General features: G+C 37.3%; 1 protein-coding gene across 1 annotated transcript; it reads right to left on the reverse strand.

Moving 5' to 3' along the window:
• Positions 1-1,999: 1,999 nt before the first annotated feature.
• On the reverse strand, positions 2,000-30,352 carry NR2E1 (nuclear receptor subfamily 2 group E member 1). Its single transcript, XM_003769337.2, has 9 exons — positions 29,910-30,352; positions 23,609-23,754; positions 19,325-19,412; positions 17,165-17,400; positions 15,345-15,491; positions 12,829-12,925; positions 12,294-12,443; positions 11,888-11,993; positions 2,000-3,464 (listed from the first exon to the last, which is right to left on the reverse strand). Exons 1-9 carry the CDS (start codon positions 29,932-29,934, stop codon positions 3,302-3,304), a joined length of 1,158 nt encoding a protein of 385 aa, XP_003769385.1. The 5' UTR covers positions 29,935-30,352; the 3' UTR covers positions 2,000-3,301.
• Between the last annotated feature and the right edge of the window lie 41,737 nt (positions 30,353-72,089).

Raw genomic sequence — 72,089 nt, forward strand, 5'->3', positions numbered from 1 at the left:
CAAATTTCTCTCCAGAATGGCTGTATCAGCTCACAACTCTACAAACAATGCATTAGTCTGCATTAGTGTCCCAGTTTTTCTACATCACCTACCAATATATTTCATTATCTTTTTCTATCATCTTGCCCAATCTGATAGGTTTGAGGAGATACCTTAGAGTTGTTTTAATTTGCATTTCTCTAATCATAATCATGCATAATCTCTAATCTAATATAATAGTTATTTAGAGCACTTTTTCATATGACTATAACTGGCTTTAATTTCTTTATCTGAAAACTGTCCATATCTCTTGACCATTTGTCAGTTCAATAATGATTTGTATTCTTATAAATCTGATTTGGTTTTACACATGTTTAGAAGTGAGGCCTTTATCAGAAACACTAGCCATAAAAATTATTTCCCAGCTTTCTGCTTCCCTTCTAATCTTGGCTGCAAATGGTTGTTTGTTCAAAACCTTTGAAATTTAATATAATTAAAAGTATCCATTTTGCATTTGCTAATGTTCTCTATTTCTTTTTTGGCTAAAAGTTCCCCCTTTCTCCAAAGATCCAACAGGTAAACTATCACATGCACTCCTAAATTGCTTTTACTATCACTCCTTATATCTAAATCATGAACCCATCATATACCCATTGGTATAGATAGGTGTGAGATGTTGGACTATGCCTAGTTTCTGCCATATTATTTTCCAGTTTTCTCAGTAATTTTTGTCAAATAGTGAGTTCAAATCCCAGAAACTGGAGTCTTTGAGTTTATCAAATAGTAGATTACTACAGTCATTGCTCTTCTGAGCAATCTAGTGATCCAGGACAATTCTAATAGTCATTAACTATTGTGAATTGTGTACCTAACCTATTCCACTGACCTGTCACTCTATTTCTTAGCCTTGAATTTTACTAAAGAAATAGATCATAAAATAACATTTGGAAATTTATAGTTGAAAGAATATGTTATAATCTTTTTATGACCTAAACTAGAGAGAATTTATTTAGAAGATTAGTTAAGTTGTGGATCTATAAGATAGTGTAACAAGGAGACTCCCTAGCAAGTTGTTGAGTTTAGTCACCTCCTAGAAAATCATCCACTATGTTTACCAGTTGGTTTGATAGGGTTTCTTGGCCTTCAGTGGCCAAAAGAGAGAAAAAAAGATTCAATAACAAAATAAATACATTTCAATCCATCACGAAGATCACTTGATGTCTTGTAACAAAAAGAAAGCATTTGGTGAAATGTGATTTAGCAACATTTGTTTTTAAAAGTAAATTGGAATTGCCAGAAATTTAAGTGATTCCTGTTCTGGGTGAAATCTTATGGGGAATCTCACCCTTTTTCTCTTTAAAGCTAGTGCTCAATTAACTATGATCATGATAATATGAATTGAAATCTGCCTATCATCTCCAGTCTTCATTTTAATTGTTTCAGTTCCCTCAGCAAGGAAACTTTCCTAGAAATAATGAAAAATAGTAGATTGAGGGCATATTCTACCTTTATGCCCTCTAAAGAAAGGGCTAATGGATGATCTTTATTTTTGAAGATCTGCATCTGACATCTATTTTCCTTTTCTTTTGCTGTTTCTCCTCTAATCACCTCTCCTCTCTTACTACCCACTTAACTCTGCCTAGTTCTGTATGATTTTTTTCCTGATTACTGAACAAAGAAATTTGTGGCTGGGATTGAAATGTTGGCAAGATAGTGAGAAATAGAGAAGTGAACAAAACCTGTTTTAATCAGCCTCTTTCTCACATAGTAATTTTTCCCTGCAGATGCAGTTCTAGTTGAGAGATGTGAAGAACAGTTTTTGTTTTATTCCTTTATTTATGATTTTCATACATTGGATTAGTTGTTTAAAAAAAAATAGGAATTCTTTGTCTTGCAATCTTTTGGACCTCCAGTGTGGAGCATAATTTGAGTGCTAGATGTTTAAAAATAAGTGTTGATATCACTTTGTATCTAAGATAGAAACTAAAGACATTGATAAAATAAAGGGAAGATGATTTAAATTCAATATATATTTTATTCTTTGTAAATACAATGAGTACAACTTTTTAACTTCACAAATCTGTTAATTCACTTTGTACAAGAAAAGTTTTACTCATCCTATGATAGGCCAAGTGCTGATTTTTCTCAGGGCTAGTATCTAATAACAAATCAAAACGTGAAAAGTACAGCAGCTATCTTCAAATGTTTGTTTCTACATTTCCATAAGTATAGTCTCATATCAAAGAAGCAGCGTATAGTGTAAGATTGTGTTTGCATGTGTGTGTGTGTGTGTGTGTGTGTACTGTGTGTGAACAAGGCTATATTTAGAACCCAAAGTTTTCTGAAAGGCATTGTAGAGTCTCAGAGACTGTTAGCAGTTTATCAATTAAGAAACTTTTTAGTGTCTATCTCTTTGAAGTTCATTCTAGCATGCTGTGTATATTCAGTTGCTGTTCTGCATGTCTCATTGGACCAAGAGTTCGGACCCCATTGCCTTTGGTTTCAGCACTATGCCAACGGGACAGCAATCAGCTCACTCAGTGAGACATCTGTTTTATTTGGTTTTGCTGTTTTATTCTTCCTCCTTTCACTTGTATTGTTTTTGTAAAATTCTTCTGTCTTTGAGATGTTATCCAAACTGCAGTTCTGATGAGAGAGTCATCTATGTTCACCAGTTGTTTTTATAGGGTTGCCTGGCCTTCAAAGGCCAAAAAATGGAGGGGATGGAAATCAATCACATAAAACACTTTTCAATTCATTATGGAGGCCATTTGATGATGTCTTGCAATAGAAGGAAAGTGTCTGGTGAAGTATTTGATTTTGAATGTTGCCTACTATTTTCAGAACAAATCTTTCAATTTAAGTTACTTTCTGAAGGCTGGAGTACAATGTATTATACCTCTAGAGTAATTTTTTGGTAACCCAACTTGAAATACTGAAAAGGAAAAATGAAGTGCTATATTTGGGCTTTTGTTATATTAGAATCATTTTCCAAAATTAGTGATAGAATAGTATGGCCAGTAGCAACCAATAGTCGTGAACCCCTTTCAGGAAGAAGGGGAACTGATGAGTTCTCTCCACTCCAGGTGTCCTATCAAGCAATGCCCTTTCTTCAGGTCTACCATCTTCTGTAGAGGCAGCAGGTCATAACTACTGGAATAGTCTTGTGCCAATTAATTATTTTCTTGTTTTCTTTCCTCCAAAGACTACACTTTCCCAGGTTTATGCTTCCTGAAGGTTTTTGTTAGTTGAGGCTTGTTCTCCAAAGGTAAAAGTTCATCTGACACTGTCCATCCTGAAGACTGTGTATGTTCAGCAGAAATTAGATATCACTGGATTTGTACATATCTGAAAGCAGTCTCGTAATTGGCACATTGCCAATGGTTTTTTTGAAAAACACTTCTTCTATTGTAGATGGGCTAATGGAGCGTAAGGCTGGCAGAAGCAACAGGAGTTTCCCAAATCGACAAGGTTGAGTGGGATACCTGGAATGCAAAGAAATCAGATGAGTTAGATAAGCATTTGTCAAAGTGCTTCCAGAAATAGTTTGTTAAAAGAATCTTAATATCTTGTATTTGGTCAAAAATTATATCCAAATGTGCCAACTGACTTTGGACCTGATTTTATAAATAACAGGATAGTTTAGAAATGAACTTAGAAGAGTGACATCACTTATTTTGCAGTGGGAAAAATGGAGGCACAGTAGCCAAGCATTTATTCAGTACTTTTTATATTATAAGAGCTAATGATCAATTATAAAAACGAACTATCTTGCCTCCCTTCACTCAGTTATCAGAATTCTTCTCTTCAACATTGTTTCTGGCCTGTAAGCTTACAAAGGGCAGGGACTATTTTCTTTATCTTTATATTCCTGGTGCCTAGCAAAAAGCCTGGAATATATCAGGAGCTTAAGAAATGCTTTTTTGAATGAATGAAAATTTCTTGATTCTTAGTTCAAATGTTTCTCCCCTAGACTGCTTCCCTTAAATGAAATGGCTCTTTTTTTCTAAGTGTTTCTCTAAATTATTATTCAGGATTTATACTTAGTCACTCACAAGAATAATTCTGCTATTACATTACAAATTAAAGACTAAATTCTGTTGGGTGGGAATGCCACCCAACTTACATGTCAATGAAATTGGCATCTAATTAAAGATACGAAAAAATGTTGAACAATTTTCCCTCTTGAGGTCCAACATCCATCTAGGCTTCAATGCACAAGCTTGTACAGCCTCTGAGACTGCAGGTCTATACTAATGTAATCTTTGTCATTAAGAATTTGTCCTTCCAGGTTGCTCTCTCTGGAAATAATCACAAGCAAAGACATCCTTTGGAAACATATTGGTGAAAAGACCAAATTTAAGCTCTCATACTGGAAAGTGACTAATTCATTCAAAATAAGGCTTTACTAAAGGCAGAGTTAAGTGGCCTCCTTTGCTATAACAAACACCAGAGAAGGGGTGAGTCAAGTCCCAATTTGCCAATTCCTTTATTGATCTCTCCTTCCCTTTGAAACCAAGAAAATACCCCCCTTGCCCTTGTTCCCCATTTTCTCTTTCTTTGCTCCTTTCTTGCGTGAAGAAGTGACCTTTTTCCTCATTAATGTCAACTCATTTACATGTACTCTTGATCCCACCTTACTCTCTAATCTTCAGTATCTCCTTATTCACTGATCTTAATTTTGTGCAGTTTACAAACATGTCCAAGACTTCCTCATCCTTAAAAAAAAAACCTTTACTTTACCCTATTATCACTCAAGCTATTCTATTTTTCTTTGCTCTGTTCATAGTTGAACTTCTTTAAATAAAAAGCTATCTGTTCTCATTGTTTCTGCTTCCTCCTACTCACTTCTTAATTCTTTGCAATCTGCTTTATTTGAAACTGTCCCATTCAAAGCTACCAATGCTCTCAATTCCAACACATAATTTTAAAAAATCAATCTTCATCCTTCTTGAATTCTCTGTAGCATTTCTCTCTTGACCATCTTCACCTTCTAGCAAAGTCTTTCTATGATACAACTAATCTGGCCTACTTTTTGTACCTCATTCAAGACTGTCCAATCTCTCTGATTCCCTGCCTTTGACTGGCTATCCAGTGGACAGACTAAAAATCCTTCTCTCTTCACTTCAACTTCTAAGAATCCCTTGATTTCTTCAAAGCTCAGTTCAAACCCCATATCTCACATAAAGGTTTTTGAAGATAGGCAAGGGACCTAAGACCTGAAAAAAAAGATGAATGTCAGTGGAAAATTGAAAGATCATAAGTCATTATTACAGGTGAATCTACGAGTAAAGACTGGATCACCACTTGTTGGAGCTCTTGTTGAGAGGTTTCTTTTCCAAATACAAGATGGACTAAGTAGCCTCTGGGATTCTTTCCAAAATTGGGACTTTGATTGTATGAATATTGCTGGGTCTGCAGTGGAAAATGATTATGAAACTGGCCTCTCAGGTGGAACCAAAAAGATTTTTCTCAGAGAAACACTGGTATCCACTGCAGTCAATTCTTTCCTTTCCTCTTCACCATATTCATCTTTTCCCTTACTATTATAGCAGAGAGAAGAATAGTCTTAGGGACACATCAAAAGCTACTTAAAAGTCCAGAATGAAAGGCAGTACTATGTCCTCAATAAGAAAGAAGATCAGTTAAAGTATCAGATTTGGAGTCAGGAGCTATCAATTCAATTCCATGCTCTGAAATATGCTATATATCCATGATCTCTTGACTTTTTTAAATTTCAATTTCCTTATCTGCAAAATGAGTTAATAAGATTTATGTCACTAACCTCGTAGGGTTGCAGTGAGAAAAGTGCTCTGTAAATGTTAATATTTGCAAAGTAGCATATTGGATACAGGGTTGGCTTTGGAATCAGGAAGACCTTTGACATATATTGGCTGTATGACCCCCAATTAGGCACTTAACTTCACTTTCTAAGTCTACGTATTGTGGAGCAGGTATAGAAATGCATTGGTAGATCGTGTCCTCACTGAGAGTTCCTACATCCATGAAATTACAAGTTTGGTCCAAAAAGAAAAAACCTAGCTCTTAATATGCTATAGAAATGTGAACTACTGTTATTATTATTCAAAATTTTGAAGTTTTCAAATGATTCAAAACCCATGTGTCACCAAGACAGTCAACTCTTGATTTCTTATAAGTAAACCATTCCCTCTATAGTCTTCTTCTATGGCTGATCCTGAGTCAAAAAGGGGAACATGAATTGAGCACCCCACCTTAATTTTTATCAAACCAGGCAGGTACAAAGAGAACTATGGACATTATCTGAAGTATATATTTGAAAATTACCATCTGTGTCACTGATTTCTTTTTTTAAAAAAAAAACTATGATTTTCTTTTCCCAATTACATGTAAAGACAAATTTTAACATTCATTAAAATTTTTTTTTGAGTTCTAATTTTTTCCCTCCCTCCATCACCTCTTTCTTCCCTAAGATGATAATCAATTTGAAATAGTTATATATGTGCTTATATATGTAAAACATATTTCCATTATGGTCATCTTGTATGTCACTAATTTCTAAATGTGGTTTTGAAAAAAATATTTACAGGTCTTCTCATCTACCCAGAAGCTGGGATATTTGAGGACTGATTCTGCCCATGATTTTGCCATACAAAATACTTGCATATTTTATATGGCACAAATCAGTTGTGTGAATTCTTCCATTCTAGTCAGGGCAGGGACAGTGATCTCCAAAAGTCACTGAGTCAAGGATGGAGTCTTAGGGATCTTATGGCATAAGTTGATCATAGATAACTTTCCAGAGGGTCAATTCATACCTAGACCACAAGTAACCTGGTAGCAAGGTAGGACAGAAAAAGATTCCCTCAGGAGATTACTCACAGAAAAAAAGGAAAGCATTGATAGACAGATACAATAAGAAAGATCCCCAGGATCCTCCTGTCTCCATAATTTCTTTGAAAAAACTTTGTGTGTGTGTGTGTGTGTGTGTGTGTGTGTGTGTGTGTATCTATCTGTCTGTCTGTTTCTCTGTCTCTCTCTGCCTCTCCTACTATAATGGCTCTCAATGACAGCTTCCAATTATCAGCAGAAGCACTCTTTTTTTCTTCCAGCTTATATATGCTGACTGTAAGCAACTTCAAAATAGGAAAGATGCTAGAATACACATTCAGATTACTGCTTGTAGCTATTGCCTTTCCATCCCTAGAATTCAGCTGGACTACTGTCTTTGCTTTATTTAACTACACCATTATTTTTTCACAAGGGAGAGTGTGAGCCTATGTTCACTAGTTTCATGAAACTAAACTGATATAGAGAAAAATCTCATAACAAGTATGATTCCAGATGCACTAAATTACATCTCTAGGCCAAGAGCATAAACTGAGAAGGGTGGGTAAAGGCAGATATTTCACTACTACTAATGCTGGAAAGCTGTGTGCTGCAGAGAGACCACATGCATGACATGATGGAAAAACAAAACAAATTTGCTTTTTCTTTCTCATGTTTTTTTCCCCTTTTAGTCTGATTTTTCTTGCACAATATGACAAATATGGAAACATGTATGTACAAAAGAATTGCACATATTTAACTTATGTCAGATTGCTTGCTGTTGTGGGGAGGTAGAAGGGTAAGGAACAGAGCGAAAAAATTTGGAATACAAAAATGAATGCTGAAAAACTATATTTATATGTATTTGGAAAAATAAAATACTATTGAAAAGGGGAAAAAATAAACATTTATTAAGTACTTACCAAAAAAGAAAGAAAAATAAAATGAAACAAAATGTTATTTTGAGAGTTTCAGGATCCAGATTTGATTCCTAGTTTAACAACTTCTAAGCAGACCAGGTTTTCATCACTTCTCATCAAGATTATTCCAAGTACCTTCAAATTATTCATTCCACCTTGTGTCTCCCCACTTCAATACATCCATCCCAACTACTGCTAAAGTGATTTTCCTTAAGTTTTTCTGACATGGAACTTCTCCATGCAATAAACTTCAGTGACTTTCTATTATTTCTAGCTTCAAATCCTTTGCTTGCTTCAATCTACTTTTCCAGGATCATCTCTTCCTGCACTCTTCAGTCCAGTGAAAATAGTCTTCTCTCTGCTCCTCACATATTGATGTTCCATTTTCTATCTCTATTTCTTTTCAGTGACTGTCTTCCCATTCTGGAAAGGCACTTTTTCCTTACCTTGACCTTACAGAATCCTTCTTTTCCTCCAAGAGGCAGGTCAAGAATTAACTTCTTCCCCTGTCCCCAAGAACTAACATCTATGCAAAGCATTTCTTTCTTACCAACTTCTAATGCTTTCTAATCTTCCCTAATTACTTTGAATTTAGCTAATATATTGATTTTGCATTTATTTTATATTTACATGTATGTTTATATGTGGTCTCTCCTAATAAACTTTAGGCTCCTTGGGAATGGAGATTGTTTCATTTTTAGTAGATCTATGATCCCTAGGAGAAGATCAAACAAATACTAGATGCCTCATAAATATTGGTAAGCTGCTCATAAAAATAATTTTATCTCTCTGAGTTTTGGTTTTCTTATCTGGCCCAAAGGGTGATAATATTTATATTATATACTTAGCATATGTGCTGTGAGGGAAGTACTTTGTAAAGCTTAAATCACTTCATAAATGTAACAATTTATTTTGGTGGTAATAATTATTATTTAGTGGAGCTGGGTAGTGAGTGCAGTGGATGGATTGCCAGGCTGGAGTCAGGAAGATCATCATTCTTCCTGAGTTCAAATTTGATCTCAAACACTGTGTCATCCTGAATAAGTCACTTAATCCTGTCTGCCTCAGTTTTCTCATTTGCAAAATGAGCTGGAGAAGGAAATAGCAAACCCTTCCAGTATTTTGCTAAGAAAAGGCCAAATGGAGTCCATGAAGAGTTGGACATGACTGAAAAACAACTAAACAATAATAATTATTCCCTTGCATTGGTGGATCAAAGTTTGGCAATTGCCTTTCCACAAACACTTTATTCTGTTGTTTTTTTTAACCTTATCATTAATTTTATATGAAGTCATATCTTCCACACTTTTCAGTTTGTGAACATCTGACTCAACTTGAGGTTCTTTGTAGAAACCACAATGTATTGTTTTCTAAGATTACTACTCAAACCAAATATCAGTTCTAAAAGAAAGCTGGTTTGTGGTTAACTGACTAAAAATGGATTTAAAATCTGTCCGGCCCTTAATTAAAAAAAAAAATAACACCTTTTTAATTTTGAGGGAAAATACCATACAAGAGTATAACAACTCATATAATTCTCAGAGTATATAGTAGCCTCCCACAAAAAAAAAAAAAAAGGAATTTAATAAGAGAAATGAAGAGTCCCTAGGAGACATTATGTCAGTCAAAACAAAAATATTGACTTGGCCTGTAGTCTTATTCTGACTCTTTAGAGATTTGGTCATATCTAGAGAGTTAGAGAGTAATAAACTGAATTTGTATTTCTTGGGATTGGTTGTGAGGGTGGTAACTCCTTTGAAGTTTTCCAAATTAGTTCTCATATTTAGTTCTTCTCTTTAAGATCAATATAGAGAACCAGAAACCAGAACAATCGAGGCTTTTCTTTGATTCTGCCATTAAGTAAAAAGCAAGCAAAGATAAAACTTTTGCTTTTAATAAACCCATCTCCAACTGAAAAAAGAATAAAAGCAGGAAATTCTATACCTGAAAATTATGTTTCTTGGCTAAACCATACTTCTCAAGAATTTTAAAATCTTTGAGCAAAAGATGCTTTGGAAATGCCATGCAAAACAGTGTTGAAGCAAGAAGTTAGTTAATTTTGATCTCTAAATTCTCTTCATCTCTAAATGTACTGTGATATGAACTCAAATCATTATGTTATCATAACTAATCTATATTAATCTAATCTAATCTATCACAATTATCATTCATCAGAATTCACTTAACAAAATTTATCAAAATATCAATCAATACTGCCCACTATGCACTGCCATTCTGCATTTTGAAAGTAAAAGATGTAAAAAACAAAGAAGTAAGGAAAAAATGGAAACATTGATGAAAAACATGACTATTTTTTGAGGGCTTTTATAATCCATATATATACTATTTTCCGTCTTCTCTAGATCCCATGCCCACTATTCTGGCCTGGTGTCTTTCCCCATCACTATTGTATATTTTATTTGTAATTCTTATAGCTAGAATAAATTGCCCACATACTTGGATTATTAGAACTTGACTTGGATTAATTAAAAAAAATACAATGGAACCATTTCAAAACAAATGCTCATTTTAAGGTATAAAAATAGATAATATTTATACAGTGCTTTAAGGTTTGCAAAGTATTTTCATTAGATTACAAACTCCTTGAGGTCAGGGATAGTCTTTTGCCTCTTTTTGGATCCCCAGAGTCTAACACAATGCCTGGCACACAATAGGCATTTAAGAAATGTTTATTGATTGATAGATGTACATATTTTTTAAAAAATACCATCTTTCTGACACCCAAAAGGTATCATGCATAAGTAGAAAAATATTGCTATTTAATGGTGAGTGATTGGCTAAGGAAGCCAAGTATACTATTTGCAAAAGTTATAGAACAAGAACCTTCAACTGTCATAGACTTCTTTTGTGATCAGGCAACATTTATGGACTTCTCAGAATAATGTTGTTAAATGTAGTAATAAAATACATAGGAAACTGATTATATTGAAAGATAATTATCAAAATTTTGAAAAAAATTCATAGACTGTAGGTTAAGAACCCCTATTTTAGAGGAATGTAAGGTTTCCCATTCTACTAGGGAGGGTTATGTCTTGAAACAATGATGGAGGCTAATAATAATCCACAGAGTCATAGGATAGAAAGCCCTGCCTTCTATTTTTTTTTTTTTTGGCAAATAAATAGAAATGCCATTATAAAGCTAATTCCTAGGATCTAGAATAAATTATAGATTATAAATTTTCCATACTCTAATCTGCTATGTTTTCTACCAAGGTTTCCCTGGAATGGAACTTCCCATTGCCAGAAATAGTGTGAAAGCATTAGCATCTCTTCATAGATGACAACCCATTCTGGCTGCCTTCGCAATCAGAGATGGAGCCAATCACAGAGGTCTTACTAGTCAGGTGTTTAAAGAAGCCCCAAATGAATGAATCACTAGTGTGGTAGTCCATTTTTTTCCAAGGGCAGCTAGTCAGCATCCCCATAAAGAAACCTTCATTTCTTTGGGATTATCTAATCCCACTTAAGAAGTCATTGTCCACAACAGATTTTGGTCATCATCTTTGACCTTTTCACTCTGCCTGAGTCTGGGCACAAATATCAGTTGGACTAATTGATCTGTTATTAGTGCTCTTTTTACTGAACTCACTGGATAAGGGGTTAATTCCCCTAATTGGCTGAATTGGATTTTCTGGGGAGATATACATATAGCTTGATGTTCCTTCACAAAAGTAATTTTCTGTGGTGGGAAGGGAAGAGTAGTTCAGAACCTTTCTATTTATATGGGTTTAAGCCAGTTACTTCACACCTCTGAGTCTAAGGAACAGGGACCAATTGATAAATACTTCCAATAGTCAGTGCTCCTCCCCATTAATTGGTAAATAATTTGTATATATTTATAATCAAACATATTATTTCCTTCATTAGAATGTAAGCTCCTTGAGGGCAGGCACAATTTTATTTTTGTCTCTGTGTTCCTATCACCAGACCTTCAGTCTGGCACTACGAGGTGTTTAAGATGCTTTGTTGGTTGACTGATTTTAAAAAATCTCAAGTTCCTTTCAAATCTAAAATTTAGCATTCTTTTTAGGTACGTGCTCAAAGCAAATGAGAGGCTGTTCAGAGAAAACACTTTGTAAACTATACCCCATGTAAAATAGCTTATCTGCATGGCGGATACTGTTCTTGTTATTTTTAATCATTAAACAAATAAGGTTCACCTGGTGTGGATATAACTGTTAAGTGTTAGCTGTGCTTCGTCTTGAAGTGCTGCAATGGCTGCGGCATTCCGGAAACTTCTCAGTTCAGAACCACTGTGTGTAGGTACTAGAAAAGAGATCAGGAACCAGTCGGTCAGTTGACCTCCAGGTGGGTGCAACGGTATAAAGCAGCGATGAAATGCAAAGCTGGTCCAGCATGAAAGAAGACCGTGGCTCTCTAAAATGGAGTCAAAGGGTCCGAAAGATCAGCTCCATTTTATGAGGCTCTTTCTGACTCTGAAGTGGCGGTTATCATGAAGGGGCAGGTTTGGGCAGGGACGGGGATGGGGGGTGGAAGCTGTCGAGATAGGGGAAGGGAATAATGAAGAGGAAGAAGAAAAAGAAGAAGGGATTCACATTTGCTTACCAGCTTTGAAAGTGACAATGCATTTGAGACAGGCAAATTCAGTTGCGTCCAGCCGAAGTTGTCTGAATCTGGCCACTACCTCCTGCAAAGCCTGGATTTCAGAGATGATCTTACTCAGCTTCTGGGAATCTGTGTTTTCACCATTCATGCCTAGAATGGAAATGTGAAATAAATGTCCTAATATTAGGGCATTTTCATGATTTCATATTGATTTTTGACAAAATTCTGCATATAAATATCTATTCAATTGTCACTGAGATCTCTGATTCCAAGTAGACTGACTATATTGTATGGAAGTTAATATAAAATCTTCTCTGGGATGATAACAAACACAGTAATTTGCATTTAAATAACAATGCAAGCAGTCATGAATACAACAAAACAACATTATTTGCATTTAAATATAGATTTATAAATGACAGGTATACTCTATTGTTCAGTAGGAATTTGTTATTCTTTACATGTTGTTCTTTTTTCAGTAATGTATTTTTATGGTAATTTCTACAACAAAGTCATTAAATTGTGCAGTTCTTACCAGATACAGCCAGTAGAGTGTTAGCATCAACTGGAATGGCCCATTGTGCTATTCCTAGAACAAACAGTTCTCTCCAAGCATCTTCCAAAAGCATCAGCTGTCATACAATAGATGTATAATAGAATATAGTGTATAATTTATAAATTTATAAACAATCTCAATATGTAAATTTCCATTATTTAAAAAAATTGTTTTAAATGCCTGTCTTGGTAATTTCTTCTGAATATTTTAGCTTTCTCTTTTCTCTTTTCCACAAGGTGCCTATAGATAAAATAATATGCACTTCAGAGTCTATTTTCCCCAAAGTTTGCTTCTCCCAGGAAAAGGTCTGCTTTCCTTTTCTTGTCTTTTTATTACAGCCAAACTCAGGAATTACTCATGAAATTAGTGCTCTATGAAATGGCAAACTGTAGCATACTGGAATGCCATTTAAAGTGACCCCTCTGGAATATTAATGCTCAAATTCTCAAGGATTACTGACTGGACTGCTGAATTTCTGTCTAACTCTTATGCCAAAGAAGAACTGGAGAATGAGAAGATCAAGGAACAGTATGTATGTGAGGGATAATAGCCACAGTACTTATCAAAGACAAGCATTAGGAGAGGAAAAATAGTGATACAATTAAGTTAATCAGGGTTTCCACATTTAACTCTTTGTTGGTTGCCTGATTTCTCAGATCAGCATAAAGGAACAGATTGCATTAATTTTTATGTGAAGTGATATTGACAACTTGAAACCAAAATTTGGTTGTCTTTAAATTACCATTTTTTGCTCCCTTTCCTGCTTTGATTTGTTATTGTACAGTTTTCTTCTGAAGGCTGAAAAGAGAACCAATTTATGTTTGGCTTCCCACAGCCTCTAGACATTTATTTGGAAGAATTTAAAAATGACACAAAGATGGGAATTTTGAAAATGGATCTAATGTTAAGTAAATCAGTAAAGATAGCTGATGAACATTTTAAAATTGTTTGTCTTCCAAAATGAGCAAAAGTAGCTCATTTTAAGGTTGTTGTTTTTTAAAATAAGCTAAATACGTCTCAAGAGCTGGTTCACTAAATATTTATTAAAATACTTTCAATGAATCATATGTAGTTCTAATCTTTAAAAAAGTAATGCTCTATCAAATTTATTGCATAAGGTACAAGAAAATGAATTGAAAAAAAATTTTTTTGGGGGGAAATACCCAAATTTGCCTATTCTTGATAAGTGATACAAATAGACCTTATTCAGAAAAAGCAAGTGTTTTGAATGTGTTAATGTGTGTCTCAGTAAAAAAAAAAATGCATTTTATATTTGGGAGATCTAGTATAACCTAATTAGGCAAAATGGGATCTTTAAATTATTATTATTATTTTTAAAGGATTTTTATCTCTTGCTTGTATAATCACTTAATAGTTTTGAGTAGATATTGCCACTAGTCCCTCTGAATGCATATACCACAGCCAATTCTTCAGAAAACAATCCAGACTGCAATGTCTTCATAGTAGATTCATTTACTGTCAAAATGATTCTAGAAGGAATTACTTTAAATAAGATGAATACAAATTATTTTCTTTGTGAACATGATAAAATTTTAGGTACAATATCATCTGTTTAAAAAATCTTTTGTGACTAGGATTGTGAGAAATATTTGTTTTTAGGGATTTATTTTTTAAAAATTAAGAATTAAATGAACTCATCTCTATAATATTTGTAATACACTTTGGGTTCCTATTTCTTGTTTTCCTCTTTCCCAATTTTCCACAAATGTTTCAAAAATTTTAAAATATGCATGACAATATTTCAAAATTCCACTGACAAGAAAAAAATCACATTTTCTTATACATTTATTTCTTAATAAGCTTCATTCTACTTTCCTGAAGTAAAGAAACATTGTAACTGGTGGAAATATTAGGGGAAAAGGCAACCTCTGAAAAAGGAGCCTTTCTTCTTCCAATTTACTGAGTTTCCTAAATGATTTTTATTTTACTAGTTTCCTCAATGTGATTGTATATCATCAGGACATAGCACAAAACTATGCACATTTTCTTTTTGAGTCTGGATTCATAATTATTGATGTACAGAACTTCTAGTATGGATTATCCTGAGATGTAGCTCAGTAATTTTTCTGTAATTTACAGTTTTTGAGAGTTGCTGAGAACTAAGAAGTAAAATGAATCAATAATGGTCAAGCTACTATGTTTCAGAGGTGAGATTTGAACCCAGTTCTTGATTCCAAAGTCAGGCTCCCAACCACTTTGTCATTGCACCTCACCATGCTTAACAAATGTTTGTTGAATTGACTTCATGATTATGTTTTTGAGGCATCACAAAATACTTTGTTATCAGTGGCTGTTTAGCCAGCTAAGTATTTAAGACTGAGACACATACTTGATTGATAACAAGGAGTTGTTATAGATGACATCCACAGATCCCTTTCAGCTTCATGAAACTGGGAGTATTACTCTTATTCTTCTCGTGTTCTCTCTCCTATTATTTGTATTGCCTAAGGATCTGAAAGCACACTCAGGCCTACCTGATCTTGCAAGGACAGAGTGGAGAAGGCTGGAACACTCTTGGCCCATTTAATGCTCATGAAAAGGAGTCTGGCTGCTGATTCACATACAGACTCAGTGGCCACTTCATAGAGATACATGGGGGCTCCATTAACCTCATGAGGATACTGGAAAGGAAGAAGAAAGAAGGAAGTCTAGATTAATAGGGGGCAGAGTGAGAAAATCACAGCATTTTAAAAGGAAATCAATCTTTTATTATTTTTAATAAAAATCAAAAATTCCTAGGAAAAGGATACTCTTAAGAAAAAAGGAAACATTTAAGTTTTGTATACTTTTGTAATTAAAATATCTACGCATAGTTTGAGAACTGTCACTTGTAGGAGAAGCCATACTCTGCACCAACTTTTTTGATCCCTTTGGAAGAGGGATCAATTAAAAGTTCTTATTTGAATGATTGAATTCACTTGGGAGAGGTGGATGTTGGCTGAATCACTTCCCTTCTCTGGGAGGTGGTTTTCTCATTTGCAAAATGAAAATGTTGGCCTAAATGATTGCTAAGGTCTCTTCCAGAGTGAATAGTCTATGAATCTCTCAGTCTTTCTTTATCCTTCCCAGCAAATTTACACAGGGCTGAGCCAAGTGGCAGGCCTGGCTCCCAATTTAGACAAGAGCAGCTTGTATTTGTGTAAATAAAAATAGACATGAAAAAGTATAAATTAATAGGCATCCAAAACACAAATATGCATATGAATATTTTTAGAAAGGATTAGTATATTATGGAAATATTTCAATTAGACATTTTAATCATTCATAGAGCATTCTCATTCACAACTGACAACATATTCATAGCAGCACTTTCCCATGCTTATTATACGCATCAAGGGGTAAGGAAAAAAATTAAATATTGTGTATGCATGTGTGCGTGTACTGGTGCACAGGTGTTTTGCTTTCTAGGCTCTGTGTGTGTGTGTGTGTGTGTGTGTGTGTGTGTGTGAACTCTGACAGTGTAGGACTCCGTACAGTTGTGGTTCTACTTTCAGAGAAATCCTGAGGTGTCTAAATGAGGCTTTCCTCTGAGGGGTTATAAATACAGTCTCTAGATGGCAGCATTCTAAATTGGTGATAAATGTTATGCTCCTTTTTATCCTAGAGGATTAACACTGGAATAAATCCAAGCAGTTTGGAAGAGACTGAGGGGAGTGTCGGGAAGGAGCCAAAGCAATATGGGTTTGCATTTGTGTTTCCTCTCTTTAATGGTAGTATAGAATTTAACTTTTTCTCACCGGTTAATGAGCAACTCCCTTTCAGTTTCTAGACTTAACATTAGATTTACGAGATAAAAAATTAATAGTTGCTCTAATTCCAGTAGATGGTAAACTCCTTGGAGGCAGGAATTGTTTTGACTTTTGTCTTCTAAGTACCAGAACCCTGGACAGTACCTTTCGTACTCAATGGCTGCTTCTTGAATCTAATTAAATCGCATTTAATTTTGAGGTCCTATGTCAATAACCTTTTAAATTCCAATTTGGAGGTCATTTTCCCTCACACTGCTGTTCAACCGATGTACAAGGAACCAAAATTTTAACAGGGTTGAGGAAATTGTTAACAGCAAAGAAAGTCGGATCCCTGTCCCCTTTTCCCTCCTCCCCAGCTAAAGGAAGACAATTTCTATGATGAATACTACCATTTAAGGAAATATTTCCCACTTCTAAATCGAAGGGGAATAGAAAAAGACCTAACTTTATTTTCTTTCTCAATCTCCTTGTCACCAACAATCTAGAGACAACGAATCTTTGACACTCTGATTCCTATTTTTCATGGGTTAGAATGGGTCACTGACCTTGGGTGTGGGCTGGGCCAGCCCCACCAACGTTTGCCTCTCTGGGGTACCGGACACCGCCGCCAGCTCCAGGTTATGTTGCTCCAATTGCGTGACTGCTGTGAAGAAAGCTGGGGCAGGCAGAGCTGCGGAAGGGAAGTGAGGGGCTGCGCCGTTCTCCTCCTTGTGGCCGCGGAAATACAGGGCCACTTGCTTGCGGATAGTAGATGTCCTGGGTCCTCGCTCATGTTGCACAGCTGCAGGAAGAGACAGACAGTGACAAGGCTGAGCTTGAGTCTAACAAGTCTGGTAACCCAAGGACTCCAGCCTCAGTTTATCAGCCTCATTCTGGGTTTAGAATCAGAAGATGCGGTTTTGAATCTTGTTTCCTTCCTTAAAAAACTGTGTGGCCTTGGGCTCATCTGGAAAGACCCCAGGTTCCAAGCCCCCAAAACTGCCACAGGGATCCTGGACGAGAGAGAGGATATCCTCAGTATCTGGGGACTATATTTGGAAACTGGAGACAACTTTGCCCGCAAGGCATCGGGTGTCTCTGTCACCTGCTCACAATCTGCTCCGAGAGAGGGACCGAGAGAGGAGGGCTGACTGCAGAGTTCTGAGGAGTACCTTGTCATTTATCAGACAGCGATTTTAGGTTCCCTAGTTCAGAGGCGTTTAGGCCTCCCATTTCAAAAAGCAGCCTGAATCCTACCGGCAGCAACTGCACACGAACAGGTTCTGAACCCCTTACCAATGCGAAGCCCCCGGGAGGAAGTGACTTTCTGCCTTCAAGGCTTCGAGAGGGAAAGGTGCCAGCGGCCTGGGGAGTGGTGGGGAAAATGTGATGGGAAAGAGAGCTAGCCTCGGAAGAGTGTGCGGGAAGGGAGGCAGGCAGGCAAACAGCAGGAGAGAGATCTGACAATTACCGCAAACAGTTTAAACAAACAAATTAATTCAGGGGCAATCTCCCGCCCGCGGAGCTTGACAACTTGTCAATACAGAAGTTCAACAGGTTTTTCGCTCCTGCTTTTTTCCCCCGCTGCAGAGAGAGCAAGCGAGCTTCCTGAACTGGCAACTAGATGCTGGGGAGCTGCGGTCCCTGGCTCTGGTCCCAAAATCCAAATTCTCCCCAAGCTTGACCCTGGTCCCTAACACTGACACCTCAGCCTGAGCAGCAGCAGCCTCCAGCCAGGCATTTCCAAAACTGTTCGGAATTGTAGCGTGTGTGTGTGTGTGTGTGTGTGTATTCTCCCGGCTCCCTGCAGAACCCCAGTCGCTAGTTCTTTCTCCTAGTGCTACAAAGAGGCTTTCCTCGGAAGCACAGAGAAAGGGGGACCTATAGGAGATGCTCCCCTGCCTCCCAAAGGCATTCTTTCCTCTTCATATCTGTAGAGGATGCAGAACTCTCTCTTGTGAAGTAACCTTGGAGAGCACTCCTTTGTTGCTAAAAAGCCTTTTTCTTCTGTATTCTTATCTTCTCTCATAAAAGTCTCACAAATTCCGTTCTCCCTCCTCCAGGTTCACTAGGATGAAGAAGTAATGGGTGCCAGGGATGTCTAATAGGCTTAGAGGTTGGGTTTCAAAGGGGAGGCAAAGAGAAATGACTCTGGAAAGAGGTGAAAAAGAGGGATTAGGAAAGGAGGCTGGCATCATTGTCCTTCCTTCCACAGATGCCAGGAAATGTCCACCCCAGTGTTTTAAAAGCAGTCTCTCCTCTCCTTATTTCAGCAATAAATGTAATGATCCCCTGACTCTCATCCTGAGAGTGGGAATCAGGTCTAGTAGTTCAGAGTGACATAACTTGGAAGAGATTTCTAGGACTCCTTCCAACTCTGGCCAATTCTCACTTTTAATAGATGAAGAAGTTGAGGTTGGGAGAGTATAGCTGACCTTCCCAGGATCACAGAACTAATAATCTGGCAGAGGCAGGTCTTAAGATTTCAGTGCCCACACTGCTCCCTACTAGAATGGTACCCTCTACAAGGGGGAACTCTAAGTGGACTGACACTGATCAGGTCAAGGGAGAGATTTTGGCTGAAACACTGGGACAACTTCCCAGGCATCTGCTAGAAGTGTTTGGGGAAGATGATTTACATGCATATGAATGCAATGTATTTTCTGTACATATAATTTACTTACTACTCAATCAACATTAGAAGAATAAAGGAATGTACTGATTACCATCTTTGTTCATGTTGACTTCCAAACACTTCTTCAAGCGACAAGCTCTGCATTGGTTTCTGTGCGTCTTATCCACTGGGCAGCCACCCTGAAACAGAAAGGGAAATAAGAGTTTACAGAGAAGGGGAGAGGGATGCTTTTTGTTCATGGAAGGAAGATACAGCAGGGCAGAATCAAGGAAAATAAACAAATTAACACATAAGAGGAGGTTGCAGAAGACAAGAAGGACAATGTGCTGTCCTATTTACTTGATTTTCATCTTTGACTTTATTGCTTTTGCCTTTGAAACTCCCAGAAAGTAGAAGTTTTTTATCCTGAAGGCTTTAAAAAATCCAGGTTGGGCTTCTCAATTTGAGATAATTCCTTTTGCGTGTTAGAAAGGCACTAAATAGCTGGGCTCCTGACCTGAGTTTGCTTCTCTGCGCTTGAAAAAGTCCTTTGGTGTTGTGAGTACTGGTTGCCTCAGTCAAGCAAGTAAAGAATCCCGGGGTAAATGACCAAATGAAAAGGAGAAAGAGGAAGTGATAATAGAAGGAAGAATAATGAGCTGATCAGCCACCTGGAGTTTGAGTCAAGTTGGAACTACTAAGTTTTTGAGAGGTATTTTCAAATAGAGAACTTCAGACAAAGAGGTTGGTGAGGTCTATTCAGCACCAAAGACAGCAGCTACCTTCAGGGCTTCTTTTCTCTCCTATGCCCCATCCTCATCCCCACCTCATATTGGAAAGGCTTCCATCACTACTCCAGATAGGGGCAGATCTCTGAGCTCTCTTCCTCTCCCACTCCCCACCTCTCTTTCTCCTTCTCTCCTTTTTCTTTCTATCTCTATGGTCTGCTTCTTACTCTGTTTTTCACCAGTCAGGCTTTCCTTTCAGGTTCCACTGATAGATACCCTATGGGCTCAGTTTTTTCTTAATTTCCTAAATTGATTCTATGGTTCAACATTTTTACTGGCTTTCCTGAAGATTGGACTAAGTCAAGAGTTATGAAAATATACATTGATTTGGGGACAAAAATGGTACAGGAGAGAAGCAAATTTAAGGTTAAAGAAACCAGAGGACAAGGAAACCCATAATGAGTGGTGAAAAGGGGTGAAAAGGGAAGAACTGAAATCCCCAAACTATAGCATACAGTATAATTTTGGGAAGGAAATAACATGTATTGAGATCAATAGGCTACAAATACTGACTTTAAAAAGTTAGTTCAGTCTCTGTGTTCTGTGTTTATTTTATTTTTGATCTGGACCTAGGATGTTATTGAAGTGTGAAAACTGCCTCCACTAATGGAAATTTATCTGTAACAGAATCTTAAAGAGTTGCAGAGCTAATATTTAGAGAGTTCACAGAGCTAATATTTTATCTAGGTTTTTCTGATTGCACGACGAACCTTTATTCACCAAAGGTGAACTTCCTCTCTTTTTATTCATGGAAGTACTTTTATATGAATGGTAAAAAAAAGTGGAATAAAGATACACTTTTATTTTGCTTTGTAAGGTCAGATAAATTCATATAAAGGAAACTTGGAGTTAAATGTTCAGAGCAGTTCTTTTCCTGATTATTCTCTTTGGGGAAGAAAGGGCACTATCTAGGATATACAATTAGATCAGTGTAGTATCCATATATTTACTGTGTAGATAAAGAGAAGCCTCCTTTGAAGTCCTAAGAAAGGCATAAAGAATTTATGATAATTTCAAATTATTGATGTCTTGGTTCTAAATTGAGAAAAATGAAAGATGAATTTTTTTGGGGGGAGAAGGAGTTGCTAGAACAATTCTACAGCACATCTTCCCTGACAGCAACTCTTTTCAAAGATTTCCAAAAAAATTTAAAGTATGTTAACATTTAATTAAGAGTGTCATCTCACTCTTTTGACAAACATGTTAACGCTAACTAAAGGCCTTCATTACTGTGTATGTGCATCTAGCTGGATTAAATGTACATCACTATCAAAAGCCTGGAACAAAGGTATCTGACTAGATCAATTTATGTATTTGGTCAGCAAAGTCAGGAAAGAGCAGGTAAGCTAAGGTCCACTGTTGCTCATTTACAAATGCTAGTGTCATCAATATATCTTGAGTTGGCTACTTTCCTGATGTTTAAAAGAACATTTCTCATATTTTGAATTCTCCAATTCTGTCCGTTGGTGTATTCATACTGTATCTCAATAAATAAAATTAACTGAAAAAGGCAGCATGAAAAAGGCAACTTTTTAAAAGTTGTCTGGAGTCAAAAGATCTGGGTTAGTCACTTACTACAAGTAAACTTGGATGAGTCAATTAATCTCAGTTTCCTTAACTTTTCTGTACTAAGGAGTGTTGGCTAGATTACTTCAGAGGTGCCTTTCATATCTAAAACTGTAATCTTATGATTCTAATAGTGTTCTCATCTTGTGAGTGTAATAATTTCCCCCACATTCCAAGAAGTAGTGTGTATGTGTGTGTGTGTGTATTTATTTGTTGTTCAGTCCTGCCTGCCTGAATATTTGTGACCCCATTTGGAGTTTTCTTGGCATAGATACTGGAGTGGGATGCCATTTCCTCCTCTGGTTCATTTTATAAATGAGCAAACTGAGGCAAACACAGGGTTAAGTGACTTGCTCAAGGTCACACAGCTAGTATGCGTCAGTGGTCAAATTTGAACTCGGGTCTTCCTGAGTCCAGGGAAAGTATTTTATTCACTGAATCACCTAATTGTCCAAGTATGGAGATACTAAAGTACCTAATAGATACATAGCTGTGATTTTCAAACAAAGGAACGAAATGATCAATCACAAAATGAAAATTTTGATCAAACTAAATTATTCCTTCAAATTTTGCTATATTCATATGACTTTAAAAATGTAATTCTATCAAATTAGTCCATAAGTAGAGATATAGCCCAAGATAGAAATCAAAGCAACTTAGTAACAATAATGTAATTTCTGTGTATATATTTAAATATTTTATGTGTGCATGCATGTATGCATATGTATGTATGTATGTATGTATGTATATAGTGGGTTTCCACAATTTTGTAAAGCAACAGCTACCTCCATAGCTTTGATCATTCCCTCAGTAGTATGATGAAGGCTGCTAGTTGTTTCTTGCCATATTAACACCATAAGCACTTAGCTAGAGCTCTATCTTCACTAAAATGAGCATTTATGATTCAGTGGCTGATGAGAGGGGAGATTCTGTGACCATAAGGCTGATATGAAAAGAAAAAGCTAAGCCTATTAAAAACCTGGGCATCTCTTTTCTATTGATAGAGGCACCTGTTTTTCCTTTCAGGAGGCTCTTCTGAAATTCTCATACTGCCCTGGTTTGGCTCTTGGTTGGTCTCCCCAACTTCCTATGCCAGAATTCAGTTAGTCCCATTGGTGATTGCTGAATTCTGCAGGAATATGCCAGCTACAATTTCCTCAAGCCTTCAAAAACCTTTTAAAGCCATCTTTAAATATGATCTCTGACACCAGTCCAGATTATGATGCATAGGATGGGAAGAGGAAAACCCACTCTGGGCCTGGGAACTGAAAGAGATTGCTTTGTTCTCATTTGCCTTATCATTTATCCGACCCTAATATTCTATACAATATTCTGGAATTTGCTTCCATTAAAGCTACATTTACAAATGAAATTTGACTCTCTCAATCTCGAATGCTCCTGACTTTTGATTGGTATCATTATTAGGATGATACCCTCTAAAGGTTTCTCTTTAACTGGGAGAGAACAGAACAAGAGTTTAGAGGGAGAAAAAAGCTCTCCGGAATTTCCCTAAGGCACAGGTCACTTCTAAAACACCAGATTTGCGTAAGGATCCATACATGTTACTGAGAATGAAGAAGGGCTTCCGGGGAAGGATGGAAATCTGAAGACTTTTCTCTAGGTATTTGATTTAAAGAAACTAAGAGCCTGTTCTGGGTTCGAAACTGTAATCTACTTTCCAAGCACTTTGCCTGTGACTTACCACTTGTTAAAAATCATTCCTCCAGGTTGAAAACATTTCAATCTATGTTCGTCTTGGTTTTTTTTTTTTTTTTTTTTTGGGGGGGGGGGAAAAATCTATTCCTCTTTCCACGTCCCTTTCTCTCTCACTATGCTTTTTATCTACGTTCATCAGGTGGAGGCTTGGAGCCTATGAAGACCAGGAGATGAACGGTTTAAAAAAAAAAAAAGCAGGAAAAGATCCCAAATAGAAGAACCATGTGTGCACTCTTTAGCAGATCGAAGGAGAAACATTGACGAGAAGGATGAGGAGGCGAAAGAGAGAGTGATACCTTGAAAAGAGGAGACAAAACGACTGGTACCTGGTTTCCAGATTTGCAGACATACGTCCGATTCCTCCTGATACTCCGTTTGAAAAACCCCGAGCATCCATCACAAGCATATACTCCATAGTGCTTTCCAGAGCTGCGATCCCCACACACTTTACACGGGATGTCTAAAATGCGACCTGAAATCAGAAGGCGGAAAACCGAAAGAAAGGAGTAGTGGAAAAGAGAAACGAATGAAGAGAGAGAGAGAGAGCGAGAAAGAGAGAGAGAGAGAGAGAGAGAGAGAGAGGCTAAGCAATCTGACCTGAGAAGGGATTAGCACTGGAGCTGTGGTAAATGCAAATAATGAAGTTATTTTATAGCCAACCTTTCCCCCCACCCTCCCTTGAGCAAGTGTCAGTTTTCTACAATGACCATTATTCATGCACCGCTACATTTATTTGAATCCTCTACAATCGGCGAGGCTCATTTTGGAATAAAAGGGCCTTGCAGTTCTGGGCTCCGCGGCGGCAGCCTCAGTTGCAGTAGAGGCAACAGCAAAAATGTCCTTCGCCTTTTTGCTCCGACAAAAAGTTTGGCCTGCCTGCCTGGGCTTCTCCATTGAATCCAGGGAAGCCGTTAGTGATGGAGAGAAGCGACAAACTTGAAATTTAAAAACAGTCAAGAAAAAGAAACATTCTGGGAGCCCGCCATAGAGACTAGGTCCCAGCTCTCAGACCCATTGTTGCTATAGTTATACTTAGTAGTAAAAGTAATAATAAATACTCTATAGCTGTGAAACTTTCACCTTACTTTTGTTTGATGAATCTTAGAAATAATTTCCCCTCCCAACGTTTTAATAAATGCCTTTAAAATAATATTAATTACCAGAATAGGGATCTGAAATGAATTCTCCCCTCCCCCCCCAACCGTGCCAACTTGAGGGAAGTAGCTTTCCTTTCTCCTCAAGCCTTAGTTCCTCAGCTGACTGGTTCTTTTAGGTGGATGCATTCTTTGGTTGTCTGTCTTCAGGCTTGGGAAGGAAAAAAACTGACATTTGACTGAAAAATTATTTCACTCCCGTTTCTCGTGCTCGGCGCCCCTCTGGCACTGATTTAACACACACGCACAAGCACACACACACATACATATACACACCCCACAACCAGATTCGACTTCTCTCCCACCTTCTACTTCCCGTTTTCCATTAGTTACTTTTCCCATTAAAAGCCTAGGCACCCAAGAAGTGGACTGGGGAGGGGATAAGGCACAAAATAGCCTCCCCTACTCCGGAGCCGGGAGGGGGGCCCACAATCCAGCTTTCCGATCCATGGAGTACACAGGGACTAATATCAAGTCTCAGAAAGCCTCCCTTCTCGAAGACAATGAGGACATTAGATAAAGTGTTAACTTAATGATTTTCTCATTGAAACCCATTTGACTGCTCCCAATCAGTACAACTTGCCAGCTTCTCCCCTAAATGAAACTCGACAGCTGCTATATACAACATAGCTAGAGGACTGGGGATTAAGTTGGGGACTGGGGCGGAGGAGGGAGGGGAAAGAAAAGAAAAGCGGAGGGAGGAGGGGAAGTAGAAAGGCTAGTGGTGTGTGCGTGTGCGTGTGTATGTATGTATGTGTGTGTGTAATTGTTGGAGTAGGGTAAACTTTTCTTCCATACTTAACCATTTTGGGCACATCCAGGCCAGCTTTCCCTGCTAAGGGTGCAAGGTCAGTGGTGGAGAAGGGACTGGTGCAGGTAGGAGGTCCGGGGACAGAAATGGGAAGAAGGGAGGAGGGGGAGGGTGGGCAACAAGGAATGGTTCCTGGGACTGTGTAATTACAAACCCTTCTTACCACCTGCCTATAGAGTCACCAGTGACCCGTCAAAAAGGGTAGCATGGGAATTCGGATATCACACAATGCCAAAAGGGGAAAGCACTCAATTCTCTCTCTTCCACCGCGCCCCCCCCTGCAACTTCAACCCCAGTCTCCTCTCCATCTTCACATCAACTGAGACATTTTCCGCGCCCACAGGCTTATACAAAGCCAGAGAGAAGTTGGGGGTGGGGTGTGAGAGTGGTACTGGAGGGTGGATGGAAGGAAGACAGTGAGAATGTACAGCCAACAGTGCCATCTCCCCTCTCTTCATGTGCTGGGTCATTGCAGCCAAGAAAACTCCTTGTTGCCTGGCTCTGGCTTCCTGGGCATCAGGCCCTCTCTGCAGGAGGATCTCCCAGGTCACCCACTGAGTTTGGAAAAATCAGATAACTTGACTTTGCCTCTAAAGGAAGGGACTGTCTGTCTGCATACCTGCTTCCCTGTCAATCTTCCTCCCTTTGGACCAATTTTAATTTCCTTGTGTGTCTATCTGGATAATTCATTCCATAAAATAATTTTGTTTTTACTTTTTATACTGCTGTATTTACTTCTTTGCTTACACTTTGTAACTTCTCAGTAGAAGAAAGGAGTTCCTTGAGAGGGACAGTCTTATTTTTGTCTTTGTAGTCCCAAGTACCCAACGGTTTCTAGCATGGAATTGTTCCCAGCATTTGTTTTTTGAATCGACTTGGAGTTGTGAACACTAGAAATGAATGGGTGTAGATGTTCTTTTTCTTATCTTCTCTTTGCAGCTTCCAGATGACTTTAGTAAATGCAAGGGAACAGATTTCCAATCCAGTTGCTCAGTTTGTACTTCAAGTTTGTAAGACTTGTTGCAGTCCCTTCTGTTAACTGCTTCACATTAGATGACGTTGCTAATTTTTCTGGTCGATATTATTATTATTATTATTATTATTACTGCTGTAGTTGTTGTCTCTGGTTGTTTTTCCTTTGTCGAGCTTCAAGGGAAAATTCATGGTTTCTGAACAAAACCAAACTTTTTCATAGATCTTCAGTTGTGGAGATGAGGGAGCGAAGGGAGTAACTCAGCCAAGAGAAACAGACTGATTCTCCACCCTCAGTCCTGATTCTAGCTCCCTCAGCCAAGTCTGTCCTCCTGGAGCAGTCTTATTTGAGTTGCTAGGGACTTCTCTCACTCATACTCTAGATGTAGGTGCTCTGACTCATTAAAGACAGCCCTAGTAGACTACTCTAGGCAGAGGGGGTTGGGAAAGGAGAAGTCGAGAATCCTGGGGAACAGGAGGGGATGAGAAAAATTCCTGGGCAGAGAAAATCTGCTCAAAAAAAAAAAAAAAAGTCTCAACCAAAAAACAACCCTACCAAGCCACGTTACGGTGACATGGGGTCATGAGATAACTGGCTGGTCCTGTTGTAAAGCTCCTCTGATTTGGCCAGCCGAGGTACAACGTGAGGAAAGTGGGATTTTATTGGGGCCGGGGAAACCGTTCTTAACATCCCTCGCCAGGGGGTCCCCTCGGGCTTTTTGTGTGTTATAATTGCTTAAAGATATATGGCAGCTTCGATTACTGTAATTACCATCAGAGGCTGTTGAAAGAAGTTAGTCTGGGCTGGAGGGGTGACTGGCTGGGGTCTTGTTACCACCCAGGAAGGGATCACATTTGACACAGCTCTACACTCCAACGGAGAGAAGCCAAGCGAGGCGAGGTCTGCAGGCCGGGCGTGTCCCCCTTGCCCTATTCCCGCCCCTTCCCCAGGCTATCGGTCTAGCCCTACTCTGCCGGCACCCCGAATCCAACCAACTTAGTCCCTAGAACCGGCGCCGCTTTGTTTTAACTGTGCTCGGACTCATACTATTTCTCGGCTTACATTTTTAGGAGAGGAGCTAGAGTGTACCCCGAACTCTGGAACGGGCTGGGTGATTGAGTAAAAGAAAAACAGGGATCGGGGCTCTATATGGGCCCTAAGCAGAACGAAAGATGAATTCTGAGTTTTGTTTGGTTGGACAGATAGGATAGACGCAATAGAGTAGATAAAGAGCCGCGAGAGTTTGTGACCTCTGTCCGAATTACTCTCGGGCTTCTGGACCTGACCTCAGACGTCCTCGCACAATCCATCTTAGAAAAGCTAAATACTAGAAGCTCCGAGAAAGTTTAAGAGATTTACACTCTGTGGCTTCTTCCGAAAATCTTTAGTCCTTTCTTCACTTCTCCCTCTCCCTCCCCCCCACTCCTCTCACCCCTGGAACATAGCCGCTACTAGCGCGGGGATCCGGGGAAAAAAAAAACAACCTTCATTGTTTTTCTTTTCTTTTTTTTAACTGGCTCAGCCCGGCAGCTTTGGACTCGAGAAAACCCGGTCTCGGAAAAAGCAGCCAAACGTCTTGTCCTGCCGAAGTGAAAGGGTAGTTTGGTTTCCTTCTTACGACGGGAAAGAGAGAAGGGAGATTGTGACCCTGTATCTCATGGGCAGGGCAGGAATCGGACGCCTTTGGCTTCACTCTTTTTGGACGCTCGCGGTTCAGCCAAAGTGACTATAACGCGGGTAAGAAGCATTACTTTCTGCTTCTTTCGTGCGAAAATATCTCGGGAAACAATTTACCATCACCAAAAAGTGACAAAAATCAACCCCGCATTACTTGGACAATGACTGGAAATGAGGACCCCCGAAAGACTGTTGCTATGAGTTGCAAGAAACAGAACAAGTTTTTTACATTACCTCTGACCCCGGTTCCTTACTTCTTCATAAATAAAGCTCCTACTTTTCTTTTCTTTCTTTCTTTCTTTCTTTCTTTCTTTCTTTCTTTCTTTCTTTCTTTCTTTCTTTCTTTCTTTCTTTCTTTCTTTCTTTCTTTCTTTCTTTCTTCCTTCCTTCCTTCCTTCCTTCCTTCCTTCTTTCTTTCCTTCTTTCTTTCCTTCTTTCTTTCCTTCTTTCTTTCCTTCTTTCTTTCTTCCTTCCTGCCTTCCTTCCTTCTTGCCTTCCTTTTCTTCTTTCCTTCCTCTCCAAACATATCTTTTTCATCTCTGCTGCTATATATGTGTGTGTGTGTATATATAAAATAACCCAAATACCACATGCTCGGAGTGTTCCTCTGACCTCAATAAAAGAAAATTCCAACCCAGTTCTTTTTTTTTGGGGGGGGGGGGAAGAGAAAGGATAAACTCCCACCTGCAGGAGACTTTCTGCCAATCACCAGGGAGTTCTCAGCTCTCTTTGGCCTACAACTTAAGTCTCCCCCGCCACACATACTGTGGCGAAGAGGGGTGCGAAGGGAAGAGGACCCACAACTAAATAAAACAGAAGAAAACAAGAACAACAAAACCTCGAGCAGGAAGTGTTGAGACTAGATGGTTGCAACCGCTAGATTGCAGCTTCCGAAAATACCTGTACTCCAGCAAACCTCGGGTAAGACCAAAGGTGGATGGAGGAAAATAGTAACAAGGACCGAAGTAAAAATCAGACCAAAGCGGGTATGCGTAAACGATGTTTGTATATGGTATGCGTATACAGCCATTGCCCCCGCCCCCCCCCTCCCGCCCCGGACATATACACAAAGTGTACATGAGAAGTTATAGGATAGCAGCCCAGTTGGGATGTAAAGCTAGAATAGCAAATGAAGTTTGAAGGGGAAAAGCCATTGTCAAAGGAACCACACTATCGGGAAGGATGAATTGGGAACCTACCATCCTTCCCCCACCCCCTTACTATATGCTTGTGTTTGCAATAGACACATACGATAATTAGCCCCAGCTCCATTTTACCTTCGCCAAAAGTCCCTTTCGGGATTATAGATTTGAGCCCCTCTTTGCCATACTTTAAATTCCCCAGTTATGAGGTACACGGATTTAGGATTAAGGAGAGTGTGACTTTTCAGTCGTTTCTGCTTCCCTCTTTGCAGGATTATTTGAAGGAACTAGAAATGGTGTGCAAGGCATTGAATTTTAAATCCGCTTTTTGCAGCTGCTTAAGGGATTCTCGGGCTCGCAGTGTCCAGAGTTTGAAACGTCTGTTATTGGGCTGCGCAGCGGTGGAAGGGGATTGCACAAATTTGTAGTTAGAGGCAGAATAAGGAGTTTTGGCGTCAGCCCTACATCTTGTTCTCCACCCCCTTCGCCCTCGCCCATCCGCACTTATTTGCCCTGCTCTTCTGCCCACAAAGGTGTCTGCAGAGGGAGCACCCAATTCTTAGGGACAGATCTGATGCGATTTCGGCTGTCTTGCAAATAAGCTGTAAAACCCAGGCACCAAAATAAGCACTAAAGAAACGAAAATAGTTCTCTTTGTAAAAGACTCGAGCTATCTCTGCAAATAACCAGTTCAAAAACGCCAAGACCCAACAAGAAGTACATTTCTAGAGAAGGAGAGTTGGTACCTCCTAGGGGCTAGGCAGGATACTAAGATTCCCCGACACTAGCTGCCCACTCCCCCATTTCCCACCCCTAGGTCTTCCCGGATTGGGGAATCCCGCTAAGAACCCGGACGGCGATTGTACCCACTTGTTGATCCCGCGGGCTTGCTCATGCTGACAGTCCTGGAGTGAAGGGGCTTGTTGGCTCTGATCAAGTCTCGGCCTGTAGGTCTCTCTTCTCTTGGATGCCTCTCTCCAGCCTGTGAGCCTCTGTCGCTGTGACAGGTGGATTTTGATTGTTGTGTGTGTGAGAGTGTGTGTGTGTATGTGTGTGTATGCCTGTGTGTGTTTCCCTTGGACTGTCAGAATTCGTGTCACTGTGGAAATTTAAGCATCCTCGAGTTTCTTCCCGGCTCTAGCAAATATGCAGCTTCTAGGAATGTTTCTTGGTATGGACAAATACATGGATAGATACATAGACAGGAAAACAGACTGAAAGAAGTAAGGGAAGGGAGGAGGCTTAAAGGACAGTCACAGATACAAAGATTATTATTTTTTTCCCTCGGGAATTCGGAGGAATCCTCCTCTTCCTCTTCCTCCTTCTCTCTCTCTCTCTCTCTCTCTCTCTTACAATTTCTATTACAATTTCTCTCTCTCTCTTTCTCTCTTACAATCTCTCTCTCTTACAATCTCTATTACAATTTCTCTCTCTCTCACAATCTCTCTCTCTCTCTCAATTTCTCTCTCTCTCTCTCTCAATTTCTCTCTCTCTCTCTCTCTCTCTCTCTCTCTCTCTCTCTCTCTCTCTCTGTCTAAGTTTCCTTCTACAAGTAGACTACGGGCAAATGTATACAGACCGCTTGATCTTCTAAGCAAACAACGACAAGTCACAACGTCCGAGTTTCAGAAGCAGCTGGGCTCGGCGTTGCCCCAAAATAGGCTCCAAGCCTGAGAGATAGATTCTGGCTGGGGGAGAAGGCTTCCGCGGAAGCAGCGCCTCAGCTTCCAACAAGGGAATGGCACCAACCAGCAAAGGTTTCCAGAAGTTCATTGCACTGTGACTTTGTGTCTGGAGCTCCGGGCTGGATTCCCTATAATACCTCCAGAGCTGCTCTGACAGCAGCAGTAGGGAGGGGAAGAGGGCGTCCCTTGCCCACTTAGCTTTTCCCTGCTTTTCCCCCAACTCCTGGCGGGGTCTGACGTCAGCTGTGTGCTGGGAGGGGGCGAGGAAGGGGGAGGGGGTTAAATGCTAATGATATTAATGAACCTCCAAGCGGCTTCCATAGAAAATGCAAGCGCTCGGGGAGCGGATTTGCAGGGTGTGTGCATTATATGGCAGTGTGACTTGGGTGTATGCGTGTGAGCGTTTGTTTTGTGCTTCCACAGTAATAAAAGTGAATTATGATTTTTTTTCCCTTGGGGAATGGGCAAGGGGGAAGGGATACAGGGGCTTCCTCAAAATGCTCTTTTCCCACTCCTCCGGGGCTGCGACTGAGACCTGTATGTGTGAGTGTGCGTGTATGCGTGCTTGCGTGCGTGTGTGTGTGTTTGTGTGTGTGAACGCGATCTGGACGTGGCCCATGTGAGCTTGGTTCATTCTGTGCCCTGTGTCCCTTCTGTTGAGGGTAAAACTTGCATCTGACCCGAGGTGAGTAACTGTTCATTTTGCAACTACCTGAGGGAAGTTTTGGCGGCTTGCAGAGATGTTTTCTGGCCTGGGCTAGGATATGGGTGCACACAGGGAAGATGGAGGGTGGAAGCGGGAAGCTGAAGGGGAAGAGCGCCTGGTTTCTCTCTTTTGCTGTAGGTTTGGGACTGGGGTGGTGCTGCTGCTGCTGCTGCCGTTAGTGTTTGTGCCGATTTCTTCCCTACTCTTCTCACTTAGGTACTTTCTTCTTTCCCAAAACAAAGATAGGCCCATCTCAACCAGAGGGACCGAAGCATCCATTGCCTTTCCTTTCTTTTCTTTTCTTTTTCGGGAGGGAGAACAGGTGTGCCTCTGAGCCCGGCTTTCCGACCTACTCTGCCCATCTAGGATTGAGGCAATTCTCGGCTGGAACACTGCGTAGGTCCTCACTCCCAGTCACTGCCTTTTCTAGGCAGTCCCCTCCGCTATTCACTCCGCCTTCCACCTGGAACAGAAGAGGGAGGGAGGGGTGGAGCAAGGGTTTGGAGGATTATTAGCCACATCCCACATCTTTATTAAGAGATTAATACTCCTTTAAGCCCCGAGGGAAGATCAAACTTGTCCTACAAGTGCCGGTTAACCTTTCCTCGGGGCGTGGGCTAGGCCTCGGGTTGAAGGTCACGGATTCTGTCTCATTCTACTTTCTTTCACCTTCCCCTTCCCTACCCTTTAGTTGGCCCCCTTGGCGAAGCCCCTTAACGTGACCAGTAGGGGGCCATGTGAGCCCCTAAAGATCAGGCTTCCTTCGTCCCTTCCCCCCTGAGCCTTGGGCTCAGGTCTCTAGAACCCGGGATCCAAAGGGTGTGAAACTCGGGGAAGAGAGACGGTTGTTTTGCTTTGTATAAATCTGACGTAGGTCAAGGCAGATTTTATTCCCCGGGATTCTGGGACAAATTCCTGACTTCAAAAAGTGCGTGCGTGCGTGTGCGTGTGTGTGTGCGTGTGTGTGTGTGTGTGTTTTGAAAAAGCCTTAGTAGGTGAACAACTTCCCAACCCCACCCCCTCCTCTTGAGAAACAGGCTCGGTGCCTGCCCCTTACTTAGCTTGAGTCAACATGTGACACTAACTTTCTGGACACAGTAGAGAAAACACAGCACTAACACACAAGAAACCCAGATTTTTCTGTTTCTATGTTCAGTGACTGCATCCTTAATCACAATCGGTTTTGTGGCTGGAGGTTAGATGGGATAGTTTATACGTGTGCAAAAAGAGCAGTCTGGATTTGTAGTCGGAAGAGCTGGGTTCAAATCCAAACTCTTTATCTCTGTGACTTCGGTCAAGTCACAGTATCTCTGTGTTTATATTTCTTCATCAAAAAGACGAAGTTGAACCACGTGATCTCTCAGGTCCCTTACAGCTAGAAACCTAAGATTCTTTGATCCCTTATAGAGAGGTTGGGAGGAAGAAGATAGGTAAGATGGCACCTCATAATTATTTCAACTAGGGAAATGTTGGTGTAGCTTACTAGTATCAGAGTTTTTAGTAGGTACAAGATGAATTAGGTGAAATGACAGCTCACTCGCAATTGCCCTTAAGTGTTTTGTTTTTTTTTTTAAGAGGAAGTAGAAACTGAAGTGCCGAATCCAGCCTGCCTTTTTGAAAGGGGTACTATTATAGCCAAGAATCAATGCAGTCACGAACCTCACTCACCAAAGTCATGATAGTGAATCTCTAAAGAAAGCTCGAAAGTTAAAGCATCTGGGGCTCAGGAATGCCAGTTCTATATGGGAGTTTAGTTTGAAAACCCTGTTTCTTGTTTGAGGAGACTACACCAAATGACTTCTGAAGTCTCTTCCAGTTCTAAATTTGTGACATTTTTTTTTTTTTTTTACCGATCTATATGCAGAGGCTGCAGCAGAAAACCTTATTGACTACACATTCCTTGTTCCCTCTCACACCCACAGTCAACACTACCATCCTCATCCCAAATAACGCTATCCCTTAGGACTTTTGGCCAGCTAACTCAAGGTCGGAAAAGAAAATGATAGAAGCTGAGACAGACTTTTTTTTTTCTTCTGGGTTATCTAAAGGAAGAATTATTTTTTCTTGGTATCTAACTAGACCCAAGAAGCACAGGGATAAGGCTCTCCCCACCCCCACCCCCAGTCCCAGACTGCGTAGTTCTAGCTCTTATTAGAGGTTCTGAATGAAATGAATTCAAATTGCACCCTGGGAGAACCATTGTTCCTCTGGGTAGGACACTCTTCTTGGCCTAGACTCAACCGTTCGCTTTCAAGAATATTTGGGGCGGTGGTCACAAGCTATCTCAACTTCCAGATTGGAGTATTGACGTTCCGAGTCCCCCTCCAGTTAACCCCAATCAACCAGGACGTCTTGGAAAACTCCACACCAAAGAAACCACCCCAGCAGCTCCCGGTGTGCCTGTAGCTCTCTGTCTAGTTCCTCATTGCCTTTTCTCTCCCTCTGTATGTCTGACTTCTTTCCCTCTCCTTCTTTTTCTGTTTCCTTTCTCTGATTCTCTGTCTCTGTCTGTCTGTCGGTCCCCCATTCCCCTCCCCCTCTTCTTTTACTCCCTCCCGCCCCGCGCGTCCTTGTGTTCCTCTCTCTTTGCGCCCGGCAGTAATTATCCGCGTGCTTTGCATAAATCACAATGCCTCTCTGAAATCATCGTGATGACTTTCTGGCGTGATTGGTATAGTGGCAATAGCAGAGAAAGCGCCTTGAAAAGGAGGGACGGGGAGGGAGAATACGGGGATGATGGGAGGGCAGGGGGCGCAAGCCAAGGGAGATTTATCGTTTCAACGGTTAAGGGGCTTCAGACTCAGAAGACCTTAGAACCCCAGACTTGGGAAAGAAGGAAGGGTTGGCGAAGAGGGGTGGGGTGGGGGTGAGGGAGAAAGCATTACAACAAGTACAACAATACCCACAACAAGGTTAGGGTGGATATAAATATGTTCCTGTTATCTTTAAATGCACCCACTAAATTGAAGGGATTGGTCTTTAGGGGACAGCAAGGGCAGCTTTTGATTTATTGATGGTAAACATTTTTTGAGGCATCTCAGGAAGCATAGATCGTCTGACCACTAAAAAGAAAAGGATGTTTATGTGTGGGTATTGGGGGACGGGGGGAGTATCAGAGGACAGAGGGGGAGAAAGTCTCCGCATTCAGGTGTGCACAATTTAGATAGAGAGAAGGCCTATCAATCCCTCTCCAAAAGAAATCCAGGGAGGTATTGCTATATTCATCTCTGGACTTGGTCAAATCTTTATCCTCTCCACTCTTCAAACTGCAGGTTCAGAGGAAATAGAGCCTGGTGTTCCCAAATAGGGACATATACCAGGTACCTGTACAGCTTGTACAAGGAGATCCAAGGTTTTTTGTTTTTGTTTTTGTTTTTGTTTTTGTTTTGTTTAGCCATCTGCTACTACCTTCTACAGGTCTACTCCTGTCCCAACACATACTTATATTACTTCCAGTAAAGGATAAGAACTAGATGGTAAACAATTAAACAGCTATAGGGTTCATTTAGTCATCTCAGTGGCTGTCATATCCATTCAAATAAATCAGTAAAGAGCATGAATGAACAGATGTTTTTATGAAGTACCTAATAAATGCCAGGCACTATGGTAAGCACTGAGTATATAAAAAGAGGCAAAAGACAGTTCATGCCCTAGCTGTGTTAGATTAATAATCTCTGATTATTAACATCAATGGATACAGAAAAGAGGTGCTTTACCAAACATGTTCACCATTGTCATGAAGCATAACCAGCACATAGTCCAAATAGTCCAAGAGAGGTTCTTTCATTCTTTCATTACTTTTAGACCATTAGACTTCAGCACTTTGGTGGTGACTTCCACCAGATGCTCTTGTTTGCTGATGACATTGTGCTATTTATATCAAACTCTTGAAGACTGAAGAAGCTCATAAATGGTCATTCTAAAGAGTTACAATAATCCAAAAAGGAAAATCCAAGAGGATGGAGGTTGCTTTTTCTCAGACTGTGATATGCAGTTATAGATAGACAACCCAAAAAGCTCAATCATAAGGACATATATCTTCAATAGGGACTTCAAATAAACAATAAGCTAGAACCAAAATTCAATGGGATAACAGGCTAAATTCACTTGAGGGGATTTCAGAATTTTCTTAATGACTTCAAGCTTTCTTTGAAACAAATAGTCTTTTAAAAATAAATTCAATTTTAAAAATTGTTTGCAGTTATTCAATTGTTTACTTTAAAAAAATTTCAACATCTACTGTCAAAGCAATCTGATATGGTTTTGTACAATCATATTAAACATATTTCCATATTAGTCATGTTGTAACAGAAGAATCAAAACAAAAGAGAAAAATCATAAGAAAAGAAAACAAGTGAAAATAGGATGCTTTAATTTGCATACACATTCCATAGTTTTTTCTCTGGATGTAGATAGCATTTTCCATTATGAATCTTTTGGCATTGTTTTAGATCATTGTGTTGCTGAAAAGAGCTAAATCTAACAAAATTCATTATCTCCCATGCAGTTAATATCCACAATGTTCTCCTGGTTCTGCACACTTCACTCAGTATCAATTCATGTAAATCTTTACAGTTTTTTCTGAAATCTGCCTGTTCATTAATTCTTAAAGAACAACAGTATTCCATTATATTCATATAGCACAGCTTGTTCTGCCATTCCCCAATTGATGGGTATACCTTCGATTTTCAATTCTTTTGTCATCCTAAAGTTAGTGGCTATAAACATTTTTGTACATGTTGGTCCTTTTCCTTTTTTCTTTTTAATGATATCTTTGAGACACAGACCTAGTAGCGTTATTGCAAAATCAAAAAGCATAGATAGTTTGGTTGTCTTTTGAGCATAGTTCCAAATTGCTCTAAAGAATGAGTGGAGGAGCAGCTAGATAGTGCAGTGGACAAAGTGCTGGCCCTGAAGTCAGGAGGACCTAAATTTAAATATGGCCTCAAATACTGAACACTTCCTAGCTGTATGACCTTGACCTAGGCAAGTCACTTAATCTCAATTGCCTCAGGGTAAAAAAAAAGAATGGGTGAATCAGTTCACAACTCTACCAACAATGCATTAGTGTTCCATCAATTCAATTTAAAGCAATTATTGAATGAATCAATAAATTGTTTATTAAAACTAACGTTTGTGTAAAGCACTTTATTAAATGCTGGAGATACAAATAGAAAAGATAGTTCTTGCTTCCAAGGAATTCCTTCTATAGGAGAGACAACACATATGAAAGTCAAATGGAAAAGTCCCATGATCCTTATGGTAAAGCAGCAAAGTTAATGTTAATGTTTCCTCTTTAATGTCATTTCTACCAACAAAATGATATTAATTTTTGTTGTTGGACCATTTAAAAGTGCTAATGACTTTGGTGACAAGAACTTTCTTTTCTGGATCTTCAATAGATGTCATGATGCAGTTTCCAGGCTGCAGAGGTTGCTTCCTAGGATGATGACTGAGGGTATTTGATTGGAAGCATTGCTATTCCAATGGCTCTTGGGTCCATCATCCTAGACTATGTTTATTTCTATTGAAGGTACTACCCTCCATACATTTAGCTTAGTTAGAAACTTCAGATATTCTCTATTTTCTCCCTTATTCCTCACATTCCATCAGTTACCAAATCTTGTTAATTGTACATGACAATATAATTTGCCTCAGCATTGTATGTAATGGGGGAAAAGCTAGAAGCATTCCCAGTAAAATCAGGGTTGATACAAGGATGCCCATTATCATCACAATTATTCAATCTTGTATTAGAAATGTTAGCTTTAGCAATAAGAGAATAAAAAGACCTTGAAGGAATTAGAGTAGGCAATGAGGAAACAAAACTACCACTCTGCAGATGATATGATGATATATTTAGAAAATCCTAGTGAATCGAACAAAAAAAACTATTAGAAACAAATAACTTTAGCAAAGTTGCAATATATAAAATAAACACAAATAAATCATTGGCTCTTCTGTCTGTTACTAAGAAGGCCTAACAACAAGAGATAGAAAGCAAAATCCATTTTAAAATAACTGTAGATAGTATGAAATATTTTGGAGTTTACCTGGTAAGACAAAGCCAGGAACTATATGAACACAATTATAAAACACTTTTCACACAAAGTTAGATCTAAACAATTGGAAAAATATCAATTGCTCATGGATAGGAGAAGCTATAATAAAAATGATAATTCTATATAAATCTACTTATTTAGTACTATACCAATCAAATTGCCAAAAAATTCCTTTGTAGAGTTAGAAAAAATAACAAAATTCATCTGAAAGAACAAAAGGTCAATAATAGGGAATTAATGAAAAAAAGGCAAAGAAAGGTGGCCTGGTTATACAGACCTAAAACTATATTATAAAGTGGCAGCCATTAAAACCATTTGGTACTGGTTAAGAAATGGAATAATGGAATAGTTTAGGTATAGAAGACACAATAGTCAATGACTACAGTAATCTAATGTTTGGTAAATTTAAAGACTCCAGTTTCTGGGATATGAACTCACTACTTGACAAAAATTCTGGGAAAACTGGAAAATAATATAGTAGAAACTAGGCATAGACCAATATCTCATACTATATAACATGATAAGGTTGAAATGATTTGTGATTTAGATATAAAAGGTAATACCATAAGCAATTTAGGAGAGTATGTCATAGTTTACCTGTCAGATCTTTGGAAAGGGGAGGAATTTATGGCCAAACAAGTAATAGAGAACATTATGAAATGCAAAATGGATAATTTTTGATTACATTAAATTTAAAAAGTTTTGCACAAACAAAACCAATTGTAGCCAAGATTAGAAGGGAAGCAGAAATTTGGGAACAAGTATTTCTTATAAAGGACTAATTTCTAAAATATATCAAAAACTGATTCAAATTTATAATAATACAAGTCATTCAACTCTGAGATACCATTACACATCTCTCAAATTAGCTAAAATGACAGGAAAAGATAATGATAAATGTTGGAAAGGATATAGGAAAACTGGGACACTGATACTTTGTTGGTAGAATTGTGAAGTGATCCAACCATTCTGGAGAGCAATCTGGAACTATGCTCAAAAAGTTAATAAACTGTGCACACTCTTTGATCCAGCAGTATCTCTACTGGGCCTGTATTCCAAAAAGACCATGAAAAAGATAAAAGAACCCACATGTGCAAAAATGTTTGTAGCAGCCCTTTTTGTAGTGGCAAGGAACTGGAAACTGAGTGGATGCCCATCAGTTGGGAAATGGCTGAATAAGTTATGATAACCAAATGTTATGGAATATTATTGTTCATCAGCAGGATGATTTCAGAAAGGTCTGGGAGGGGATTTATATGAATTGATGCTAAGTGAACTGAATAGAACCAAGAGAACATCACATACAGCAACAAGATTATGTGATGATCAACTCTGATAGATGTGGTTCTTTTCTTTTCTTTTTTTTTTTTTTTTAAAGTTTTCTTTTTCTTTCTTTCTTTCTTTTTATTAAAGCTGTTTATTTACAAAACATGCATGGGTAATTTTTCTAATATTGACCCTTGCAAAACCTTTTGTTCCAAATTTTCCCCTTCTTCCCTTCACCCCTTCCTCTAGCTGGCAGGTAGTCCAATACATGTTTAATATGTTAAAATACATGTTAAGTCCAATATATGTATACATATTTACACAGTTATCTTGCTGCATAAGGAAGATTAAATCAAGAAGGAAGAAAAAGAAAAACTGAGAAAGAAAACAAAATGCAAGCAAATAACAACAGAGAGAGAATGTTATCTTGTGTTCCACACTCTGTTCCCATGGTTTTCTCTCTGGATGTAGATGGTTCTCATCACTGAACAAGTGGAACTGGTTTGAATCATTTCATTGTTGAAGAGAGAATTGATCATCTTATAGTCTTCTTGTTGCCATGTATAATGATCTTCTGGTTCTTTTCATTTCACTTAGCATCAGTTCATATAAGTCTCTCCAAGCTTCTCTGAAATCATCCTGCTGGTTGTTTCTTACAGAACAATAATATTCCGTAGCATTCATATACCATAATTTATTCAGCCATTCTCCAATTGATGGGCATCCACTCAGTGTCCAATTTCTTGCAACTATAAAGAGAGCTGCCACAAAAATTTTTGCCCATGTGGGTCCCTTTCCCTCCTTTAAGATCTCTTTGGTTTATAATCCCAGTAGAAACATTGATGGATCAAAGGGTACGCACAATTTGATAACTCTTTGAGCATAGTTCCAAACTGTTCTCCAGAATGACTGGATCTGTTGACAGGTCCACCAACAATGTATCAGTGTCCGAGTTTTCTCACATCCCCTCAAACATTGGTCATTATTGTTTCCTGTCATCTTAGCCAATCTGACAGGTGTGTAATGGTATCTCAGAGTTGTATTAATTTACATTTCTCTGATCAATAGTGATTTGAGCACCTTTTCATGTGACTACAAATAGTTTCAATTTCTCCATCTGAAAATTGTCTGTTAATATCCTTTGATCATTTATCAATTGGAGAATGGCTTGAATTGTTATAAATTTGAGTCAGTTCTCTATATATTTTAAAAATGAGGCCTTTATCAGATCTTTTGGATATAAAAATGTTTTCCCAGTTTATTGCTTCCCTTCTAATCTTGTCTGCATTAGTTTTGTTTGTACAAAAATTTTTTTACTTAATATAATCAAAATTATCTATTTTGTGATCAGTAATGATCTCTAATTCTTTGGTCACAAATTGCTTCCTCCTCCACAAATCTGAGAGGTAAACTATCCTGTGTTCTTCTAATTTGTTTATAATATCATTCTTTATGTCTAGGTCATGAACCAATTTTTACCTTATCTTGGTATATGGTGTTAGGTGTGGGTCTATGCCTAGTTTCTGTCATACTAGTTTCCAATTTTCCCAGCAGTTTTTGTCAAATAGTGAATTCTTATCCCAAAAGCTGGGGTCTTTGGGTTTGTCAAATACTAGATTGCTATAGTCATTGACTATTTTGTTCTGTGAACCTAACCTAGTCTACTGATCAACTTCTTTATTTCTTAGCCAGTACCAAATGTTTTTGATGACTACTGCTTTATAATATAGTTTTAGTTCTGATATAGCTAGGCCATCTTTGTTTGCTTTTCTCTTCATTAATTCCTTTGAAATTCTGGACCTTTTGTTCTTCCAGATGAACTTTGTTGTTATTTTTTCTAGGTCAGTTCTTTGGAATTTGATTGGTAGAACGTGGTTCTTTTTAACAATGAGGGGATTCAGGCCAATTCCAATATTTTTGTGATGGAGAGCCATTTGCTTCCAGAGAGAGGATTATAGATACTGAATGTGGATCACAACATAGTATTTTTTTTTTTTTGCCTTTTTGTTATTAATGTTTGCTTACTTGTTTTTTCTTTCTCATTTTTTCCTTTTTGATCTGATTTTTCTCATGTAGCTTGATGATAAATGTGGAAATATGTATAAAAGAATTGCACATGTTTAACATATATTGGATTACTTTCTATCTAGGGATGGGATGGGAGGAAGGGTGGAGAAAAATTTGGAGCACAAGGTTTTGCAAAGGCGAATGTTGAAAACTATATTTGCATATATTTTGAAAATAAAAAGCTATTATTAAAAAAAGAATACAAGACATTCTCCAATTGATAAATGGTCAAAGGATATGAACAGACAATTTTCAGATGAAGAAATCAAAGCCAGTTATAGTCATATAGTCACATGCTTTAAATCACTATTGATTAGAAAAATACAAATTAAGACAACTCTAAGGTACTTCTTCACACCTCTAAGATTGACTAAAATTCCAGAAAAAGATAATAATAAATGTTGAAAGGGCTGTGGGAAAACTGGGATACAAATGCAAATATTTGTAGAGAATAAGGGAAGGAGCCAGGATATAAAGAGAAAATAATATTTAGATAGAGAGAATAATGGAAAGGTCAGGTTCTCAAAGTAGTAAAAAGGAGAAAGGACCAAGAGCTAGATGTATCAGTCAAGGCAAAGAAGATCCTCATCTTCCTTAGAAGTATTTGCAAAGTAAAATTTGGAATAGTGGAAGGTTATGACTGATGCTTTTAATTTCCTTGGTAAAAGATGAGATATATAAAATTATTCCTCTTATTTAGGAGAGGAAGGTAATGATACAGGTGGCTTAAGGAGAGAGGAAATTTAAAACCAATGTTGTGGAGAGTGGGATAATGAGTAATTCAGGGAAGACTTTTTAAAGGATCATTGTGCAATTGTGAGGGCCTCGTTGAGATTGAATTATATAAAAGTATAATATAATTACAGTCAGCTCAGTTATATAACTTCAGCAGGAATACTCTTTGGGTGGTATCATGGGATATTGCAATCTACAAAGAATGAAGATCACCCAACATGGAATAGAGAGGTTCATGGGATAAGTGTGTAGGTTGCACTCTATCGTCAAGGCTGAATTATGCATGAAACAGTATAAAGATTATCAGAAAGATGTTGGAAAAGAAAAGGAAATGAGAAGGTCATATAGCAAGAATAAAAAATAATTGTCCAAGTCTGATGTCTGTTGGTAGCTATGCAATGTGAAAAGATCTAACTTAGTGGTCCTTTTTTTGTTTCATGGATTCCCTTGGAAGTATAGCAAAGTATTTTTAGAATATTGTTTTTAAATGCATAAGCTAAAATTACTCTGAATATAGTTATCAAAAATATTTTTAAAACAAATTCCTGGATATTAATTTAAGAATTCATGATCTAGAAAAAGGTCTTCTGCATTTCAGATAGACTCTGTTTGGAGAATTTATGGAAAGAAATGGAGAAGAAAGTCATAAGTTATGAAATGCTCTGCTGGAAAGTGTACCCAGATTATTGAGAAGGAATTAGGGAGGATTGTCCTCTTCTACAGGAAGTCTTTTTTGATTCCTTTTAAAGCTAATGTCTTCTCTCTGTTCATTATCTCCAATTTATCTTCTATATATCTTATTTGTACATAGGTACTTGCATGTTGTCTCCCTCATTAGACTGTGAGCATCTTGAGAGCAGACATTATCTTTTACCTTTTTTGTATCTCCAGTGCTTAGTACATAGTACATGACCCATAGTGAGCACTCACATAATACTTGTTGACTGACTAACTGGTGATATTTTGGAAAAATACCTAAATATTTCTCTTTAGAATTTCTTTTTCCAGCTTTTTTTTTGGCTAGTCATAGTATGGGGTCTAATACCTGAAAAGAGACTGATATTAATTTGTCTATAAAAAGTTATTTTTTTCCAGGTGGTTATGTCCCTTTCTTCTTACTTTTCTGCATTCATAAGTATTCTAGCCTAGAAGACAACCAATTAATGTGATTTCAGTCTTAAAAGGCTTGGTCAGGAAAACCAAGAATTCATTTGTTTGATGATGATGATGATGATGTCAATTGATTATGGGAGAAAATGTCTGTGTGTGTGTGTGTGCACGCGTGTGTCCTGTCTTACACAAAATCTCTCTAGCACAACTCTATTCTGAAACTTGTTTAGTCTTAATCTTTTTCTCTCCTTTGTGATATCCTCTTTCCACCTACCCTGGTACTTTCTCCTTTTAGGGACTGATTGTCCTCATGACTTTTCTACCCTTTCTTCATCAAACTTGATCTCAGGAAAAAGTCTTTGCAGAAAGATATTAGGAACCTCTAAGCTGGTGTATTAGGTACAAGTTTTAGTTCTGGGCTTGGAAATAATCAATAGTGTGACATTTCTTCTTGTGTCTCAACTTCCTTACCTGTAAAATTTATTTATTTATTTTTTAATAGCCTTTTATTTACAGGTTATATGTATGGGTAACTTTACAGCTTTGACAATTGCCAAACCTCTTGTTCCAATTTTTCCCTTCCTTCCCCCCATCCCCTCCCCCAGATGGCAGAATGACCAGTAGATGTTAAATATATTAAAATATAAATTAGATACACAATAAGTATACATGACCAAACCGTTATTTTCCTGTACAAAAAGAATCGGACTCTGAAATATTGTACAATTAGCCTGCGAAGGAAATCAAAAATGCAGGTGGGCATAAATATAGGGATTGGGAATTCAATGTAATGGTTTTTAGTCATCTCCCAGAGTTCTTTCTCTGGGTGTAGCTGGTTCGGTTCATTACTGCTCCATTGGAACTGATTTGGTTCATCTCATTGCTGAGGATGGCCAGGTCCATCAGAACTGGTCATCATATAGTATTGTTGTTGAAGTTTATAATGATCTCCTGGTCCTGCTCATTTCACTCAGCATCAGTTTGTGTAAGTCTCTCCAGGCCTTTCTGAAATCATCCTGTTGCTTACCTGTAAAATTTAAGGAGTTAATCAGATGCAGTCTAGGTCCCTAGTAACATTATAATTCCTCTTCCTTTTAATTCCAATAAAGTAAATGATTTCTAAGGGTCAAGAAATGAGTCTTTCTTTAGGCAATTGCTGTTTTTAACTGAGAGCAATTTATTTCATTTTTGTTGAATCCTAGTCTCCTCATCTATAAAACAGAATGATGTTCACATTTCCTACCTTACAAAGTTGTATGAAGAAAATGCTACATAAATGTAACATTATTATTTTCTCAGTAGGTGCACATTAAGAGTGAACTATATCAGTTCATTTTTTAAAGTGTTTCTAACTTTCCCCCACCAACTGATTTAAAAAGTCAAAGTGAATTTGGCTAGTTTGATTTCATAATCAAACAATGGGTTTTGCTTTCTTCCTTTAAACAGAGTTTTATTGATGTTCTTTTCTTTTGAATATCAACTATCACTTCCCATTGATACAACATATTTTGACATATTTTGCTTCCATTTTCCATTTTGGCAGGAAGCATGGTTCAGCAATAGACTTCTTTGAAATCAGTATTTGTCACTACACTAATCAGAGTTCTTAAGTTTTCAGTATGGCTTTTCTTAACTTATGTTATTATGACCACCTTAAATTATTCTGGTTCTACTTACTTTATTGCTGGGAAGCTTTTTTATAGTCATTATATTCTCTATTTCTTATGATAATATTATATGGCACATATCATGTTAAGTGATATTAAATATCAAGTTATTAATTATAGGATTATAAAATAATAATATAATTTATAGTTTATAGCATTGCTAATGCCATACATGTTAGTATATGCTTAATATAGTGACATGTTATATAATAAAGTATATACTTTACTATATAACATGACACATATCTATATATAATATGATATTTTATATATTACACTTAGATACAATTCATTTAGCTATCCTCCATTCAATGAACATCACTTTCTTTCCAGTTCTTTGTTACCAAAAAATACTGCTATAAATATTTTTGTATAAATGGCATCTTTCCCTCCCTTTGGTCTCCTACGAATATATCCCCAAAGTGTTTTTGTCAGATCAATGGGCATGTACAATTTGTCAACTTTTAAAAATATAATTCCAGACTCTTCCCCCCAAATAACTGGGCCAATTCACAAATCCATCCTCGTAAGTCTGTGTGCCTGTTTTCCTATAGCCCCTTCAACATTTATATTTGTCTTTTGCCATCTTTACCAATCTTCTGGATGTGGTCCATCTTTCCTTCTGATGTACACCAGATTAAAGCATAAAGGGGAACAATTAATATTTTTGACCCTAAAACATAACCAAAAAGAAAAATGGCTGGCAAACTTCCCAGGGTTATTATCTCCTTTTTAATAAGAAATTTAAAATCTTTAATCAATGGTATGAATCTTTTGTGGTGAATTTTAGGCATTGGCAACAGGCTGGAGAGATTTAGTTATACCATGCAGCTAGAGATGTCATTTTGTTCATGATCCAACATAAACTTTGTAGTCCTTAACTAGTGGCCTGTGACTTCTTCCCCCCTCCCCCCAAAATTGTTAATTATATTTCCATATAATTAATTCTTTTGCAATATATGAATTTTATTTTATTCCTTTAAAATATTATTCTAAGAAGCAGCCTCTAGGTATCATCAGACTTTTGGCAGATGGGTCTATGACCCCAAAAGGATTCCCTGTCCTACAGTCTGGCTTTTTCTAGCCCTCTTTCAACTTCACCAGACTTTACCAGGTATTTCCTATGTATCTGTATAGAGCTCTGTACTAGGAAGTTCAGGAAATCCAAGAATTAAATAAGATATGGTTCTTATTTATAATGCATTTACTGTCTAGGATAGGTATACAACATAATCTTTATTATGACACAAGTTAGAAGAGAATCAGGACAGAAAAGAGATGCCAACTAAATTCCATGAAAAGACTGAGAAGGGAAGCCATTTCTAACTGGGGAAATTAGGGAAAACTTTATGAAAGTGATAATGACTTTTTAGTTGGGTCTTAAAAAATGGGTAGAAATTTAACAGTAGAAATAGGAAGACTTTTTTTGGGGGGGGGAATACTACTCCAGAGTCAAAAGAGAGGTACAGAAGTGAATGAGTAGGGAAGCACTTATGGGAAATTGTGATGAGCAGTCCTATTTAACTGAGGCATATAGTACATAGAGAGAAATAGAGTGAAATGAAGTTGGAAAGAGAGGGTGATGCTGGGTTGTGTAGGATCTTGAATGTCAGGTTAAAGAATTTGAGTCCTATTCAATGGATAGCAAGGATAAGTGAAACACAAAAAACAAAACAAAATAATATGAGTACTTTGAGTCATAAAGTCTCTATAGCTTTATAGTATCACAGATTTTTAAGTGAGACTTTGATTCTCATAGTAATCTTGAGAGATAGGTGCTATTATTTTCTCCATTTTACAGTTGAGGAAACTGAGGCAAACAGATGTTAAATGACTTGTCCAAGAATTTTCCTGTCTCCAGACCTACTTGTCTATCTGCTGTACTCAACTATTCTGATAAAATAGTTACTTTCTTCAACATCTCTTCCAATACTCATTCCTTTCTCTATCCCCCCATCTCTGCCTTAAGAAAAAAAAAATTGTATATGCCCATAAGGCTCATTGAAATAAGTTGAATAAGTGACTGTCTAAGATATGTCATTTGAAGGGGGGACAGGGCAGAGCATCCTGCCCAAAATTACCAACCTCACTATCTGGCACTCCATTTTTAGGTACATCTATCCCTTTTGCGGCGTTGGAATTATTTAATCTTTAGAATAAGCTAGAAGTGACTAAAAAGATTTTCTAGAACCCTTCATTTTACAGATAAGGAAACTGAGGCCTAGAGAGGTGAATGGACTTGCCATTGTTAATGGAACAGTCACAGGGGGACTGTACCACAGAAATTATTTATGTTTTTCTATTAAAATGCAAAAATCTCTGGAAGAATAGAAGCCTTAACTCCTACTAAGCTAATACTTAATAAAGCTGATTGAAACTATAGATTTACAAAGTACTTTCTTCACAATCTCCCTATGGCAGATATATATACATTATTATTCTTATTTCCTTATCATTTTACAAACTAAGGAAACTGAGGCACTGAGAACTTACTTTACCTACCCACTGTCATAATAGCTAAAAACAGCCCAAACTGGAGATTTTTGCCTAGGTCTTCTAAAGCCAGGTTCAGCATGTTTTTAATTCCCTCACAGTTTCAGGTGTGATTCATTTTATCTAAATTCCCCAATCAATCAATAAGTATTTAATAATCACCTACTATAGGACAGGAATTTTATTAATCACTGGGGATACAAAAAAGGCAAAAATAGTTCCTGTTCTCGAGGAGCTCAGATGAGGGAATGAGAGAAACAACATACAAACAGGTTATATAATTATCCCTTCCATATCTCAATTTTCTCCATCTCATTTTCAACATATCTTAGGTGAACATAAGAAATCAAGAAGTTTTGAGGACTTTTGAAAAAGCTACAGATGATACACAAATGCCAGCAGAAGATAAAGAAAAAGTTTAGAAACTCAGAAATGCATAAAATATATGTATAGTTTTATGTAATAGCAACACAATTTATCTCTTAATACCATAAGACTTCAGACTTCACTATGAAGGGAGGGCCAAAATTTTTTACTTGGATTTTCCAGATTTGAGGAGGTGTTGGACTCCTAACCTGTTCTTCCCCCTCAAAAATATGGAAGGGATATCACTATACAGGGTAAATTGGAGACATTGAGCAGAGGGAAAACAGTGATGTTAAAAGGAATCAAGAAAGATTTCTTGTAGAAAATGGGATTTTGGCTGCAATTGAAAAAAAGCAAAGCAAATCAAGAGGTATACATGAGGAAGAAGCATATGCCAAGCATGGGGAACAGCAAGAGAAAATTGTTGAACTCTGGAGATGAAGTGTTCTAGGCACATCAAGGAGATCAGGGTCGCTGGATTGCTCAGTAGGGAAGGTGAGAAAAGACTGGAAAGGTAGAATGGGTGGCAGGTCATGAAATGCTTTAAAAGTCAAACAGAGGATTTTAAACTTGATTCTGGAGGTGATGGGAAGTTGATGGCGTTTATTGAAAGGGTGTGGGAGCTGGTGACACGATCAGATCTGTACTTTAGGAAGATTAATTTGATATCTGAGTGGAAGTTGTACTACAGTAGGAGGAGATTGAGGTAGAGTCCAACCAGTTGGACATTGGATAGACCCAGGGAGATGTATTGTTTAAATAATATTCTTTTTTTTTTTTTTTACCTCATGGAGTTTATATCCTAGTAAGAAAAGGGGTGTGTGTGTGTGTGTGTGTGTGTGTGTGTGTGTGTGTGTGTGTATGTGTGTAGATATCAAAAGAGTTTTGACTGAAAGGAGAAAAATAAAACTGCCTATTCACCAAGTTAGATATTATAGAGGTTAGCTTTGATGTAGAAAAAAGACTAGCAGTATACACCGAGAAATCCATAGAATACAAAATTTGGAAAGGAATCAACAATAAATTCTATGGCCACAGATATCTACACACATATGCACTAATTATGGATAGTAAGTAAAGTGAACTAGAGGTAATAATGCAAGAAGGAAGATTTGATATCAGAACTATCACTGAGATGCATTGTGGGCAGAAATATCTAAATGATTACCTATGTATAGGAAGTACCTTGAAGAATATCATCTAGGAAATATATGATCTGAAAAGAAAATTCTCTCTGGTCAGATGGTTACAGCAAGGGGAAATAAATGGATAGTCAGAATATTCCATTATTATCTATGAAACATAAAAATTTCTAGGTCTCCAGGATGATTGGGGAAATCTATGTAAGAATTACACAAAATGAGGTTTAAATGGGTTGTAATTTGCCCTAATAATAAATGCAGTACCCACATGAATAATAAGATCACAAGTCCATTGACAAATTGCAATATTCTAAGTATCACTATCTCACTTCCTGACTTTGAGAAATTTCACATCTCTGTCCATAGCAGTTTTCTTACCCAAGAGATGTCTCTGTCCTTGAGAGTCTCTCTGTTAAATGGTGAATTTCTGCTTGTTCCATAGAGGGAAGTGAACAGTCCATCATCCATGATCACTTTCCTTCTAGCTCCATTCTGATTTTGTTTTGTTTTGTTTTTTCCATCTTGGACCTACTTAAACATCCCTCCTCCCTACCAATTTTTAAGTCCCTTTTGTGTATTATTGTAAGTTTCTTGAGAATAAAAACCATATTTTAGTTTAACTCATATTTATATTCCTAACATTTAGTTCAATGCCTAGAATTCAGTAGGTATTTAACAGTTAATCCATCTATCTGTGTGTATGTATGCATGTATCTATCATCTATCATTCCAAAAATTTTAAAAATTGTGCTAAAGTTAATAAGGCAAAATGTAAATTATTATGCTTGGGTTAACCACTCCCCCCAGCACTTTATAAGTGCAAGGCACAAGAAGCAAGGATTGATGAGTTATTTGAAAATAATCTTAAAAGCTTTAGAATAATGTATATTCAATGTGAGTCAACAGTGTGATTATGGTGGCCAGTAAATTGATCATATGATTTTTAGAGGGATCTCAGAGGCCATCCAGTCCAACTATGTACTAAGTACATCCTCTTTACATACCAACATGCCATACAAATAAAGATATAACATCCTAATTTTCAGTGAAGAACTCAACATTTCTTGATGTAGTCCATCCAACTTTTAGATATAACAAGTTTTTAGAAAGCTTTCCCTAACTTTAAGCTTAAATCCAATTCTTTTTGACTTCTACTAGTTTCTAGTTCTGCCCTTGGGAGACAAAAAGGGAAAATGGAATTCCTTTTCTGGATAGAGGTAGTCAGGAAGTACAGGAGATAGTGTGGTAGGTTTGCGTTCAAAATCTAACCTCAGATACTTAATATCTTTTAACCCTAGGCAAGATACTTATTGCTAATTGCCTGATGCTGAACCACTTTGCTGACTATATTGATATATTAGCTAAGGCTATGAGGTGAAGGCTAGGGATTGATATTGTGATGTTTCTATGATGGAGATGAGTTAACTTTGACTATTTTATAAGTTTGCTAATTTTGCCTTGGGTCTCAGTTTTATCATCTGTAAAATGAAGGGGTTCAACTAAATGGCCTTTTTCATTTTATTATTTTAAAAAATAATAACTTTTTATTTTTCAAAATACATGCGAAGATAGTTTTCCTTGTGTTTCAAATTTTTCTCCCTCTCTCCCCCAGGCAAGAAGCAATCTAATATAGGTTAAGCATGTGCAATTCTTCTAAATATATTTCCACATTTATCATGCAACACAAGAAAAATCAGATCAAAAAGGAAAAAAATGAGAAAAAACAAGCAAGGAAACAACAAAAAGGTGAAAATACTATGTTGTGATCAATACTCAGTCTCTATAGTCCTGTCTCTGGATACAAATGGCTCTCTCTATCAAGTCTATTGGAACTGGCCTGAATCACCTCATTGTTGAAAAGAACTATGTCCATCAGAGTTGATTGTCACATAATCTTATCACAATATCACAATTATAACAATAAGATGTTCTCTTGGTTCTACTCACTTCACTTAGTTTAAGTTCATGTAAGTCTCTCCAGGCTTTTCCAAATCACCCTGCTATTTCTTAGAGAACAATAATATTCCATTATATTCATATTTCATTACTTAACCATTTCCTAACCGATGGACATCTACTCAGTTTACAATTCCTTGCTACTATAAAAAGGGCTGCTACAAACATTTTTGCATATGTGGGTACTTTCCCCTTTTTATGATCTCTTTGGAATAGAGACCCAGTAGAGACACTGCTGAATAAAAGAGTAGGCACAATTTGATAGCTCTTTGGGCATAGTTCCAAATTGCTCTCCAGAATGGTTGGCTTAGTTCACAACTCCATCAACAATGTATTAGTGTCCCAGTTTTCCCATATCCTTCCAACTTATCATTATATTCAACTAAATGATCTTTGAGGGTCCTTTCAGTTCTAGCTCTCTGTGTCTATGATCCTCAAAACAACCTCATAAAAAAGATATGTGTTATCATCGTCCCTTTTTGTTCCCTATGGATGAGCACAGAGAAAAAAATAAATGATTTTTCCAGAATCTTACAATTAGTATCAGAAGCAGTATTTAAACCCAGGTCTTATCTTCAAATCTAGCACAGTACAATATTGCTTCTTAGTGACTTGCTTATTTTCATACAGCTATTAAGTATCTAAGCTTCAACCCAAGTCTCCCTAAGTCCAAGGTTGGAATTCTCTCCATTGATGCAGTTTGTCTCATTGATGCAGATAATAGTCTCATAGACTATTTGATAATGATGATAATAATGGTCATTGATATTTATACTGTGCTTTATGGTTACAAATTGCTTTAAATATATACTTTTAAAATAAAATTTATAATTGATTTTAAAACAACAAGAAGACATAGTTACATGCTAAGGGCTAAAAGAGTAAGGAAAGAGCTAAGGAAGAGATGTTTATAAGGGAAAGGCTACTTCTGCCCTTCATTTATTAGCTGGGAGAGCTTGGCAGGCTACTGGTGACAAGTGAGAGAAGATAGCCTCTTATCTGCTTGGTGGTGGTCATGTTCAAAACAAAGAAAAATAGTAATAAGAGGTTTCTTAGGGTATTTCCATTTGGGTATCTGAGATCTTAAAAGGAGTTAGATTTTCTTGTGAGTCCAAAATTCTGTTACTTTCTTTGATACTTTATTTACTTTTCTTATGCACTTATTATGCATTTGTGAAGACCAAGGAAGGTTTTTCTGCCAGCCAAAGATCAAGACCAAGGCAATGGTACCATATGCGTTCTCCTGCCCATAGGATCCTGATGCAGGCTGTATTTATGGGAGAATATTCCCTAGCTTTATGGGAATGATGTATTGAATTCTTTTTATTCTGTTATTGCATTAAATGCTTTTGCTTTGAACTGTATTCTCTGGTTGACTAGAGAAGAAACAAAATATGTTAATAGGGCTCTTGAACTATAGTTTTGGGATGTATGTGAATCCAGAGCATATCTTGAATCTGAGATATATATATTTTGAAGTGAAAAGGAGTATCCCAAGTGCTACATAATCTGTCTTGTAGTTATCTATGTATATGTCATATCTTCCTCTGGAACCTCTGTGAAGGAAAGGATAGAACTGATCTAAAATTCTTTTTTTTGCCAAAGGTCTAGCACAGTGCTCTGTATATTGTCTGCTTTGAATCAATGTATGTTGAATTCAACTGAACTGATAAGACCATGGACTGGCATTTGTCTTCCAATCTTCTTAAAACTTGAAAATAAGCAAAAGGATAGTTTCAGGCCCAGGAATAAAAGAACACTGATCATTGATCTCTGAAACTAGAGGTTTAAGAAGCAAACTTCCTAGATACAAGGAACTGCTGATCTTATCAATTCCCTATTCACAAGTGAACCATCCTAGGTGAACAATGTAGTCTGATCTTTTCACTCATGAAAGATCTAATTTAGACATGTTATTTAAAGGATTTTAACCATTCCAAATGAAGTGATTCCTTGATCAGTTTCTGCATTTGAAGTATATATATCCAAGCATTCCTAGACAATAATACCTGACAAAATCACAGAGCACTGGTTTAATTATTTTGCTAGTAAATTAGCTGCAAGTTTAAAAAAAGTTAATTTGATAGTGTAGTCATTGATTTTTATTTCTTTAACTATATTCTTCTCTGCTTTCTAGATCTTTTCTTGTATCCCCTCTTACTTTTTAAAACCTGTCACCGTCCTATAGTTGGCTATGTCTCTTTCTTTCCTTCTCGTTTGTGAGAAATTGTAAAATGTATTCAGAGACAGTAGAAACACATAAATGAGGTCAACTGTTTTCATTTAAGTTCTATGTTACAGAAGCAAACTCCGTAATCTGGAGCCAAACATACTGCTATGGAAAAATTATTGTTTCAATGAGAATGATTCCAATTGATGTGCCACTTGCATAGTTTACATACATATAGGTAAGAATCATCTTTGGATAAGGAATCTTTTTCTGTATCTAAAGGAGTGAGGTAAGATGCAATAGGAACTTTTTAGAAACAAATCCATATAAGCAAATGGAAGCCACAGCATTTTACTCAATGAATCAAGTTAATATAGAGTCAGTCAGCCTGGTGCAGTGAATGTGCCCTAATGGGTTGGACCCTGGACTAAATTAGAATACAAAAGTTACCAAGACTCAATACATGACCCTTGCAAACCATTTCATCTTTTTGGACCTTAGGTTTCTACAATCCCTTCCAACTCAAAAAGCTATCATCATTTAGTCTGATTTCCTATCTCTACTCTGAAACTTATTTTTTGTCTCTGATTTTCTTGAGATGTATTCCCAGTTTAGTCACTTTTAATAGTTGGACCAAGTCACATCTTTGTTGCTGTTGTTTAGCCATTTTCAGTCATGTATTTTCTTGACCTCTTTTGGGATTATCTTGGTAAAGATGCTGGAATGGTTTGCCATTTCCTTTTCCAGCTCATTTTACAGATGATGAAACTGAGGCAAAACAAGATTAATTGACTTTTCCAGGATCGCACTGGCTAATATATGACTGAGACCAGATTTGAACTCTGAAAGCTGAGTTTTTCTGACCCCAAGGCCAGCTCTTGATCCACACTGTACTACCTAGCTGCCCAAATTCACATTTTACCCCCAATTTAATAGTGCTTGTTTTCTCAGTGCCTCTAACATTGCTCGTTCCTATATTTTGTTCCCTTTGCTTATTCTCTGGGCGTTCACTGAAAACCTCAGGATTGTTTTGAAATTTTTTTTTTAATACTCTTAGTGATTTGAAATATGTTTTTATGTAATCCTTTATAGTTTGCATTTTTTCTTTTGAAACCTATATTTCTCATCCTATCTACTATTTATTATATATAACCTTGAGCCAGTCATTCAACTTTTTCAAGTCTTATTTTTCTCATCTATAACACAGGTGTGACAATAAAATAATGCTTGTCCTGTTCTAAGGCTGCTGTGAAGATCCAATAAGATTCTGTATCTAAAGGTGGTTCTCTCTCTCTCTCTCTCTCTCTCTCTCTCTCTCTCTCTCTCTCTCTCTCTTTTTCTCTTTCACACACACACACACACTGCCAGTAGCACATCAATTGGGATCATTCCTATTAAAAATAGTTTTTATGTAGCAGTAGGTTTGGATCCAAATTATGGTTTCAGCATTGCCCTTAACTTTGCTTCTGTGTATATACAGTGCTTAAAAAAAATGCCTGACCACATTTATGTCTGCCATCTCTGAATCCCTTTTACAATTCCTCAAATTAGGAAAGATATGGTTTAACTCTCTGGTCTATTCTAAAGCAAGGAAGAAAGCAGAACAGATTTTGCTAAATGTGTTTTATTTTAGACTGATCTGGCTTTTCCTACTATAGTTTACTGCCCTTTTCCAAAAGATAAATCCAGACTCCTCAGCACTGCCATCAACCACCACAGCCACAGATACTGAGTGGTTTCTGGGGTTGGGGGGAGGAGGTGATTAGAAAAACAAAATAGAACAAAACAAAACTCCCACTCCCCCAAATTCCAACTGCTTTGTGCAGGACAGAGTCAACTGGTAGTATTTGTAGGGGGTCCTCAAGTCAACTGCTGCAGCTGGGTTTTTTAAAAAGATTGGATAAACTACAACCGTTAATAACATCTGTATCTATGCAAGCCAAGAGAATGATAGGGGTAAGCAGATCTCATGCTTCAGGGCATAAGATGATTGCCTGCTGGGATTCGGAAGGAGTTGCCCCTTCAGGTACTCAGGACATCAGCAACTCAGGATTCAGGAGGTGGGTTGGAGGTCTTTTGTTTCTTTCTTGGTTCTCTTGGTCTGTGAAATTTCAGATGCTGGTTAATGAAGCCACCATCATTTCACCGTAGAGTAATCAATGATTTGAAATCAAGACTTTAAACTTGGAGAGATCATGTATACGCAGGGTTGCATATCCCTACTTGCATGCATTATCTAAATTAGGGAGACTCACAAATCACATTTTAACACATTTTCAAAATATTTTATTTTGGAAATATCAACTTTATGTTATAGAAATTGTTGTATGACATTTAGACACTGTGATAGGTAATGTCTTGAGAAATGATATTTCTCTTTCATCATCATTGGTTTTTTTCCTCATACAACAGACATACCCTTATTTTAAAGGCAAGGAGATTCCTTCTTTTCTGTATTTTGCACACTTCCATGTACAAAGTAGATGCTTAATGAATGCCAAACAACAACAAAAATACCCATGGGTGATAAGCAACATCAGTACATGCATCCATGATTAGATAAATTGAATGTATAATCACACGTATTCATAGCTACTCATATTTGGATATCCACATGTATGTACTTCCACTAAATTAATTGGAAGTGAATATGATTGAAAGTGCATATTTTAGGTGTTCAGGACAATCTATTTATTAAAATCCAACCTGCCCAGTAGGATCACTTAAGAAACCAGATCTTTGTTTAGGAAAGTGAGAGCTCAAAGAATCATCCAAGACACTCTTGATTTCCTTCTCTCATGATTCCTTTAGGCATTTTTAGTCACTAGGGAATAAGAAATCCTAGCCTGTCAGAACTGAATAATTTTAGCACAGTTAAGGCAATTTTATCTGATGTTAATCAATTTAGAAAACAGTTTTGTTCAAATATTCAGAGGGTTTTTGAGATTAATTTTCTCCTTTGGATTTTATGGTCCAATGTAAAAGCAGTACCTTTCATTCAACATTCAGAAAGAATGATCATTTTACACAAATGAAGAAGTTATGGGAAAAGGTGTGGCCATGAGAAGAAGCTGATTTTTTGTTGTGTGATTACAAAAGAGTCCTCTTTGTCATGAAACATATCTACTGTCATGGATGCTCTAACTGTGGAGTTTATTTCCACATTGAAAGCCTGGTTGAAAGAGGTGGTATTAAAAATAATGATTTTCACCAATGGGTTTAAAAGGAGAAAAATCCTGCAGCTGTTTGGCTGCAGATGTACATGGGAAATTAGTCAGAAGCCCAAAGTGCCATAGTTAATAACCATTATTCTGTTGTCTGGGATGTTTGTTTAAATATTGTTGACACTGTGTATGTATTGTCATCTTCAGTAAATTGTAGCTCTTAACTACTGAAATCTTGTTAAAGACCACCTAGGGTTTTCCCCTCTATGGTGTTTAAGTGTCTATTCACCTGATAGATAAACAAAGCGCAGGTTTTTTGTTTTCATTTTCTCTCTTGTGCAACTTGTAGGACATTTTTGCAGCCTAAAGACACTGGCTGCTCACCCACAATGGGAACAGCCTCTGCCATGAAACCAAATCTTTGGATTTCCAGTCTAGTTACAGAAAAATGCGCAAACCCATCAACTGATTAATACAATTCAGTTCTACTTAAAATTCATAGCTCTGTTTGGTTTGAGACTGTATTTTAAAAGGCTCATATTTGCCATTAAGTGTGAAGAAATCAGTAACTATTCTTTTCATCAACAGCACTAGGGCTTTTATTCTCCTCCCTCCCCTTCCCCCATTTTAATTTTGCATATTAAGTGAGGTCACTTGGGAGAAGAGTGGCTTTAGTGAGTAGGAAAAAAAATATTTCACAGCCTAACACCCAGGTTGGGAGCAATTGATCGGAGAGTGAGGATTCTGTGGAGTGTGTTTTCTGTCTTGACTTATGAAGGGGACAATGGCTTGATTTACAAAGGCACCACCTGTGAAGATGTAGCACAATTGACGTCTTTGTTAAGGAGGGGCTCCCAGAGCCGAGCACACCAAGCACGTGCATAGCTCTTCCTTCACCTGTTAGCAAGCTTCAAGGCTGTTTCAGATAGATGCCATGGTTTTTGCCAGTTCCAGGTTGAGGTTTTTGTCGTTCTTTGGGGGTCCCCCTCCTTCTCAACCCAATTTGTTCTTGCCAACTTCAGCTGGTAAGCTCCGAGCAACAGCACTTCACAGAAAGGATAAGCAGAGGCAGGACTGGCGGACTGGGTGTCTTAATCATGAGATACGGCCAGGGTCAGTTAGCTAGGACCTCAAAGTGGGAAGGAGGAGAGTCCGAGCTTTGGCCCAGTCGGCCGTGGAACTGAAGTGGGGATGGCCTGGGTGCAGATGTGCTCCGACGTGGGGCAGATGTGCGCGATCAATGAGCGCAGCCACCGGGGCTAGAGCGCTCCGTGGTCCCAGTACTCGGCTCCCGCAGCCTCCAGGGCCTGGGACGGAGATTGGGAATCGGAAGAAAAGCCGTAGAAGAGCCCTCCAGCCCGGGCCCGGGTGGCTCCTTGTCGGTGTCCTCTGCCTCTCTAGACGCACCTTTCCGGCCATTGGCTTTTTGCTTCCTTCCCGAAGGTCGCTGCTGACAAATCTATCTATTTGGGGCAAATTGTCAGTGAGAAACTTCCGCTCGAACTGGCCCGGACAAAACGGGCTGTTTGAAAAGGGTAAATCCCGCGGCCTGGAGAGACGGAACAATGGGCCGCTGGTGCTGCTGCGGCGGGGGCCGCCGGGGCGGCCGGGGCCCGGCCCGCCACAAAGAGCGGATTAATTGGTGCCGCGGCTGAGTGATTCGCGTTGGCTCCACTCAGCCCGCGCCGCGGGGCGCCCCATTGACTGGGCCCCGAGTCCCACTTTTCACAAACTCCAAACAAAAGTCAATTTCTTTTTTATAAGGCGGGGGAGGGGGCTATGGCCAGCAAGGGCCTGCTCTCCTCGTAGCAATCTGGAAGGGGGAGGCACTGAAGGGTAGGCAGGGACTGGGGAGCTGACATGAGAAGACAGGGTGTGTATGTGTCTGTGAGTGAGGGGGGATAGGGAATAAAACGTGACCAGAGTGTGTAGTCATAAAATACCTTCAAGCCCTTGGTCCTGATCTTCCTCTTTCCCAAACCTTTGTTTGCCTCCGATGAACGTGGGGATGTTTATTGACTGACTAACTGAATTGAGGGGAAGTATAGGGACTGAGGAAACTTAACTAGCGGTTAAGGTAGAAGGACCCTGTTGTTGGAGGGGAGAGACAAAGAGGGTCCGTAGTTGACTCAGGAGGAAGTTTGGGGACCTTGTCGCTGGCCGTGGTTTAGAAAGAAGGTCGGGCTATAAAGCAAGATATTGGATTTGGGGTGGGTGGAAATTGCTGGAATAAATCACTCATCTGAGATATTCCCACCCAGAACTCACGGCAGCTAACTGTAACAAAAGTGAAGAGGGTTTAATTCTTCTCTACAGTGATGCTAGCTCAAAGATGATGAGATCAGGAGAATCTCTTCACTATTCCAGATCTTTAGCCTATGGATAAGAAAGTGTGGAGAGATCATTTCCCAAAGTTCCACAGGAAAGGCTTTCTTTGAAAATGATAATAAATAAAATAATACGCTTCACTCTAGAAGGTAAGCTCTCCACTTTGGCCCAACATAGAAGGTAGGATGATTTTCTCTGGATGTTCTGTGTGTTTGCACAGGCTAAATCCCTTTCCTCAACCTATCATTCTTTGGGGTCCTGCCAGGATTGTGCATTGTGTGTTAAAGTGAAATGAAAAGATAGTAATATGCCTGATACCCAGACTAAAAGCACTTGGGACTCTTCCTAATAGGGGAAGGTCTCTGAGAGGGGCTTGGTGTGCAAGTGAAAGAGGTCCCAAAGGAGGCTAAATGACTTTGATAACAGGGGTAAAGGCTTTAATAGCAAGGCTCTGAAGTGAAGTCACTGTGGGGGCATCAAAAGCCATTGTATGGCCACCCAGCTGTGTTGGGCTGGCACCAGGAAGAGAGTGCTATGATGCCAGGTATTTAATCTATGGCAAACTGAATGGGAAGGGGGAAGAAATGCTTCGAGGACGAATTGAAGCACAATTTGAGGCCCTGTAACCTTGAGGTTGATAGCTGGGAAACAACAGCAACAGACAGAGCCTGCTGGCAAGGTCCAGCACAGACTTCTTTTCAACCAAATTTTAAAACTGAAGATTTAAAAAAATGATTCTTAGTTGTAAGGGTTTCAGAACTAAATTCATTCAGAGAATCTAAATGTGGGGACCAAATAGTTGTCTAGACATGGCATGACTTTGTATTTAAATAATGATACGTTATAGAGTGGATAAAAAGCTGTATGGGATAAGGTAAAGGTTCACAGGGGTGACAAATTCAGAAACAAATGTCATTCACGTTTTGTTTGATCCTTGGTAAATCAATCAATCTCTGTCCTCATTTGCTTCATCTGTAAAATGGGAATAGTAGTACTTTTATAATCTATCAGTAGATCGCTAAACATTTAAGTGCCTACTATGGGCTAGGAACTGTGCTAAGCACTGGGAATAAGGAAAAACCCAAAACAGATAAAGGACAGTTCCTGCCTTCAAAAAGGTTACAATCTAATTGGGGAGACAACCTGAAAAGGAGTTTGTTGTGAAGAGCATATGCTGTAAACTTTAAAGCACTAAAAGGGAGTGAACATTTATTATTCATCTCACTTTCCTCATTTGTAATATGATGGACTAGAAAAGATCTCAATTCTAAAAATCTGTAACTCCGATAATTTATTTACTGATTTCTGATGAGATTCTCAAAACAGCTGTCTCTAACTGTACATTTTGTAATCTCCAAAAATAATCTGGGGAATATTAGTATTTTTATTCCATTGGTTCTCTGGGTGTGATTAGTTCCATTTTAAATAAACAAGCATTTATTAAACACCTGCTATGTGCCAAACTCTGAGTATACAAAGAAAAGCACAGTTTCAGCTCTTCAGGGGCTCACAGTCTAATGAGGGGGGAAACAACATGCAAAAAAAATGTACAAACAAAGTCTATACAGGATAAATGGAGGCAATCTTGGAGGAAAGGCACTGGGATTAAGGGAGATAGGGAAAGGCTTCTTGCAGAAAGTAGATTTTAGCTGAGATTTGAAGAAAGTCAGGAGGCAGAAATGAGGAGGGAGAATATTCCAGGAATGAAAATGTATGAGGTCAGGAGACGAAGTGATATTGTTATATTTTCTGAAAGTTTAAATATAAAGAAGAAAAGAGGGAAAGGAATGGGAGAGTGAGTGGAACAAAGAAAGAAACAAAAGAAGGAAAGAGGAAAAGAAGGAAGGAGGAATGAAAGAAAAAGAAAAAAAGGGAGGGAAGAAGGAAAAAGGCAGGAAAGCTAGAATTCTTTTGGCTATTATTCAAAGCTCATAAAGTTTTCAGAACAAGGTCATCTTTGGCCTTAAAAGGTGTGGAATGAATTTGTTAGATGTTAAGATTAGCAAAAAATGGAATGAAGACACAAACTGAGGTAACATCTGGAAAAGAAGATTTTGAATGTCAAAGTAATATCATGAATTTTAAAAGCTGACAAAAGTAGAAATGTTCAGGTTGGGTTTGGGCTTGGGCTGGAGAAAGACAAGGAGTTAAGTGATTGAAAATTCCTGTTTATTCATTTGGTGTGTATGACTATAATTTCCAAGAATATTTCAGCCAAGGGAGAACCTTGTCATCTCATTTCAAGAAGCAGTTACCTAAAAATAATATCCTTCTCTAGAGAGAGAATTGATGAACTCTGAATGCAAATTGAAGTATAATTTTTTTAAACTTTATTTTTCTTGCCTTTTTGGGAGGAACATGGCTAATGTGGAAATGTGTTTTGCATGATTTCACATGTATAATTGACATATTGCTTGCCTTCTCAATGGATGGGAGAAGGGCTAGAGGAAGAGAGAAAATTAAAGTTAAAAAAAAGAATGCCATACATTTTTAAAAATTGAAAAGAGATACAGATTTAAAAAAAAAAAAAAAGCAGTTTCATAGAAGTGAAAAAGATGATGTACATGTAATTAGGAGATCTGTGTTCAAATTGCAGACCATGTGACCTTGGGCCAATCTTTTCATTTGTAAAATGATGGATACTATTATATACTATATTATCATTTTATATATAGTCATACTATATATTACTAATGCTTAGCCCATTTTATATGGTTTTTATGAGGGAAGTGGTTTGCAAATCTTAAAGTGCTATTTAAATATGAATTGTTATCGTATAGTTGGAGTCATTCAGCTAAAGGACATTGATTCTTCTAAGTCCATCCATGAAAAGAATGGTAAAGATGAAATTAGAATTCTCCAGTTCTGATTATCTGGTTTGCCATTCAAACCCTTGAATTGCTGTCCCTTTTAAGGAGATGTAGTGAGGTTTAGTTTTTTTTTAACCTGCTATTGAAATAATCAGAGGAAAAAAGGCACTGGAAATATGATTATAATTAAACTTAATTTTCCCTGGCACTCGTTGGTTGAGCAAACATTTCTGTGCAAGGAAGATGGGAATCTTGAGATGTGTGGTAATAAAATGACAGGCAAATATAGAAATGTGGCTTTTAATGGTAACAGAAGAGTAAGGAAGAATATATTTACCAATTTAAAATGAAGCATTTCTGTTTTTAAAATATCTTTTTTGATTTTTTTTGTTTTTATGTTAGCAGCCTAGATGTAGAATTGAACTCTTTTTTTGTAACAAAGAAAAATCATTAAGTATTTTTCTGGTAGTAAAAAAAAAGATAGAAACAAAATGTGTGCTTACAGATTGGAGAATAACTGAAAAAAAAAACTATGATCTTTGAAAGAAATAGAAAATTATTACAGCATAAGACATGACAAATATGAGTATTTCAGAAAGATATGGGAAGACTTGTATGAACTGATACGGGAAAAAGTAAGTACAATAGAATGACTACAACAATGTAAAACAATGATACAATGAAACTGATCATGGTAATTATAATGAACATTCTTGGTCCAAAAGAGGAACTAAAGAAAGCATTTTTCTCCTTTTGTTGGAAAGGGGAGAAACTATATAGGCATGACCTATTGCATATGCTGTTAGATGTAATCCCTTTGTCAATTGTTTTTCTCCAATCAATTTTCTTTATCATAAAGTCAGACTAAATTCAGGGTGGAAGATGGAGAGGGTTGGAGTTAGGGAGGAGTATATTAGATGTTAAAATAAAAGATAACTAAACTTTAAAAAATAAAAACAGGTAAGCAAAATCAACAGATACAGGGACTACATCTGACATATGCAACAATTTCGCTATTTCCTATCTATTGATAGAAGAGAGGAATGTTTTAGAATAGGGACATTTTCTAGGAAAAAATGTGCAAAAAAAACCCAACAACCCCAAAATAAAATCATATGCCCTGGACAATTGGATTTAGATTAAAAAGAGATGGGCGTTTTCCAAAACCTGGGACATGAGAAGAACCAAAGAACTTAGTTTTCTCCTAGATAGAGCAACTATTTATGAACCAAAATACTAGAAATAAATGTTGGTTAAGGTTAATTAAAGCATCATATTATCTATTCACAATTCTATGGTGTTTTTATAGTTCTGTGAGCACTTTCCTCACATTCACAACAGCATTGTTTAAGAAGTGCCTACTATGCCAGACATTCTGATGGGTTCTAGGGATAAAATGTAAAGCTTCAAAAGTCCTTCCCTCAAGAATGTATTCTATAACACTTGTTATAAAGGGATTAAGGAATATTCCTAGACAGTTTTCATCAGTTTCATTTTAAAATATACAACTACAAATGTGAACATATGAACAAAGAAGAAAGGAAATAAATTTAAGATAACAGAATGCTTTGATTACATGATGTCTACCTTTATAAATCAACATGCCTTGAAAACAGAAGTTATTTAATATCAATAAAATCAACAAAGGTGATATTTTAATATCAATAACAACAAAAAAAGTTAAGTATCTCTGTTGCAGTGGTTTTGGAACTTTTTGGTCTCAAGAAGCATCTTTATATTCCTGAAAATTATTGAGGACTGGAAAACTGGAAAATTCTTACAATGCATTTTTGTTTGTGTGGGATATATCTATAGATATTTACTGTATTAGAAACAATAATTTTGAAATGTGCCAATTCACATAAAAACAAATTTATTACATGCTAAAATATCAATTCCAATAAAAACTATCTTTTCCTAAAGAAAAAATATTAATAAAAGTGGTATGTTTTACAGATCTAATATTGAGCTCAACACAGCTTTATATCTGCTTTTGCATTTAATCTATTTCAATCTGTTATTTTGATTGAAGTATATGAAGAAAAACTGGCCTCAGATAGTAGTAAGGAATATTCTTATCAAAAATAAAGGCTAAGTATTATAATCAAAATAATTATGAACTTAAGGATCACCTGAAAGTTTTTCAGGGCTCCCCAGTTATCTGCGAAGCACATTTTAAAATTCTGAATGTTATTATCCATTTAGCTCAATCTAAGTAAACATATTTGTTAAGTTGCCTATGCAGAGCAGTGTGCTAAGTCTAGACAAGAAATGGTTCCTATCCTCACGGAACTTTCTTCAGGTTTATTTAAGACAAAAGGTTTCAGGAAGGTAGCATGTATAGTAGAAAGAGAACTAATTATGGAGTCAGAAGATTTGAGTTAGAACATGGTTTTTAGTGCTTACTACTTAGATGTCCATGGGCCAGTCACCTTTTTCTCCTGACAGTAACTTCCTCATCAGTAGAATGAAAGAGTTGGTCCAGATGAATGCTAAGATCTATTCTAGTTCTAAATCCTATAATCCCAAACAGAAAAAAACACATAAATAGATAACAGTACTGAGCCCCGTTTTAAAATTTTTTTTAAAAATTAATAAAAATCTATTTTATTCCTTCCAACCTCCTCCAACTGGGAAAAAACCAAAACAAAACCCTTGTAACATATGTATAGTCAAGTAAAACAAATTCTTTCATTGTCCATACCCCAACAATGTCTCATTTTGTATCCATTAGAAGAAGATAGCATGTTTCATCATCAGTTTTCTGTAATTGTGGTTGATGTAAAGCAGAATTTTTAAGTTTTCCAAAGTTATTTGTCTTTACAGTTGTTATTGTATAAATTGTTCTTCTGGTTCTACTTACTTCATTCTGTGTCCATTCATACAAGTCTAACTAGATTTTTCTGAAATCATGTCTCACATCATTTCTTATAGCACAGTGTAATGTTCCATTATATGTATATTCCATAATTTTTTCAATCATTCTCCAATTCTGGGTACCAGCTTAATTCTCAGTTTGTGCCACTACAAAAAGAGCTGCTATGCATATTACTTCTTTTGCAAATATACTAGTGAGTGGACACTTCCGTGTAAGTATTGCTTTCTAGTTATTGAAAGGAGTCGACCGATGGAATTCATAACATCTTTTGCTTATATAGGAAAAAATATATGCAAAACCAACCCCCTTCTAGATAGATAATCTAATATTTTAGATAGATAGAGCCTAGAGTTGGATCCAGTAAGGATTGGATTACTTTGCAGAAACTGCACAACTCATTAACTAACTCTAAGACCAGTACTTTTTTTTTCCCCCCAGTACTAACATTTTACCAATGTTGCTCACATCAAGACATGGAATTCTACTGACTCTGAGCAACCCAAAATGAATATCACACTGAAAACATTAGAGAAGTATATTGGGGGGGATAGGATGTAACATATAACCAATGAGAAACTTCAAAAAAGAATGGAAATGAAAGTGTCATCAAGGAAATGTATAATAGAAAAAATAGATAGACTGGTCATAAGGCATGAATAAGGGATGACAGATAGCTAGCTAAAGTGACCCATTAGTAGTAACCTTGCAAAATCAGGAAAAATGGAGGAAAGCCTTGAGCATATTGGGTGAGCTCTCTCTGGGTAGCTTTTGGGAGGACATAAAATCTTAATTGCATAGGATGGACTGGCATGGATAGATTATGATCTGCATTGTTTCAGAGAACTTCTGAATCGATGAACTGCTTTTAATACCCTAGTATTATTTATTCATTTTAAAAATGTTTAAGTACCTACTATATGCTGAACACTAAGCAAGGCAGGCACTGGATGGGATACAAAATTCAAATTATTCATTCTTTCTCTTGTAAAATTTACAGAATTGTGAGGACTTAGAATACATAGAGATTAAGTGCCTGGCATGTTGTAGGCACTCAATAAATATTGATTGATTGATTATAATGCATTAATTTTAATAGTATTTAATTCTCCCCCTCCCCCCCCATTATATGACTAGGCAATTTATAGCACTCATTTTCTTTTCTTTTTAAATAACTTTTTATTGACAGAACCCATGTCCAGGTAATTTTTTACAATATTATCCCTCGCACTCACTTCTGTTCCGATTTTTCCCCTTCTTCCCTTCACCCCCTCCCCCAGATGGCAAGCAGTCCTATACATGTTAAATAGGTTACAGTAGATCTTGGATACAATATACATGTGCAGAACCCAATAGTTCTCTTGTTGCACAAGGAGAATTGGATTCAGAAGGTAAAAATAACCCGGGAAGAAAAACAAAAATGCAAGCAGTTTACATTCATTTCCCAGTGTTCTTTCTTTGAGTGTAGCTGCTTCTGTCCATCATTGATCAATTGAAACTGAGTTAGATCTTCTCTTTGTTGAAGAAATCCATTTCCATGAGAATACATCCTTATACAGTATCGTTGTTGAGGTATATAATGATTATAGCACTCATTTTCTTTTTTAAAATTTTTTTTATTTAAGCATATTTTATTTTATTTTATTTTTTATTATAGTAACTTTTTATTGACAGAACCCATGCCAGGGTAATTTTTTTGCAGCATTATCCTTTGCATTCACTTCTGTTCCTATTTTTCCCTCCCACCCTCCACCCCCCCTAGATGGCAAGCAGTCCTATATATATTGACTATGTCGTAGTATATCCTAGATACAATGTATGTGTATAGCACTCATTTTTACAAGATTTTGAGTTCCAAATTCTCCTCCCTCCTTCCCTCCTCTTCTTCTTCCTAAAATGGTAGACAATTTGATATATTATATATGTGCTAACATGCAAAACATTTCTATATCATTGAACTGCTGAGAAGAATCAAGTCTTTCATAGTTGATCACTGTATAATCTTGCTGTTACTGTGTACAATGTATTCCTGGTTCTACTTGTTTCACTCAGCATCAGTTCCTGTAAATCTTTTCAGGCCTTTCTAAAAATCATTTTTAATAGATCAATAATATTCCATTACTTTTATATACTATAACTTATTCATCCATTCCCCAATTGATGGGCATCTACTCATTTTCCAATTCTTTGCTACCACAAAAAGAACTGCTACAAACATTTTTGCATATGTGAATCCTTTTCTATCCTTTATGATTTTCTTGGAATACACACTCAGTAGTTTCACTGTCTATTTCTTCCAATAACTCATTTAATTTCTTCTTAAGGAATGTGTATACTCTACTACTTGGTATATATATGTTTAGTAATGATATTGCTTCATTGTCTATGGCACTTTTTAGCAACATGTAGTTTCCTTCCTTATTTCTTTTAATTAGGTCTATTTTTGCTTTTGTTCTATCCTGAAATCAAGATTGCTACTCCTACTTTTTAAAAATTTACTTTAGCTGAAGCATAATAGATTCTGCTTCAGCCCCTTATCTTTGTTCTTCTTGTGTCTCTTTGCTTCAGGTGTCTTTCTTGTAACCAGCATTTTGTAGAAGGCTGGTTTTTGATCCATTTTGCTAGACAGTTTCTTTTTATGAAAGTTCATCCTATTCACATTAAGAGTTGTAATGACTAACTGTGTATTTCCCTCCATCCTATTTTTCTTCCTATTTATTCTCTCTCTCCTTTTATCCTTTTTGTCCTTGACAGTGTTTTGCTTGTCTGTCTGTCTGTCATCTCTTCTATCAACCTTGCTTCTCTCTGTCTTCCACCTTGACTTAATCTCCTTCCCTCTTCCTTTCCTGTTGGGCAAAATAGATTAATACATTCAATTGATTGTGTATATTATTCCCTCTCTGAGTCAATACTGATAAGAGTAGGGATCCACTGATGCCCATTACCTACCCTCCCATCTTTCCTTTCACTGTAATAGGTTTTTCTTACTTCTTCATGTGAAATAACTTATCCCATTCTATATTTCCCTTCCTTCTGCCCCCAGTGTATTCTACTTTCTTATCCCTTAATTATTTTTTGTAATTGCTTCAAATTCACTTTATGCCTGTACCCGCCGTCTATATATATTCCTTCTAGCCATACTATTAGTGGCACAATTTTTAAGAATTACAAATATCATTTTCCCACATAGAGAAGTTCAACTCTATAGAATCCTTTATACTTTCTTTTGCCTTTTTCCCCTTTTTAGGCTTTTCTTGGTCTTGATATTGGAAAAATTTTTGTTCTGTTATGGTCTCCCCTTATGACATCTTGAAATCTTATTCCATTGAATGACCATTTCCTCTTCTTTGAAGTAATATGCTTAATTTTGTCAGGTAGGTAATTCTTAGATGTAGTCCTGGCTCTTGCTTTCTGGAATATCATGTTCCATGACCTCTAATATTTTAATGTTGCAACTGCTAAGTCCTATGTAATCGTAATTATGCCTCCCTGATATTTGATTTTTTTTCTGGCTACTTGCAGTACTTTTCTCTTGTCTTGAGAACTCTGAAATTTGGCTATCATCTTCTTTGAAGTTTTATTTTGGAATCTCTTTCTTAAAGTGATGAGTGGATTCTTTCATTGCCTATTTTGCCCCATGCTTCCAGAATATTAGGGAAGTTTTTCTTGATGATTTCTTGAGAGAAGCTATTCAGGTCTTCTTTATGGCTATTGTTTTTAGGTAGTCCAATGATTCTGACACTGTCTCTTCCGAATCTATTTTCCAGGTGACTTGTCTTTCCCATGAGGTATTTTATGTTTTCTTCTATTTTTTCATACTTTTGCATTTGTTTGATTAATTTTTGATGTCTCATAGTCATTAACTTTTACTTGTCTAATTCTAACTTTTAGAGTTGTTTTTCTCGGTTAGTTTTTGTACTTCTTCCATTTGGTCAATCCTACTTTTTAAGCCCTTGTTTTCTTTTTCCAAGTTGTTGACTCTTCTTTTATAACTCCTTTCCATCACTCTCACTTCTTTCCCCAATTTTTTTTCTACCTCTCTTGTATGATTTTTAAGCTCCCTTTTGGCCTTTCCCTGAGTTTTCTTTGGGTTTGAGACCACTTCCCAGTTTCCTTTGGGATTTTGCCCATAGGTTTATTGATACTGTTGTCTTTATCATCCCTTTCACGATAATAATTCTCTATGGTCAAATTCTTTATTGTATTTTTTTTTCACTGAAGGGCTAGGATGAGGGGTGGTTGCTATTCCTGGAGGGTATAAGGCTTTTGGCAGCTTACTTGGTACTTAGCTTGGGTCCTAGTAGTAGTATCTGGATGAGACTAGTGGGATGTTTCTGTGTTTTCCTGGGGCTACTCTGAAGCATAAGGAGATCTGGCCACAGAAGGTTGCCTGTTTGTCTGCGGCTATGCTGAATCATGTGGTGGTTCTCTGAGCTGAAGGCTTCCCCTTCTTATGGCCATGCTAAAAGATGTTGGCATTTATCTGCTCCACTACACTAGGGCTGGTCCCACTGGATTGCTGAAGTAGAGTTTACTGCTGGTTAACTGGGTCACTTTCTGTCCTAGACTGCGCTCCCCTTTTACCCAAGTGAGATAGGCCTTTCTTACTGACTTCCAAGTTTCTGAGGCTAAAAGATTCCTTTCTCCCATCTTTTTGCTGGTTTTGTTGTTTCAGAATTTGTTTGGGGGTGCTATTTTATAGAGTTCTTTGGAGGTGAATATGGGAGAGTTATTGTGATTTATTGCTTACTCTCCCATCTTGGCTCCCAGAACTCAACATTTTTCTGTAATATAATACACTTAATAAATATAAAGGAGTGAAAAGTATAATATATAATGGTCCTAGAAAGAAATGGTCTTTACAGATTTGAATAGAGGCTATAGCAATTGTTTGAGGCAGCTAGGCAAAAGTCAGAATTTATAGGACTTCATCACTGCATTTATGAGATGAGGGAGAAGGATAAGTTAAAAATAATTTTAGACATGTTTAATTTAAGGTCTAGTGGGACATACAAGTGCAGATGTTCTTTAGGTAATCGAAAATATAAATGTAGAGCTCAAAACCAGTTCATCTAAAACTTATTTGTACTACTAATGAAACATTTTTCCAAGTCTTACCTGGTTTTTATTGTTGTCATTTAGTCATTTCAATCATGTATAACTCTTTGTGAACCCCATGTGGGTTTTTTTTTTGACAAAGATAGTGGAGTAATTTGCAATTTCCTTGTCCATCTCTTCTTACAGATGAGAAATCTGAGACAAATAGAATTACGTGAGTTGCCCACAGTCACATAGCTACAAAGTGCCTGAGGCTCGATTTGAACTTCAGTTTTTCCAGCTCCAGGCCTGTTGGTCTATTCATTGCACCAAATGGAAAATTCCACTTGGAAATATTAACAAGTTTGAGATGCGTAGTATTAATTTGTAGGTTGTCATTGCAAATGAAGCTATTAAAATTCTAAATTGTTAGGTAAAATCATTTATAAAATGTGTAATTTTTGAACCATACCATAAAAGAAATGCCAGAATGAGTAGTTTAGGTAGAGGAGGGTTCAAAATGGATCTTCTGATAGATTTCCTTTCACAGAATCTATCTTTGCTAATACAGACAAACTCAAAATTGTTCCTAAAAATACTTGAACACTGACTGAATTAGGGAGAAATTAATGTTTTAGGCACAAGACCTCTTTAGAATTTGATTAGCTTTTCCTGGAGTGGAAGGGGGCAAGGGCAGAGGAAGAAAGAGTGATGACAGCAAAGCATATTCTAAAAAATTAGCAAATAAAAAAACGTTTCATACTGGTTTTCCATTGTTTATTCCTGGAGGGTTATCAAGATGGGTGTTCAGTGACCCCTCCGAAATGTTATAAAGAATAGTGGCATCTGGATTAGTACTGAAATTAACATGCAGACTAGACATCAAAGGAAGAAAAAAATTCAGAATCATCTATATATGCAGCCTATGTATATATTATGCATGTATATCCACATGTGTATACCTGCAACTAAGTTCTACAAATTGTTTCTGGATAAACTTGTTGTGGAGCTTCCTTGTATGGTTCCCATTATCTAACTGATGAATATTGAATGTTTATTCACAGTGAAGGATACTGGCCAGCTTCTCCCTTCTAACACTAAACTAACCTTATCAAAGTGTAATAGGCAGAATCTAGAGTCAAGAACTTACTTTTGTAGAGTTTGTATCAGGAACATAAAATATCTAATAAAAGATGAATGGAGGAAAAAAGAAATAGAGAAGAGAAGTGAGAGGAATGAAACTGGGGGGAAGAAACAAAATATTAAAAGAAAGGGTAAAGGAAGAGAAAACCAGAAAAGAATGGAATGAGGGGATTAAATTATGTCAAGAAGAATCTTTCTCCACAGGGCTCCTCTCCCCATGAACTTTTTAAAATAGAGAATCCAACCCTTAAACAAGGTGTAACCTTTCAGTAGAGACAACACCTAAATTTCTTATGTGTTAGGAAGTTTCTGCATACTGGGAGGAAGTCTACATTCTCACAAATACTGAATACAAAGAGGAAAGAACAGATACCAGGGGATAATGTGTAAGGGTGACGGTGCTATTGCAGTTCATTATTTCCAGCTCTCATTGGTGATATCTAACTCTACTGATTAACAATTGGATTTACAAAATGTCCTTCTTTATCCTCTCTTCTCCTTTTTCTTTTCTCTTTCATCTTTCTTTCATTCTTTTTGTTGTTGTTCAAGATGTGGGTAACGGGTTCTAATGGAAGTTTTCTAATCTCACTAGCAAATCACTTGCTTGCATCTCCTCCCCACTCATCCTTGTGCAAATTGCTGCATTGTGTTTTCCACAAGAGCAAACAGAAAGACTGCTGAAGCAGATAGTTCTTCTAAAAACCTGTGACCATATACATTGATCAGTAACAGTAGTGAAACCCTAAACAATATATGGGGAAGACACTGCTTGCCCTCCCCCCATCTCTTTCCCAATTACTGCCCTTTCTCAAATTTTATGAGGTCATGACTAATGGGAAAGATTCTGGAGGACTACTTGTGTCGACAATTTTCACTATGTTCTCCCTATGGAAGGGTCATATATTCCATTAGCTGTAAGAATGACTTCCCTTCCAAAGCTCTATCGACAAACTGTGATATTGGGTACAACTGCTTAACCTTAGTTTCTTCCTGTGTAAAATGCAAGGGGAAAATATTAGAGTTAGTTCAATGCACTGCAGGCTGGCAGATGTTCAACAAAAGTTTTTTGATAAGCCAAATTCTTATCTTGCAGAAATAGCATTTGCTTGAATGCATTTGCATTTGTGAAAGAAAAGATATCGCACTAAGCATGTAGTTTCCAAATAATTGTGCTATCCAGGAATGATGTGTTTTTAAGTATCAATGCTGAGAAGCTTCAAAAATGAAATTTTCATTAAGGAAATGATTCCTCTTAATCCCACTTAGTATTTGGAGTTGTATGGAGAATGAGATTGTATTGGCTATGAGAGAAAATAAACAAACAATAGTCATTCAGACACATGCTGTTTCAGACTTCATTCCTCTAAAGAAATTTAAGTTTAAAAGATTTTCGATAAATGCCATGCCTTGGGTTGTCATGCTCTCAGACTATTAAATTTAAGAAATTAAAAAAATCAAAGTTTCTATTTCTATTGTTTCAAAATCTGAATAAAGAATCAATAAATTTGTTGATTCTTTTATTTTGTAGTAGAAATAGTAGTAGTGATGATGATGATAATGATGATAATGATAATTATAAAATACAAAAGAAAATATCAATGAATTGTCCTAGGACCATTTCTTTCCGAACCCTATTGAATAAATAAAAAATAATCAAATATTTACAAATTACAATAATAATGATAATAATAAAAATAATAATAGTTGACCTGTCCATAAAATGTCTGAGTTATTGATTAAGAGCAAGGAAGGTAAGAATAGAAACTGTGCAATATGTCACTATAGGCTAAAAGATCTACTGAATACCTAGCACGATATAAACCATTAACAAGATTTATTCAACAGAAGTTCACTGTATTTTATAAACTAAGAGAAAACAAATACCTATATACAAAAATTAAAAAAAATACCACCTTGAATTATCCTTAAGAATTCAACAAAGAAACTGAATTGAAAGTCAGCCATTATACCATGGAATTGTTATTTAGATTTTTCCAGACATAATTTTTATTTTTGAACATTGTTTTTAATAGATATCATGTTACGAAATACTCATAAATTCCAGGCCAAATGGAATGAAAACATTTTAAAATATAGACATAGGAGAATAAGAAAATCATATAGGATTAGAATGAAGTACATGTCATCCCTGTTGTTCTGCCTTCTATTGATTTATTCCAAAGATGCTTTGAATGAGTATTTAGAAGATAAGCTCACAATCAAATACTTTTTATTAAATTACAAGTACTTTTTTTTTCACCCACCTGT

The sequence above is a fragment of the Sarcophilus harrisii genome, chromosome 4 (assembly GCF_902635505.1).
Source record: "Sarcophilus harrisii chromosome 4, mSarHar1.11, whole genome shotgun sequence".
Classification (NCBI taxonomy): domain Eukaryota; kingdom Metazoa; phylum Chordata; class Mammalia; order Dasyuromorphia; family Dasyuridae; genus Sarcophilus; species Sarcophilus harrisii.

What these genes read in the sequence shown, in the direction of transcription:
- NR2E1 (XM_003769337.2), bottom strand. Translation starts at nt 29,934, where the DNA reads ATGAGCAAGCCCGCGGGATCAACAA. An exon ending in TGGCCCAGCCCACACCCAAG is followed by an intron (nt 15,492 to 17,164) that starts GTCAGTGACCCA and finishes CTTCCTTTCCAG; the next exon opens with TATCCTCATGAGGTTAATGG. An exon ending in CATTGTCACTTTCAAAGCTG is followed by an intron (nt 11,994 to 12,293) that starts GTAAGCAAATGT and finishes TCTCTTTTCTAG; the next exon opens with TACCTACACACAGTGGTTCT.